This window comes from Propithecus coquereli, unplaced genomic scaffold (genome assembly GCF_000956105.1).
Source record: "Propithecus coquereli isolate 6110/MARCELLA unplaced genomic scaffold, Pcoq_1.0 Scaffold714, whole genome shotgun sequence".
Classification (NCBI taxonomy): domain Eukaryota; kingdom Metazoa; phylum Chordata; class Mammalia; order Primates; family Indriidae; genus Propithecus; species Propithecus coquereli.
Window position 1 is genome coordinate 580,534 of NW_012153219.1, and position 70,906 is coordinate 651,439.

General features: G+C 50.1%; 1 protein-coding gene across 1 annotated transcript; it reads right to left on the bottom strand.

The window, feature by feature from the left end:
- Nucleotides 1-4,807: 4,807 nt before the first annotated feature.
- On the bottom strand, nucleotides 4,808-46,463 carry MAP3K14 (mitogen-activated protein kinase kinase kinase 14). The gene is made up of 16 exons (XM_012661518.1): nucleotides 46,269-46,463; nucleotides 23,481-23,756; nucleotides 22,217-22,286; nucleotides 20,498-20,708; nucleotides 19,735-20,403; nucleotides 18,730-18,867; nucleotides 13,615-13,744; nucleotides 13,263-13,394; nucleotides 12,674-12,778; nucleotides 10,784-10,947; nucleotides 10,168-10,318; nucleotides 8,449-8,802; nucleotides 8,185-8,291; nucleotides 7,651-7,795; nucleotides 6,695-6,795; nucleotides 4,808-6,355 (listed from the first exon to the last, which is right to left on the bottom strand). Exons 2-16 carry the CDS (start codon nucleotides 23,734-23,736, stop codon nucleotides 6,191-6,193), a joined length of 2,898 nt encoding a protein of 965 aa, XP_012516972.1. The 5' UTR covers nucleotides 23,737-23,756; nucleotides 46,269-46,463; the 3' UTR covers nucleotides 4,808-6,190.
- Nucleotides 46,464-70,906: the final 24,443 nt, after the last annotated feature.

Genomic DNA, 70,906 nt, shown 5'->3' on the forward strand with positions numbered 1-70,906 from the left:
GAAAGGGGAGAAGCTGCTCTCTGGTTGTTGATTTCTGACCCATTTTTAATGCTAGTTCCCAAAAAGAAAGCTCCATTTCAGTCAGGGGAAGGGGAGACCCAGAGCACCGAGGGGCAAACATCTTTAGCTCACTGGTACAGAGAAGAGCACATGGACCAAGGAGCGCTCAACATAATTTTTTGCAGACTGCTCCTCCCTGCAAAGCTGCAAGCATCAACCAGGGACAACTGGACGCGATTTTTTGGATCATCTGCAGTTTGAGGTAATTCATGAGTCAAGGAAGAACTCCTAAATGCTTCTAAAGTGGAAAAACCAGTCACCTGCAAGGGGAGGAAAATTATACTGGCAGTAGAGTTAGCAACACTGATTGCCTTTAAAAATTCTGAGGTGAAGGGTGTTTAACCTAGAATTTTCTATCTAGCCAAACTATACTTTCAGACATGGAAACACTCAGAAAATTTACCTTCTCTCTCTCTATTTTTAGAGACAGGGTCTCACTATGTTACTCAGGCTGGAGTGCGGTGGCTATTCACAGGTGCAATCCTAGCCCAATATAGCCTCCAACTTCTGGGCTCAAGCAATTCTCTTGAGTAGCTGGGACTACAGGCACACGTCACTGTGCCTGGCTACCTTCTTTTTTTTAAGGAAGTTATGTGTTATTTGAGGATGTGCTGGAGCTAAATGAAGGCGTAAAACAAGAGAGCCAGGAGGGAAATAGTGTGTACACCCCAAGGAAGCAGCTAAGTCCCAAATGTTAACTGTACAGAGGCCTACAACCAGCTAAGATTGGTACAAGGCTGGTCACCGTAGCTTATGCCTATAATCCCAGCACTTTGGGAGGCTGAGGCAGGAGGATCACTTGAAGCCAGGAGTTCAAGACCAGCCTGGGCATATTAAGACCCTGTCTCCACAAAAAATAAAAAAATTAGCTAGGCACAGTGGCACACGCTGATAGTGCCAGCTACTCCAGAGGTAGAGGCAGGAGGAACCCTTGAGCCCAGGAGTTCGAGGTTACAGTGAACTATGATTGCACCACTGTACTCCAGCCTGGGTCACAGAAAGATCCTGTCTCTCTTAAAAAAAAAAAAAAAAAAAAAAGATAGGGGGAGGAAGACAGAGGGTCCTGTGTAGTAGGTCTGAAAACCTGATAGAATGGTTGACTAGATATAGAAGTTGAAGGAAACTAAGACTATGATAAAACCAAAGAGTACAAGAAAAAGGCAACTAGAAACTCCAGGAAAAACAGAAAGCCATATAGGAAAGAAAAGGTAATTGTGGTACCCTTTCAGCCTCTGCAGTGACTAGTAATTATGTAGTCACAAGAATGTAAATTGTTTATTAATTTCTAATTTTTAGAATCAACATATAGACAAAATTTGAAAAACATGATTGTGGTATGGGACAATATAAATGTTACTGATCTTGTTATTTAAAAAATAAAAATACAGGTAAGCATTTCGGGGAGGTAGAAGGCAGGGAGGAAAGCTGAAGGGAAGGATGGAAGTGGAGGGCACTAAAAATGTTATCTTACTTTGTGAGGTGTCAAAAATATTGTCTAAAGTTCATGAAAAAATAAAAATATATGAAGTTTACAAAGTTATCAGCAGACCTAAAAACAAATGATGTTGAGAGATGGCAGAGGGTGGTACCTTTAGAGCAGAAAGGTGGTAACATCTAGGACTCATAAGCCAAGAGAGCCTGTGAGCTTGCAGAGGTAAGAAGGTAACTGCACAGAAAAACAGTTCAAATGAACTAGCCGAGGTTGCTCTGAGGAGTGAGACTGGGGACGTGGTGGGGAGGACTTTTGCTTTTCACCAGTACTATTTAGCCACCTGCATATAATTTGATAAAGTTAAAAGAAAATGTTGAGGCCCAGCTATAGGCCGGCATTGTGCTGGGGGCTGAGGACACAGTGAGGAACTCACACAACCCTGCGCCATCTTGCTTTCAAGCCTTAGGCTGTGACCACGGGAGACTTTCGAATCTCTATTCTTACTCACATTTCTCCTGAGCTCTAGACCCAAACTTCAGTCGTTGATTGCACATTTTTCCCTAAAGGACATTCAAATTCACCTTGTTCAAAACATCACACATCCCTTGCTGGAGCAGGAGCTCGCGCCTCTCTGTGGACTGGCCTTTGGCCATGGCGCGCAGGGCTCACCAGTCCCTGGACACCTTCCAGACCCCACCCCATTGTTCTGAGTCTGGCACAAGGTGGCTGCTCAGCAGATGTCTTTGCAAAGAAATAAATTCCTTATATCTGTCACCCCTCCCAACCCTGCAGTTTATCCTCCATGTGTTACCTCAAGTTCACACCCTGCTGGTCCAGACTCTAGCATGGCCAACACGGCTCTGCCTGACTCCCCCTCACTTCCACAGCTCCCGACCTCCCCACTTCTGCTGCTGGCCTTGTCCGTGTCCCTCTGCTACCCTCACTGCCTTCCTCCTCATCTCCCGGCACCAGAGCTGACACAGACCTGGAACTTCCTGCCCACTGGCACTTGGTGCCGAGTGCTTTGCACACACTGACTCTTCACAGCTACCCGACGCACAGGCGGCCACCACTCTCCTCTCACAGATGAGGAAACGTGCGTAAGGTCCACAGCTATCGAGAGCAGCACACGCAGGTCTGCCTGCCTCCAGACCCCGTGAAGCTTCTCACTGTGCTGTCTTAAATCTCTTTAGGCCTCCAACTGGGCTTCTCAGTGACCCTTGAGTGAGCCTCCCACATCACACCTGCCTCTGGTCACGCCCAGACTCGAGTACGAGTACGGCCTCGAAGATCCAGCCTGGTCTGATCTCTGCCATTGTTTTTCATTTCTTGGCATCCAACTTTCTATCCCTTGCCCCAAGCTCAGGCCACCCTAGAGCACAACAAATTCTTTTGTGCCTCCGTGCCTTTGCACATGCTATTTCTTATACTGGGAAAGCCCTTTTCTGGCAAAATCCTACTCATGCCTGAAAGCCCAATTCAAATCACCAGTATCATCTTCAATGTGACAAACCTAGCTGTCCAACCTACATTTTTAACTTTAGTTAACCCATCGGACTCAGGCCTAGCACAAGAGTAAGCCCTGAAAAGGGTGCAGTAATTGCAGGAGCGATTTAAGGTGTCTGTGTAAATTTCTTACTCCATGAATTTTGGAAAGGGGAGAAGCTGCTCTCTGGTTGTTGATTTCTGACCCATTTTTAATGCTAGTTCCCAAAAAGAAAGCTTCATTTCAGTCAGGGGAAGGGGAGACCCAGAGCACCGAGGGGCAAACATCTTTAGCTCACTGGTACAGAGAAGAGCACATGGACCAAGGAGCGCTCAACATAATTTTTTGCAGACTGCTCCTCCCTGCAAAGCTGCAAGCATCAACCAGGGACAACTGGACGCGATTTTTTGGATCATCTGCAGTTTGAGGTAATTCATGAGTCGTTTCCTGTGCACAAGGCCACTGCTTCCTCGGGGGGCCCAGAACCCCTCCAAGAACCCGCTGCATCTGCGGCCTTTACCCCAAAGCGTGCATGGTGCCCGTGCGCACGCGCGTGTGCATGGCACAGGCTGAGGCTGCGAGCAACAGTTAGGGGTACCGGGATGGGTTTGGCTGGGGTCGACCTTCCTTTCACGCGGGGATTGGGGGATTGGGGGCTTTGGGAGCAGGGGGAGGGGCCCTAGGCCGATTCCTGGCCGCCCTCCCTCACTTTCACTTTCTCTGCCCGCCTCCGCCCCCAGCCCCGCGCCCCGCTGGGTCTCGCGCCCCGCCCACTCCCACCTGTCGCCCCCATGCTGACCGAGGCTCTGTCGGGGAGGCGGGAGCAGGCTGGTGGCTGCTGCCCCTCCACCTCCAGTGCGCCCTTTGGCTGGGGGGTGGGGGGCGCCGCCTGTGATGTTGCCACTTCTGTGACGTTCCTGCCACGACCTCTGGGTCAGGGAACTGCGCTCAGGATTCCCGGCGCCACGGATTCCTGGCGCCTCGTGGTGGCGGCCGAGGGAGTCGTCCTCCGAGGGCTGTCTGCCCACAGCCAGAACCCCTCCCCGAAGACCTCAGGGCTCTGGGCTCCAGCAGCAGGCGCAGAGCGGCGGGGATCGCAGCCACGGGTAAGCCTGGCGCCTGCGGGACCGGACTGGGTACCTGCTCTGCCCACACCAGACACAAGGCCACTGACCTTTCCGTGGGCCCAGGACCCCTCCAAAGACCTACCTGCTGGATCAACCCAAGGTGCGTGCACACGTACAAGCTCTTGTGCACAGCTTAGGCTGCCTTGTGGAGCTAGATTAGACAAGGCACCCTGTGTGTCACTGCCACGACCAAAGAATTCATTCCCAGAAAGTCATCCCTGACCCCATGCAGGCACTCAGCAGGCAGCTGGGAGGGGCAGGAGTCCAGGCCCACACCCAGCACAGTCCAGGCCTCGGGAACAGGAGCAGGGTGGAGGGCATCTGGTGTGTTCCCCGCATCCATGCCTGGTCAGTGCCCAGCGCCCCATCCCTTACGTCCCTCCTGGTGGTACTGGGCTCCCCAACTTGGACAATGGCACAATGTGTGCAGGCTTTGGCATCCTCTTCTGCCTCCTCTCTGCCTGGCATTGTTTGGCCAGGGACTTCCCTGCTGTCACTGGGTGGGGCGTGCTGGTCTGAGTGGACAGCATCCACTGAGAGGAGAGGTGGGGAGAGCAGCCTCACTCAAGGGTTGAGACAGTCCTTGACCAACACAAGGACACTGAAAAGACCCCACCAGGAAGGACAGGGAAGGCAGCTGTTAGGGTCATTCAGCGAGCAGGCAGGCAAGAGTGGAGACACCCATGGCCTAGAAACTTGTCATCACCTCAAACTTTATTGCTTACAAAGAGCTCTCTACAACCCACACTCTGCAGTACCAAGGCTGCAGTTCTTCGTGTGCTGGGCTGGGGGTCTCTCTCTGGGAGCAGTCTGGCTCCATGTGAACAGCTGGACAGAGGCTACCTTGGCAAGACTGGGGACGAGCTTCTTCCAAGGAGTCTCGGTGTCCCCTGCCCCCAACGATTCACAGTTGATTTAATGCTACATGAGTCCTGAGCAGCTCCCCCCAGAGGAGAGGCTGGGCTGGGGCAATGGGGAAGGGGGTGCTCATCTTAGAGAAATCTGGAAGAGGGTTGAGGGGTCACAAGCATGGGGGCAGGTCAAGACTGAGTGTGTTCACTCCATCTGCTGGCCTACTGGGCTCACGCAGAGCCACTGACCCACCCTCCTGGAGGGCGGCTGCGAAAGTGCTTTGAGGTCATCAGAGTGCAAAGTGTTGCTGGCAGTGCCCTACGGTAGGGGCAGGGCAGAGGGTGCGAGTGTGACGCCCAGCTGCGCTCCTGGGGAGCTGATGGATGGGGTGTTGACAGCGGGGCCTGGGGCACAGGGGCGCTTACATCCGCTGCTTTCTTTGGCAACTGTCATGCCTCATCCACAGACCCTCCCTGTCACGTGGGTCTTGTGTCACCCCTCACTTTACTGATGAGGGAACCGAGTGCCGGTCAGTCAGTGGCAGTGCTGGGCCTGCTGCTCTAGGGCACAGGGGCACGTGCTGGGGACTGAGAACCACTTCACTTAAACATCTCCTGTGGTCCTTGGCTGAAGCAGAGTTCAGCTCAGGACCTGTGTTGCGACAACCTGAGAAGTGTGGTGTCTTCTACCAAGGAGACTTCCCAGGGTCGGGCATTCCTTCCTCCTAGATCCAGAGGAGTTAGGTGGCTAGGAAAGGCCAGGCCACGGGGTCAGAGGCCCTCCCATTAACCCAAGGACAGGCACACCTGCTGCCCTGGTCCTAGACCAGACCTGGGTGCGGGCCCTTCGATACGTGACACCCTCACACCTGCCTGGGGGCCAAGGGGCTCGCCCATCCCTCCTGACCCAGGCCGGAAGCTGCCCTCCCTGACTGCCAGCAAGTGGTCACTGATCCAAACGGGTCAGGCCAACTGCACTGGAGCAGGGCAGAGAAGATCGTCTTCATTCCCGAGGAAGAGTCCTGCCTTCCTCCTTGTCTCCTCTCATGGCGGAGTGTTCCCCTGGCCAGTGGGGCAGGACTCAGGTGGGAAGTCGTGGGGGGCTGTTGCTTGCCTGACTCGGCTGCTTTGGGCCCCTGGTCCCAGGCTGAGCCGTGTCTCAGGGCAGCACGGCACGGCACCGAGAAGGCAGGCTGCTCCCTCCTGGCAGAGCGGAGCCTCGGGGGAGATGGGGCTAGGGCCTGTTCTCCAGCTGGCCGTGCTTCACTCTCCAGCTCCAGGCAAAGCTGCCATCAGGGGCCAGTGTGCACTGCAGGTCGATGCCCGAGTCTGGCACCTCCATGTCATAGCGAACAGGCTGCCCGTCTTTGGTCACCAAGCTGAAGGCTGCGGCTGGGATCTGGGGACGGAGCAAACCAGTGGGCTGAGGGAGGGGCGTGGGGCTCAGAAGCTACCTGGACGTGCAGACATCTCGCCCCAGCCAAACGGGCAGGCCTGAAGGCACTGTCTGCTGTCCTTCTGAGGACCTGGAGAATCCCACCTGGCCCAAGTGTGGGTCTGAGAACCCCTCAGTCACCACTGCCGGTCTTGCCCTGAGACCCTGGGAGGCATCTGAGGCCATGTCTGACTATTCCCTGGAGTGCCATTTCTCCTATTCAAAAGCCATCTTCCTGGAGGGTGGTGCCAGGTGCACTGGCTTCTGGGGACTCTGCCCCTAAGTGTATACCTGCCCCCTTACCTGGCTGCTGATGCCAGTTGCGATGTCTCCCACCTTGACCCGGTGGAACTCTCGGATGTGCAGGTGTTCGCCATTGAGAGACTGTATTTGGACTTTCACACCTAGGAGGCAGGCAAGGTGACGGTCAGGAGAGCAGCTGCTGCTCCCCAAGGAGCGGGGTCCTGGCAGGGGCTGGGGAACCTGTCCTTTAAGTCACTCTGCTCTATTTAGAGGGGAGCAGGTCTGACTGCGACGAAGCAGCAGAGATGAAAGGTAGGCTGGAGTAGCCCTAACATCCTACACCTGGCTAGCTCTTCCTGGCCGTCAACACCTGGACTGTGGCTGCGTTGCCACAAGCTGAGGTCGGCTCCTGGCGGAAGTAGTATTCCAATGTGGATGCAAAGCAGGAAGGAACTGAAAGCAAAGACTCTTAAATGAGATTCTGGGCAACTGTGATTGTTCCCTGAGCTGAAGCAGGCTTTGGCCAGGCCACGGGGGCCCGATGCCGAAAGTCATCCTGGCCCTGGGGAGGGCCAGGAAGCCATGAACTGATGAAGCTCTTGTTCCAGCAAAATCACAACATGACCTACGCAACCAGGCTTGGAAATTAAGAAACCCTATGTTGTCTTTCTCATCTTCTGACCTCAAATAGCAGAGGAGGATTCTGACAAATGTGTTGTCAAGTTCTTGATTAAAATGCTCATGGGTCCCGTTCCTTCTTTTTTCCCTTCAGAAGAGATTAACTGCTCAGTTTCTTACTCCAGGGAGACAGACTGCTCTCCTCCCCGTGCTCGGGGGCCTTCTGGGACTCCCTCAGCAGCCAATGAAGGGACAATGGCTCTTCAGTGCCCCATCGGGAGAGGCTCGTGGGCGAGCCAGGTCCTTTCATCTCCCTTTCCCGCCCTGTGCCCGGGGGAGACATGAACCCCTCAACAACTCCCTAGTTCCAGGCAGATCAGCTGCTGTGGGGACTGTACCATTGAAGTAGCTTGGGGTGTCAGTGGGCCGCCCCCGGGCCAGCACCATGTTCCAGCTGGAGCTTCGAGCCTCTGCCTGGCTGCTCCACGAGTGCACACCAGAACTCAGGGTGTCCCGCGAGCTCTGCGAGGCCTTTGATGGGTTCTGAAGCAACAAGAGGGGCACAGACTCAGGCCCCTGGGCTCAGGGAGCCATCCCTGGCCTTGGTCTCACTGGGGCAAAGGGGACCTGGGCCCTCTCCTGGGGTGACGAGCTCATGGCCCATGCTGGAGCGGGGTAAGGAGTACTTCTGTGGGGGACCAAGGCTTACCCCCTACTTTCCCTAGTACCTAATCCTCAGGACTGTTGAAGATGGGAAACCATGACCCACCCCACACACCCCAGTGGGGACCCGTCCCAGAAGGAAGGGGTGACTCCTGCCAGCCTCCCTTTACCCACCGCTTGCACACAGCCCATTCACCAGCTGGCCACAAAGCCACATGCTCGGTGTCGGGGCCGGAAGAACCACATCCCCGGAGTCATGGCCGACTCACCTTCTCACTGTCATCTGACAGGGACAGGCTGTCGATGCTGAGGCATGAGAGAATCTGCTCCTGCTCCTCCAGAGAGAACGGCTGGGACAGGCTGTTCAGGAATAATTCTGCGGGCAGAGTGGAAGATGGCTGCGAGGAGGCCGGCTGTGTTGTCAGGGGCCGTCCTGCCGGGGAAGGGGCCGAGAAGGCCCGTGTGGAGGGGAAGGAGAAGCACAGCCCCGGTGGGAGGCCCGGGCCTGAGGCCACAGCTGCAGCTGCCCGCACCTATTTCAAGCTGCTGCAGCTCCTGCTCGGGCAACGTGGTTCTCCGCTCTGGTGAGCTGGGGTTGCTGGCAGGGGCCGGGTCCAGGGAGGACAGAGGCAAGGGTTCCCACGTCCCAGACTCCTCCTTGCTCGAGGTCGGGGGTGGAGACTTGCTCGGCTCTGGGGGCTCTGGTGGCACGGGAGGCTGAAGCTGAGGGGCCCGGGCGGTTGTGTCCTCGGCTGGCTGGGGCCCGAGGTCCCCTGGTGAGAGCTCCTTCGGCTGGGCGTGCAGACTCTGGTGGTAACTGGGCTGGGTTGGCGGAGGATGTCTTGGTTCCGTATATTCTCCCCTCCACGGGCTCTTCAGGCCCCCCACTGTGAGAGAGAGCACAGTGGTGAGCTGGAAACGTGTCAGCCTCGGACCCAGCACAGCCAGGAACGGCTCTTCCCAGTGGAGGGCTAAGAGGAGCAGAGAGGGGCACCCTGCTGGGGCCACTATGGGAGACTGATTTAGGAGGGCAGTGTGGTGGCCTCTGGAGGAGGCCTCTTTAGTAAGATGGGCACACATACTAGGGACAAGACTGCATTTCTTTCTTTTATTCCATTTTCCTTCTAGGTATCAGTAGCAGATTCTAAAACTATAGCAACAGCTCCAGAGAAGGACTTTGTTAATAGGAAAGAGAAGACTTAAAATGAGCCTTGAGGCAACATCAACTCAAGAGTTTCCAGGAAAACTGACCACCCTGACCAGCCCCTCTCCTTCCCCATCCCCACAGTCGGTGCTTCCCAAGGGCACCATTTCTCTGGCCTGGGGGCAGCTCAGCCCTGGGGCCATCCTTGTCATTGCATCACTGCCACCAGGCTTTGGTGAGGGGCTGTGCAAGGTCTCTCTTGTTTTATTTATTTCTTTTCATTCCCACCACCATTCCTTCCCTGCTGTCCCCCAGGTGACATTCTATTATGTCTGATGTAGCACTTTTGAATTGATTGCATTCCTGCAAAATGCATGTTGTTTTTAATTTATCATTTTTTAATTTACAAAGAAGACCTTACATTCTAGGTCCTGTTCTGTTGGTTCCTCTGCTCATTCAGCACGGTGGCTTTAAGATCCGTCCATGAACTGCTGCTGGGTGCTCCCCGGGTACCCCCACCCTCTGCCTCTCCACTCTCCCGGTGAGGGACCCCGGATGGCACCCAGCTCCCCTCCCACAAATGAAGCTTCAGGGCACGCCCTCAGGCACACCCCTTCATGGATCTGCAGAATTCCTTTGGCAGCGCACCCGGAAGTGGAGGCGCTCAGTCCTACTCTGCAGACGACAGCCTCAGTGTGGCCAGGTGTCCTCTAGAGTGGCTGTGGCCTTGTCCACGCGCCCTCCAGTGATGCCTCCAGGCTCCGACTGCCCCACATCCCCACCAACTTTGGTGCTACCAGCTTCCTGCTCTGTCCCGGTCAGATGGCTGTCGGGTGATACCTGCCTTTATTCTGTATCTCTGATTCCTAATGCGTTTGAGCCCTTTACACGTTCTAACCGTCTTCCAGGGCCTGGCACTAAGCCTTGCACTCACATCACCACAGTCTCCCCAACAAGCCCAGGCTGCTGGCATCCCCATGCTCTAGATGGGGAAACTGAGGCTCTGAGAGGGAGAATGGCTCGTTCCGGACCTGTGCCCGCCCTGCCGCCCCTCTGGGCCTGTTGATGTCCGCCCACCGGGGGTTGCCCCCCAGCGCAGGGCTCTCACCTTGCTGCAGCGCCTGGTCGACCTTGCCCCCCAGCTCCGACGCAGACGCTCGATGGCTGGGCTCTTTCCGCAGCCCCTCTTCGATGGCCTGGGCCGTGAGGGGGGCGCAGGAGGGTGGGATCTCCCTCACAGGAGGAGGCTCACTGGCAATCTGAGGCGGGTGAAAGGCAATAGGTGAGGCTTGCCTCCCCCCAGTTTCCTGTGCCAGCTTTCTGGTCTTGCTTTCCGCCCCTCGCCCCCACCGCCCGAGGCCATGCTGGGCTCTGTCACAAGGAATGGAGAGTCTGGGCTAGAGCGAGGGCTGGCACTTTTCCTACAAAAGGAAAAAAAGGATCCACATAAGACAGGCCAGAGCCAGGCAGCAGGACGCCATGGCCTCCAGGCCGGCCCATCAGGAGGCAGGTGGAGGTGGCCCAGGCTGTGGCCAGAGGGAGCTCTCCCCTGCCACGAACCCAATGAGTCCTTCAGCTGGGATCTCTCCTTGGGCCCCTAGTTTTGGGTGGCACGTATTTTAATCAGAACCCCATATTTATGACGAGGCCCCCCCGCTCATGTGTGCTCCTGAAGAGCTGCCCAAACGGGCTTCCCCTCCTGGCCGCCCAGGTCTGCCACTGACCTTGAGGCAGAGCGGCCCCCGGAAGTACTGCGTCCAGGGGTGGCAGCCGTTGAGCATGTGCAGCATCATGCAGCAGCTGCTCCAGACGTCCACCTTGGCGTCGCAGGGCTGGCCCAGCACCACCTCTGGAGCCATGTGGGTCTCCGTGCCGGGGATGTAGTCCCCTGAGAAGGCGGGGGAGACAGAAAGTCACCCGTGAACTCCGATGGGCAAGAGCCCAGGCAAGGCCCACCCCAGCTAATTCTTGGTGTACTTCAGATGTGTGTCTGTTAAAGAACTTTAAATGCAGAAACCAAGCCTCCAAGTCAAACTCGCTGGGGAGGAGCTAAGCCAGGGACCCTGCTGGGGACCCGTACAAAGAAGATCATTCATGACATGGGCTCTGCCCTTTGAATTAAATCCTCAAAGTGCTTTTTTTTTTATTTTTGAGATACGGTCTTGCTCTGTCACCCAGGCTAGAGTGCAGTGGCATCATCATAGCTCACTGCAACGTCCAACTCCAGGGTTCAAGCCATCCTCCTGGGGCTAGGATTACAGGCACGAGCCGCCCCACCCAGCCTAAAGTGCTTTTTAAAACTGGGAAAGGGGCTGCACAATGAAAATTAAGTTGTAGAAGACAAATTATTGGTATGATATTCCTGAAATATTAGTAAGTGAAAACAACCCCAATAATAGAAAACTTTTATGCATAGAAGACTGGAAGGCTTGATGGTAGATGTTAACAGTGTTTTCTTTCCTGGTGATTTATACTTAAAATTTTCGCTTAGCTCTACTTCAAACAATGTTAGAAAAGGTATTACTTCTGTAATAAGAAAAAAACCCCATTAAAGTTATTTTAAGGTGGAAGTCGGGTGTCTATGTTCAATTTACGGCTTCAAAATTAGCCAACACAATCCTTTAAACAATACACAATCAGAGACCTCTAAAAGATTGTTTTCCTTTTGGTCAAAATGAAATCATTTTATGCTTAATGCCATAAATGAAAAAAGCAGGGCACAAAATTGTGTTATAATGGCCTTAACTAGGCACAGGAAAAAAAACTTGAAAGGAATTATCTAAAATATTCATGATTATCTCTCCGGGCAACAGGAATGGCGAGAATTCTTTTTTTCCTCCTCTTTTATACGCTTAATTCTGTTGTAGCCAAATATTTCACATTGGGCATGGATTATTTTAATAATCAGAAAAAGTTAAAAATATACGTTTCATTAGCTGTGGAGCCCAGGCTTCTTGGTCAGTCTGCCCACTGTGTTTCTGGCCAGCTATGGTCAGAGCTGGGGTCCCAGACTGGCAACACAGCACCCCCGAAAAGGCCACACAATGTGGGTCATGGGGGGAATAGGGGCTCCAAGGCAGAAGGCCTGGAACCTAGAGAGAGTCACCCAATCTTTCTGTCCTCTTCCTTGTGAGAAGAGCATCAGAAATGAGCACCTGGGCCAGGCGTCATGGCTCAGGCCTGTGATCCTAGCACTCTGGGAGGCTGAGGCAGGAGGATCATTTGAGGCCAGGAGTTCAAGACCAGCCTCAGCAAGAGTGAGACGCCATCACCACAAAAAATAAACAAATTAGCCAGGCATGGTGGCAAGTGCCTGTAGTCACAGCTACTCAGGAGGGCGAGGCAGGAGGATCGCTTGAGCCCCAGAGTTGGAGGTTGCAGTGAGCTACAATTGGGCCACTGCACTCCAGCCTGGGTGACAGAGAGAGACCCTGTCTCAAAAACAAAAAAACAAAGCACATTATCACGTTTATACATAACAACAAAATCCTGATAATCAGCCAGGGCTTAACGGCATCAGCAGACACAAAGTGCTGGCATCTCCTAAGCCCACTGTGGACAGCAGGAAGGCATGTGGCTGGTGCATCCTGAGGGGGGGCAGTGGGGGGCCTTACCTGTGAGCAAGGACTTCCCCAGGCCGTCAGGTTGAAGGCACACAGCATGGCCAAAGTCGCAGAGGGCCGCATGGCTCCCGTCGCTGGACAGGAGCACATTGTCAGCTGTCATGCAGACACCGGGGAGGAAGAGGAACAGGTGAGTCACGTGCGGTCCCAGCCCACCCTGGCTCGGCTTGCCCTGGCCTCCAGTGAGGCAACTTTCTGGCTGTGCCTACACGGCAGCTGCTGCTTCTGATTAGTTTCATTAGTCATGGAAGAAGGCAGGGAAGAAGGGAATGGGCCGAGGCTAGAAGCAGGCAGCAGGCAGGATCTCTGAGGTGAGGGGACAGGAGCAGGGTTTACTCCCTGGGGTGCTGCCCAAGCCCCCTGCCAGGGCTCTCTGTGGGGACCATCTATTGGAAACTACGGTGCCCGGCCGAGGGCTTAGAGAACATTCCCCTTCCTACCGGGCACAGCTCTGTCAGCCTGACTCAGGCCCTGCCACCAGAGATGAGCAGGCAGGGCTCAGAGGAACGGGGGGAAATCAGGCAGGATGGCATGAGGGACAAGCCCACTGGGGACCAGTGCCACGTGGGCCTGAGCTCACCTTTGACATCTCCGTGCAGGATCCTTCGCGTGTGGAGGTACTGCAGCCCCTCCAGGGCCTGGCCCAGGTAGTAGAGCGCCCGGTCCTCCGGCAGGCGGCCCTGCTGCTTTATGAGCTGGCCCAGTGAGCCACCTAGGAGACCACGCGCCAGGTTTTACATGGGGCTTTCCCAGGCCTCTGGGCCAGCCAAGGGCAAGAGCGAAGGGCAGCTGGTGGGAAAGCAGGCCTGTCCCGCAGATGTCGCAGGGTCAGGAGGTTAAAAATGGACTGACTGGCTACCAGTCAGCCTGGGCAAGATCAGGGGGAGCTCTCGGCCCTGAATTCGGAGGGAGAGTGGGGCCTGGCTCCTTACCTTCCAGCAGCTCCATGAAGATGTTGACCCAAGGACCTTCCCTCACAGCGCCATATAAAGGGACAATTCTGGGTGAGGTCAACCCTGCACATGCCATCAACTCCTCTGCCCGAAACACTTCGACCCGCACCTGAAAGTGCCCAGAGGCATCTGTGAGTCGGGGTGAGGGGACCTGCTGGACCCTCAGAGACTAAACGGTGCACCCCACACCCTTGGCGTCAGGGGCAAGTTCTTGTTCTTAATTAAAGTTCTGCAGTGCTGAGCATGTGCAAAAACACAGTCACACAAAAACTACATTCCTTACCTGGGCTCCTGGCATGCTGCCCACCCTCAAATCCGCCAGACATAGAACATTTTTTTCCCCAGCCCAAATGTCTGACACTTTCTAGGATATGGGGCCTTTTGCTTAACACCATCCACATCTACCCTTAGAAGCTGGGTTTCTGACAGGTGTCTCTGAGTCCTCGGCATCTTTCCCAGCACTTAACTCCTGCTCTAACTATCTGTCTCTCTCCCAGAGGACTGAACGTCTAAGCAGGCAGGGCAGTGTTTATGTTTGTTGTGCTTGCAGCTGCTTCCCCAGCCTCTGAGCACGGGAAGAGGCTTCTGGGGAGGGGTTTGGCCCAGGCAGGTCTGGGATCATTCACTCCTTTCTGCAGGGACTGGCAGCTTCGCAGGAAGAAATAGGCCTTAGATACAAACATCTTGGGCTGAGATCCTGGTTCAGCCATTTAAAACGAGGCAGCACACTTCCCACCAACGTGTGCTTCCCAGCGTGAACGGTGGGACAGTGGTGTCTGCTACTGGGTAGGGTGAAGATTTGGAAGGAGCGCCGCTGGGAGCCCAGGAAGAGCTAGCTCCCCACTTCCTCCAGCTCAAATCAGAGCAGAGGATTAAACACTTAGACTTCATGAACGTTTGTCCTTCCTGGCTGCTGCCGGTTCTCATGCAAGCCTTAAGCGGCATCGCCAGGGGGCGCCAGTGGCAGCAGCAGCCTGGAAGAGACCTATCAGGGACACCCCGTTAAGAGTGTTGTTTCAGACTTGCTGACTCGGCAAATGGGAGATCTGACAACGTGGGGGTTTTGGACTTTTGCCTATCAGTGGAAAATGCCTTTCTTCTGTTACTTAGTATCTGCCTTGGTTAATAACCTCCCATGAACTTTGACTCTTTGTCAGCGTTTCCAGCTCTAAAAGGCCTGTGAACCTGAGTGGGAACTAATTCACCAACGGGACTGGTGTTAGCCAATGTCTTTAACAGTGTCGCGCCCAGACCGAGTTAAAGCACCCTAGGGCACCCCAGAGAACGCAGAAGGACACCAAATGGATAGTTCACATTTGAGGGAACGGCCACGCTCACACCACGTCAACTACTGGCTAGACACAGTTCAGCTTCAGCATGAGGTCACGCTAAGTTCCTTCTGATGACAGATCTTTACGAAGCTGGACTCCAGAGCTGCCGGCCGCCCGGCCTCCCACAGGTCTTTCCAGGCGTAGCCCGTACGTGCTGCACGCTGTACCCACACGAGGCGCATCCCCAGGCAGGAGCACGGCCAGCAATCACCACTGCCAAATCCAAGAGCTGCTTCCCTCCTCCGAGCTCCCCGCCTGCTTGACGCCAGCACCACTTTTTCCTCCTTGAACTCCCCCCTCTTGTTTGGTTTAGTGTTATCTGCTTTATTCCACCAGTAAAAAGGGGGCTGATGGCAATCCTCTAAGTTCTTTTGAAGACTGCAGGAATGTAAACTATGAGGAAGGGACCGACACAGTACTGGGCACACAGATGTCCAGGAAATATCAGAGGGTCCCCCTTGTTTTCGCATCACCATCGAGGTATTCGCCCCTTGCTCCTTGCTCCATTTGCAATCTAAAGGTGCGTCCAGAGCCAGAGCCTGCTCACCTTTCCCCCATACAAACATCTATCCCTGTCCCCATTACAACTAGAGTTCCTTCAGGCCACGCCTGTGGATGCCACATCTCTGTCCCCAGGCTCTGCACATTGTCTGGCACAGAGCAGGTACTCGGTGACAGCTGGGTTGACTTGGCCACACTATTCCAGATCAGTGGCAGAGCCAAAGGGAGGCTCCCAGAAATCCACGCTCCAGCCAAATGTTCTAAAATGAACTGTTCTTAACTCTCTGTGGGCCACAGACCCCTTTGACAATCTGGTAAGTGATATGGACCCTTCTCCATCAAAAATGTGGGCGTGCCCATATACACCACACACACACACACACACACACACACACACACACACACACACTTTTGAATAAAGTTCCCGGAATTCACGGAATCCATCCACGGACTAGGATAAGAGCTTCTATATTAGCTGGTAAAAAGCACAAGAGAGTTGTACACATACCAACAAGGAAATCTGTCCAGTATATGCCATTACACGAAAAAAACATGGTACAGGATAATCTCGAATAGGATCTCATCTTTATAAAGAAACAACTACATGTTTATATATGCACAAAATGTCTAAAAAAAGATTTATGTCAAAGGGCGGTTACCTCCGAGAATAGGATTGGGGAACAGGGAAGCTTTAGTTTTTTTGGGTATCATTTGAATGCTTTTGTAATGAATCTGTATTTGTTTGCAATTACAGATTTGTTGTAAGGTTAAACAGAACAAAAACCCTGGACCCATGGCCAATCAGTATCTGGCCAAGGGTGTTCTAGAAGGAGGACCAAGGGGGCGCTGGCATGACCACGTGATACCATACATCCGATTCTCCCCGGGGAGCACTGGAGGGCATGGACTTGTTCTGACCCTATGCAGCCTGGCCTCTGATCCCTGGCCCACCTCCCAGTCCCTACCCCTTAATCAGGAAGCTGTTTCTCATGTTATCCTCCAGCTGAAAACCCTAAAGGCTACCACTGCCTTGAGAGAAAGGAGGGGCCGTCTGCCCAACAATAGCAGCTGTGTGGGCTGCAGAGCGCTGTCTCCACCGAGTGCTCCTAGGTAGCAAAGAGGCGGTTCTGAGTGGCCGGCTTCGGTGGGCTTGAGCAGCAGCCCTGGTGCTAGAAGTCCATGTCTTGTGCTTGAAGCTTTCCCAACTGCCTTGGCAGGGGAGGGTGAGAAATGGAGTATTTGTCTTCTTCCACTATATTAGGGTTGTTTATCTTGTTGCCCGGGGCTCTGAGGACCTCAGCAGGGGAACAGCTGAGAAGCCCAGTGACTAAGCTCCCAGCACTGGGTGCCCGTCTCTAGGACACTTCACACTCTCTCACCCTCCTCCCACCACCTCTCAGGAGGGACAGCTGAGCCTTCTCCGGTAGCCTGGGGAGGGGAACCGCAGCTGAGTGGGGGCAGGCACGTGGCCTTGGCGTGCAAGTGGCAGATGAAGATCCACACTGGCAAGAACTCAGCGAACTCAGCACATGTTTCTGCCAGTGCGGGGTGGTGGGGTGGAGCTTGCTCACTGGATGCAGTGCGTCTGAAGTTTGCGGTAATGCCTACAGGTAGTCCCCTCCCTCATCCCACCACCCTCGCCCAAGTTCAAACCTGGGAAGCCAGGTTTACTCACATCACAGTTTAGCCTCACCCCTTAAGGCCACAGGCACCCAAGACAGCTGTGGCAGTGTCCATTCTGCATGGGGCCCAAGTGTGCTGGGCCTGTCTGGTCTGGCTGTGGGTTCAGTATCCCTTATCCGAAATGCTTGGGACCAGGAGAGTTTTGGATTTCAGATTTTTTCAAAGTTTGGAATGTTTGCATTACACTTACCAGTTGAGCATCCCTAATCTGGGAATCTGAAATGCTCAAGGGGCCAAGACGATGGTCCACAGAGACGTGTCTGAGGTCCCAGTACTAGCTTTGAGGCTAAGACTTTGGGCTGGGGACAAGGTGGCTTCCATTAACCGGGAGGTGAGAGTCAGGGTAGGGAAAAGATGCCAACGGGGGCAGGGCGCTCCCAGTGAGCCTGTGGTCTGCTGCCTTCGCTTCTCACCCTGGCCTGGACAGTGTGATTTCACAGGAGGCGGCCTCGGCTCTAGGCCCAGGGATGTGGCCTTGGGCAAGTCGCAGCCTCCTCTCTGGTCTCCAGTTCTAACCGAGATGAAGGGGCGGGAGAGGTGGGTCATGTCTTCTGACTGTAATCAAAACTCTAGGACCATGAGTCAACCTCTTCTTCTGCCTCTTTCTGAAGAGTGGTTCAAAGCCAAACTCTAGGGTGAGACAAACCTGGGTCTGAATTCTGGTTCTGCCACTAGGCCAGTTACTCAGTCTCTTGCTCAGTTTCATTTCCTCATAAGGCCTGCCTCACAGGACTGTACTATACCTGGCCAACATGAGGGAGAGCTCAAAGCAGATCTGTCTAACTCCCGAAGTGTACAGCCTCCCCAAAGGACCCGATAGGTGGGGGCTACTGCTCTTTTTTTTTTTTTTTTGAGACAGAGTCTCACTCTTTTGCCCAGCTAGAGTGAGTGCCATGGCGTCAGCCTAGCTCACAGCAACCTCAAACTCCTGGGCTCAAGCAATCCTTCTGCCTCAGCCTCCCCAGTAGCTGGGACTATAGGCATGCGCCACCATGCCCGGCTAATTTTTTCTATATATTTTTAGTTGTCCGATTAATTTCTTTCTATTTTTAGTAGAGACGGGGTCTCGCTCTTGCTCAGGCTGGTCTTGAACTCCTGAGCTCAAACAATCCGCCCGCCTCGGTCTCTCAGAGTGCTAGGATTACAGGCGTGAGCCACCGCGCCCGGCCTTGGGGCTACTGCTCTTATTACCTTTTGGTCCAGGGGTGGGTCAGCCCCACTACATGGTTTAGGGGTTTTAGCTCAGCATGAATTTCATTATGGTCCAACCATCTTCCAGGTCTTGACTTGCTCCTAAGGGCTGTGGCTATATCAGGAGTGGCCTAGGCTGTACCCAGACACCATGGCTGTGTGCCCCTCTCACACTCACACACGAGCACACCAAGGGCAGCGACCAGGCCAGGACATGTGACAGGCTGCTCCCTTCCACCTCCAGCCAACCCGGGGCAGCTAGCAACAGCCACACTCTGTTAACAAGTCAGACCCACGGCCACCTTGTGATTGTCCTTTACAGAAAGCAGAGGACATGCACCAGGGACCCTGCCTCGCTTCCCTCTTCAGCCCCTGAGCCCTGGCCTACCTTTTTGACAGCACACTGGAAGCCAGTCTGCTTGTCCTCCATCCTGTGTACCTCTCCGAAGGAGCCTCTGCCCAGGCGGGGCTGGTGCGTGGCCCAGTGGACCTCTTCTCGGTACTCATAATCCACTGGCTTGAGTTTCTGGGGTTGGCAGGCAAGAGAGGCCAGTTTTAGTGGCCAGGGCAGCAGCAGGAGGGACGAAGGCTCTCCAGCTGGCAGTCCTTGCCAGGGCTGCTGAGCTGAGCCCTTGCGACCAGATGCCTCTGGATCTAAGGCAGGGCTCTGAGCGGGGCAGGACCACAGAAGGGCTTTCAAGAATCCAGTGGAGGTAAAGGAGAGGTTCACAGGCTGCCAGAGGCCAGCTCATCCATGCGATGAAAAGCCTTCTCCCACACTTGTGATCATGGGACAGAAATGGAATTGCCAACAAACCTGACAATGGAAAACTATAACCCCAGCTAGAAGGTAGAAGAAAGAGAGGAACAGCAGACAGGAGCTGGGGGCGGGGCGGGTCAAGGGATGACGTTACAAGTAGATGGAGCAACACTCAGAAATTAAACTTTGGTAAAATCATTTAAAGTTGCAAAGTTATCTGGAACCAGAGGGAAAGGGGAGGAAGGGCGAGGTGAAGATGGACACAATCCCCATCTCCTGTGTCCAGCTGCTGTGAGTTCGCTCCTGCTTCCCAGTGGATGTGTTATTCACATGGTACACACGATCGCAATTGTGAGCCAACTGACCGGAGGAACCAAGGATAGAAACAGCTAAAACGGCTGTGAAAGTGAGGCTGGGGGTGGAGCGAGAGACGACTGCTTTTCATCCACGATGAGCACTGTCCTACTATTTCATTTGTCACCACAGGCCTGAGCGACCTGATAAAGACAGAAAAGCATCCCCCCAAGGTCTGGCGGGTTGCCAGGGGCACCGCTCTTCCCCGAGTCCCGGCGGCAGCTCCCGCACTGGAGGTGCTGGGGAGGGATGCGGACGCGTGTTCGGGGGATTAGTTACCTCAGTAAGCAGGACCCCCTCGCTGTCCTCGGTTTCGGGGCCGGGCTCCCGCGGCCTGGAGCCCCCTGCTGACCAGGTCTTGGCCAGGCTGGCCAGGCTGTGGGCGCGGCCGGAGCTCACGCTGCCTTGCAGGGCGTGCACCAGGTACTCCTCCACAGAAAACTTCTCACGGGCACCACGGGATGGGCAGCTGGGCCCCGGGTGTCGGTCAGGCAGGGGTTTCTGACTATCTACACAGGCCAGTTTGCTCAGGTGTGGGCCAGGCAGGGGCTTCTGACTGTCTATGCAGGCCAGTTTGCTCAGGTGTGGGCCAGGCAGGGGCTGCTGGCTGTCTACATAGGCCAGTTTGCCCAGGAGGAAGGACTCTAGGGGGTGAGGTTTCCAGGGCTGGAGAGGGTGGAATGGGAAGGGGTGGGGCAGTCTGCTGTAGGGGAAGGGGTGAGCGGGCTGGGGCAGGGGGCCTCCGTCCTGGGGGTGGTGGAGTTTCCACACATGGTTCAGACATTGCAAGGGGCTGATCAGTTTGTGAAGTTCCGATCGAGGCAGTGCTGGCCGGAGGCCCTCGCCAAACTGCTTAAAACTGAGCTGGCCAAGGCCTGGTTCCTTCAGAGGCTTGGTGAACTGGGGAGTGTTTCTAACATACGGGGCGCCCAGTGGAGACTCATCCTCCTGTGGGGGAAACCGCAGGTGTGAGGACATAGGGCCAGGGCCAAGGGACAGGTCCCATTCCCAAGGCCCCGTGAGCCTGGGGGGCGGGTCTCACCTGCACTGGGACGGTGCAGCTCTCCTGCTCAGGGGTTCTGGGGAGGGGTTTGGCCAAGGCCACTCCCGTGTGAGCCAGGGACTTCGAGCTCTTCTTCTTCCGTTTCTTTCGGGCTTTGCTGTGACGTTTCCCCTTCCAACACACACGGGCCATTTTGCCCTCAGTTGCGTGGGCCACATTGTTGGGGATTTGATCAAGACTCTCAGACTGGCTATAGAAAAAGACAGATGCACATGTTGAGCACGTGGAGGCAGGAAGAGGGAATGGTTCAGGTAACCGTATCTGGAGTCACGCAGCCCTGAGGTCAAATCCCAGCTTTGTCATTACTTGCATGAAGGTAGAAAGTTCCTAAAGCCCAAGGAACCTCAGTTTTATCATTTATGAAATGGGTATGGTATTTTCTGCCATGCAGGGTAGAGATGGAGCTTAAATGAAATAGTTCATTTTAAAAGCCTACCTCAGTGCCCGGCCCTAAGGCACGCGCCCATAAGCCATGCTTACTACTACGGTGACGGGGCACTTGCTTGGCCCTTCTCGGGGAGGATGGTTGTAGCAGCCACACAGCGCTTGCACTGCTCTCCAAGGGGGCGGCACACACTCAGGGCAGGCATGCTCAGCCCTGAATGACCACAGCTTGTTTCTGTTGCTTCTGGAAGGGGGAACAGTTGAGGCTGGTCGCCTCCACCCCTACAGGTTCCCGGGGTCCCTGGCTGCTGTCAGAACGTGAGGAGCCGCATAAGCACGGACGGCCTGCCTGGGCTGGTGCCTGGTACTGTGGAGGCTGCCCCTCTCTGCTGGCCTCGGGGCCCATCCCCATCGTGGCTCTGACCGGCTGGTATCCTTGCCAGGTGTTCAAGGAGCTGGCGGCAGGGGGTTTCTGAAAGGGCTGCTGGACACAGCTGTGAGCAGACCACGGCTTCGGCCCCTCTTCCTGGCCTCCTCCTCTGCCCCACGGAGGCCACCCACCAGTCCTGGGGCCTGCCAGAGGCCCACAGGCTTCTCTCAGGCAGCTGAGAGAAGTGTGTACCAGAAGCCCCCTTCCCTGGGACCAAAGGCATCTGGGGCAGCATGAAGAATTCGAGCACACTGAGCATTTCGAGGTTCCAGGGCAGCAGCCCTTCCCCCAAGCTTTTTATCACTAGCAGGTTCCAAATTCCAATGATACAAAAGTCCGCCTGGTGGTAGAGAAGGGAACTGTTTCCAGGCTGAATTGTCAGTTTCCAAAAATCATCTTTGGGGGAGCAGGGAGCCTGGGAACAGACGGCCTCGCCCTGGCTTCCTGGCTTGGGGCAGGCTCGCATCTGCCTGTTCTCTCCTGTTTCCACAGCCCCCCATCCCTACACAGATGTGTCCACAGGAGGAAGACAGTGGGTCTCCCCAGGAGCACAGTGAAAGGGCCCCTGCGGCCTGCGTTCCCGGCCACGCTCCAGCTCCTGTTCCCAGCACCCTCCCTGTTATGGGAAACCAGGGGCTGCATCAAGGACTCTGAGGAGAATAAAAATAAAACGTCAAGCTGATGTGACCCAGAGGCAGTCATCCACAAGCCGTGAAAAGCTTTTGAAAAGCTTATTTGGCTCAGAGAGCCGCTGGGCCAGGAAAGCCTGGGTTAAGTTCCAGGAGCTGAAACACAGGTGCTGGAGGAGCTGAGGTGAGCAGCGGGGGCGGGGGACAGGGGACGCCACCCTCAGACCTGCCTCCCACCCCAGCCGGCCTTCTTACCTGTACTGCTTCGACCCAGCGATGAAAATGCGTTCTGAAAAGGTAGGGCTGAACTCCTGGCTATTCTCGCCTTTTAAATAAAGGAAGAGGACTTGGATTAGCAGAAAGAAGAGAAGGAACAGGAATTCAAAACTCAGGAGAGACACACTTTCCAGAAATTCCCTCTTAGGCTCTCCCTCCCAGACCAGCCTTGCCTGGCAGCTCACTCCCCAACCAACACCCCTTCCTCGCAGGCCTGTCTCTCCCCTCCTTCCCAGCATGACCGCTAAGAGCAGACCACGGCCAAAGCCACCCTCCCGTGACTACAATATGGGCTCGCAGGGTGCCCACCGCACCTCACTTACTGTGACGCTGAGGCGAGATAATCTACGTAAAACACTCAGCACAGTGCCTGGCACAGACAGAGTAACGCTCAATAAATAGAAGCTGTTATGTACATATAAGTGCATATATTGTGTGTGTATGTGTGTGTGTGTATATAAAACCATTATTGTGTTACTCACTCCATTTTAATTTTTATTCTCTCATCTCTCCTCAAAAACCAACCAGAAGGAAGTAGGAGGAGGGGAAGGAGGTGTATGTGTGGAGAAATGCCATTGCAAGCTGTCAGGCTCTCCAGGTGCCACCTTGAGAAATCTCCAGGGTTGGCACATAGGTGCTGGGGAGAGGACTCCTGGCTCTACCCAGCCCTCCCGGGAGTTTCTGTCTCCGGGGGCGCTGCCATTACTAGTCATCTTGAGGTATTGTGGTCAGAAGCAGAAAGGATTGGACCAGGCCTCACCCTGCTGTCCCTAGACAGGCCCAGCAGGCCTAAGAGCAGGGTGTTCATTCTTTGGGTGGGGCCACTTCTAGGTGGAAGGTGGTGAAGGGCCTGCAGGCCTCGGCGGGGCTTTCCGGGAGACCTGGCCTTCCCTGCCTGGGCCTCTCCAGATGCTGGGCTGCTCAAGGTCACAGCAGAAGGTTGCTGGCCGGCTTGACGGTCCTGCAAAGAGCCCCGAGCATTCTGGCCTCTCACCCCTGTCCCCACACTCTGGTCACGATGGGTACAGCCTCCCCTCGCCAAGTCTCCCATCTGTGTCCCATCCCAGCACTTTACAGCTCCCACTTCATGCTGATTCTTCGCTTACACTCGCAGTTGTGTCTCGTGAATATCTTATCTAGTGGTCACCCTGACCTCTCTCCTCCACAGGGGATCCCTATGCCCAGCCACCCACCTGCAGGCCCACCCATCTGTCCCTGTGCCCGCGGCAACCCTGGCCCTTACACTCGGCCTGGGCGATGATGGAGATGGCGGCTGGTCCTCCCTCGGAGCCTTCCTTGGCTGTGCCCTTGGTGATCACGTCGTTCAGGATTTCCCACTTTCCGCAGAACACGGGGCTCTTCTCCACAGCCTCGCGCTTGTAGACGGAGCTCTGCTTCTTGCCCATCGGCTGTGTCTTCTCCTTGGCTTTGGTGAGCTCCTTCTGCTGCCCGACTGCCGAGCCCGGGGCGCCTGGGCAGGCCATTTCCATCACTGCCATCTCCCAGGCTCACGCTTACCCTAAGAGAGACCAACAGGGAGCAGGTCACTGATGATCCCAGAGCCCAGGGGGCACAAGCCAGGCTGGGGTAGGAGGAGAAAGGCAGGGGCAAAGGGCCTCTGCCTCTTTATGCCACACGTGTTTATCCTCCAAACATCCCCAATGGGAACAGAGTCAAGCTCTCAACATCTGCACATGTTCCAAGTGGCATAGGCCCCCGACCCCACCAGCACCCCAACGTAAAAACTCCTCCACTGTGCCCAACGAGGAGGATACCAGCCCAGTCCCCTAAGACAGCGGTGGCACAAATATTTGGGTTGGTTCTTTCTTGTCTTTATAATGGCTGAATCTTTTTCTGTTGTTTGTTTTATGGCAAACTGCTTCCCTAGGACAGGGGGGTGCATTGCATCCTCCAAAACTACCACCTCACTGGCCCCACATATGCTTTGCCTAATTTTAGAGGACACGTCTACCTAAGCTGTCCACAGTGGCTTGTCTCTAAGTGGAAAGAATTAAGGTTTTGTTCTGTTTCCTAGCAAGATGCAAGTGCGTGTGCGCGCGCGTCTATCTTACAAAGTCTAAAACTCAGCATGCAAATGGTGCTCAGCACTTGGCTCCTCTCCCAAAATGCATCTGTGTGTGGCTCTCCAGAAGGAACTGACATGATTCCTCCTCTAATGTCCAAACTCATTGGCTGGAAACTTCTAGGTGTCATTTTTCTTTCAGGCAACATGAGTAATGGAATTGACATTGAGGGCCCTAACACCAACCTATACCTCTAGAAATACAAGGACAAAGCACAAGACTTCACCTCTCTCTGGGTCCTGTCCTGCCCAGCCCTGCATGTTACCAAGGAAGCTGCAAGGGCGAGCAGCCCAGAGCTGCCGACAATCTGTACAAACAGCCTGCAGATTAGAATTGTTGTAAAAGAGAACAGCTCCAACTTGAGATTGTTACCATTTGGAAACCTTTTTAAAGACAGGGACTTTTTAAAGGGCACAGCCCCTCTAGGGTGTGACTTGCTTTAGATAAAGCCTGAGGAGGTACCAAAGGCACTACAGGTTTTTGAATAATCACTCCCTGGTGGTAGGTTGGTCTTGAAGCTGTTACTAACAGAGGTTGTTTTCCCTGCTGTGACTCCATGAAACCTGGCTCACTCCTCCTTTTGCTCCTGGGGCAGAAGGGCAGATCACATGAAGCCAAACCTCTAATGCCTCTGGCCTTTTGCTCCATCAGGCCTGAAGATTAAATGAGATAGTGGGAAGAGGAGAAATACCAGGTCAAAGCCTTCTTCCTACTGAATGTGCCTCACTCATCTTTTTCCACCAAGATGGCTATGAAGGGCTGAGTCGGCTTGATTGGGGTGGGGGGTTGCTGCTCGCATCTCTGTCTTCAGGGGCTTCCTGGCTTTGAACTCAGAGCAGCTCCAGCTTCCTGCATGGAGGCCTGGATTTGGTTTTGAAGGCCAGATGCTGAGGAGGCTGAACGGGCAATCTCACTGCTACCTGACGGTCTGAAGAAGTCTAAGGGTTTTTCTGATGTCTCCTTAGGCAAACGGCCTCCAAGGCAGGCTATTTTTCTTACAAAAAATTGACTTTGATCCCACCATATACCTCCCCAACCCATGCCATTCCAAATAAAGAACTGATCTAAGGCCTCGAGTCAATCCTACCTTTCTCACCCTCTTTATCAGGGTTAAGGAGATCTTAAGAAACCAAAAAAGCCTCCTAAACTAACAGCAGCAGAGCTGTGTTTGCAGGTGACTTGACCAGGCTTTAACCCCCTCATTTTTATTTAAAGAACCTGAGGCCCAATTAAGTGGCGACTTGCCCCAAATCACCAGGCCCTGTGTGGCACAGCAGACCCAGAGCCCAGACCCCAGGCTCTCTGGGCTGCTCCTGGGGCACGGGCCAACGCAGGAGGCAGCACTCATGGTCCTCCCCAGTCAGAGGCTCCTGAGGGCCCAGGTGGCCTTGCATGTGGTGCCTCCTCCTGCATATAGCATGATGGGGCACAGATGAGACAACTGATGAGGCTGAAATGAGGGACTCGAAGGACAAACAGTGCTTTTCCATGACCTCTACAGACAGGATGATCCTGAGCACCGAGGATGAAGAGAGTTCCACCTGGTGAGTGAGAACAATGAGGCCGAGTAGAGTGGTGGCTGCTTCCAGGGCACCCCGCTGCTCAGAGACCGAGGTGTGCACGAGCCCAGACAGCTTGCGTCTGTCTGGCATAGCCCAACTGAGTGTTCTGGATAGCTCATCCTGAGCTAGAGCTCCTCCAGAGAGGCGTGGGGCACCCCTCAGCCCCGGGAGCCATCCTTTCCTCTTGGTGGTCAGCTGGCCAGGGCCCTGACCCTCCCTCCACGAGTGCGCCAGACTCCCTCTCCCCAGAGGAGAAGTTGGGGCTCAGGCTGAGGCAGCCACGCTCATAGTCTCCTTTGCAGTCCCCTGGTGACTCATTCCACAGCCTGGCAGGCAGACAGTAACAAGGAGGCTGTTGAGAAGCTGACCAAGCAGATGGCAGCTGAACTTGTGAAGGGCAAGGGGAAAACAGGCTGATCCTCACCTCCCAGGGGCACAAATCATGGCCTGGGAGCTGTAAAGCTTCTCCCATGGCTGGCTTCCCTGTGCCACATGACCATGACTCAGACCTTCACGGACAGCCTCCAAGTTTAAGAGGCTATTCTTGGGACACTTTGGCCCAACAGCAGCTCCCTACACATACACGCACGCTCGCCCCTCCCTGCCTCCCTGCTTCCACCTGGCTTCTGTATTTCTGTACAGAAATCAGGGTTCTGTATTCAGCCTGGGACTGCTGGCGGGTGGCCTTCCCAGCCCTGGGCTTTGGCCTCTGGCTTGTCACCCCAGCTCATAGCTCTGCAGCGTCACCCCTTCTCTCTCCTGCAGCAACTGGGGAATGAGGACTAAACGCCTGTCTTTGAAGGCAAGTCAAAATCCTGATCCATTCCTCAGCCTGGACACTCTCCCCAGCTCCATTCGGGCCCCAAAAGCACTCAGTCCTCTGCTCTCTGTAGCAGCTGAGGACGTGAGCAGTGGCAACAGCCAAACCACTCGGCTCGCCCACAAACCCAAGCAAACAAAAGAGGAAAGGAAAGGAGTAGAATTCACTCAGTATTCTTCTAGACCTGATGTATACACACTGCCTGTTCTCCCTTCTGTGATGTGTCCATGGCCCCTGGAAAAGTCTGGGGGTAGGAATGACCTAGATGGTACCAGATCGACCTGTGGGCATATCTGTATGAGGAGTTCCTAATCTGGGGTCAAGGATGGCTTCAGGGAAGTCTGTGAGTCCCAGAAACTATACGCAATTTGCATTTTTCCAGGGAAGACTTGGTCTATAGCTTCCCCCACATGCTCTAGGGGTCTTCCATTTCCTAGAAGGGTGCTCTAGTCTCCTTAGAAGATCAGACTGGGGCTAAAAGTCTGATTCTGGCTCTACTCTTTCACTCCAAGGGGAGCTCTCTAATGTAGTGGTTTCCAAACTGACTGCAAGTTAGAATAACCAGATGAGTTCTTAAAACACACTCCTCCTAGACCCACTGAATCAGAGTCGCTGGGCACGAGGCCCAGAAACTGTTCGTCATACAAGTTCTCTGGATGATTCTGATGCCAAGGGGCCAGGATGTCACTTGACCCCTGCTCTTTACTCTAAGGCTATACTGTTCAAAATGGTAACCACTAGCAACATGTGGCTACTTATATTTAATGAAAATGAAATAAAATTTAAAAATCACTTCCTCTGTTACACTAGCTACCATATTGGACAATACAGATAAAGAACATTTCCATCATTGCAGAAAGTTCTATTGGAAAGTGCTGCTCTGAGGCTATGACAACAATGTTTTCTCTGACAGAAAAACTTCTGTTCCTAGGATTTGGGGACAGGAATGGGGCTTAGGCTAAATGAATTTTTGATTCATTGGAAGGTGCAAAAGTAACGTTTTAAATGTTGATCTTTAAGATGATAACCTTTCTAAAATGTATCATATTTCAGTTCCCTGTTTTGGTAAGCCTAGCACAGTAAAAATGTCAGATTAGGAACCAGAAGTTATGGGTTCTAGCCTTGGCAAGTTTTTTTTTTTTTTTTTTTTAAAGCAGGGGGTGAGACTCTGTCTCAAAAAAAAAAAAAAAAGCAGGGGTACCATTTTTGTCAAATGAAATCATACTTCGATTTCCAACGTCTTAAAGAGCTAGAAGCATGCAACTGGCATGTAAGTCACATCAGAACAGCTGCTCTGGCTAAAGGAGGTGGGCAAGAGCGCCACACGCTCAGCTTCCCTTCATCCACCGAGGACATCTGCGGAATCCTAGGTCTCCACGAAAAGAGTGTGGAAATCAGTGGCCTAGGAAATCTTTTGAGGTTTCTTCTAGTTCTGAGAACTTAGCCCATTTGTCAGGATTATTTGGGGGCTGGATGACTCCAATTCAGAACAGTCATTGTCAATATTTACTGAGCATCTACCATTTTTAATCTCACTTTCAGATGTGAAGAAATGGCTTCAGTGGCATGCCTAAAAAGTTACGTGGTTACAGGTTGCAAAGATGGGGTTGAGGCCGGGCCAGTGGCTCACACCTGTAATCCTAGCACTCTGGGAGGCCGAGGCGGGTGGATCGCTCAAGGTCAGGAGTTTGAGACCAGCCTGAACAAGAGCAAGACCCCGTCTCTACTAAAAAATAGAAAGAAATGATCTGGACAACTAAAAATATATATATATAGAAAAAATTAGCCGGGCATGGTGGCGCATGCCTGTAGTCCCAGCTACTTGGGAGGCTAAGGCAGTAGCTTGAGCCCAGGAGTTTGAGGTTGCTGTGAGCTAGGCTGACGCCACGGCACTCACTCTAGCCCGGGCAACAGAGTGAGACTGTCTCAAAAAAACAAAACAAAAAAAAAGATGGGGTTGAACCCAGGCTTCTGCCTCCTGAGCCTGAGTCTAAACCTTTAGCAGGCCACTTCGCTTCTCTGAGATTCTTCTCTTAGCTTCTTCAGGTTGTTTCAAGACTGAATGAGGAAGAGTACGGGAAATGCCAGTCAGCGTGCCTGGCCAATAGAAAATGCTAACTGAATGTTCACTCCCTTGCCTGTCACCAAGCTACTAAAAGCCATCACGGAGATGATGGGACTTCTCTGTTTCAGCGCCATATAGTCACGGTGTTTGGTGCCTTACGTAAGTCATTCAACACTTGGAGGCTTGGTTCTCTGTGTATGAAAGGGAAATAAAAATCTGTCTTACAGGGCCGTCTTGAAAATGTCCACTGAGCAGCCAGGGCAAATCTCTCTCATGACTATTTCATCTGGAAGTAAAAACTCGTCCTCCTCTGAATGCCCAGAGGGGATAAATAGCAGAAGTAGAATGACTCAACTTCCTTAATAAGATATTGGTTACAAACCAATCTTCTCCTGACTTCCTCTTTTAAGCCTTCAGCTTGCCTGGCCATCAGGCCACAATGGGCAAGCCTCTGCCTATCAAAAATGCGGAGCTGTGCAGAAGGGAACCAACAGCAAGTGCCAGGCAGAGAGAGCTGGCCTGGGAAAACAGCCATCTGGCTAGGCAGCCCCAGAGGTCCCCATACACGCTCAGCCGTGGCTCCCCTTTCTGCCCTGCCTGCCCTCCCCAAGCCCCCGCTCCCAGCCTCTGTGCCAGACTGATCCCTTCACTTGCCTGAGCCGGGCAGCAGTGAGCGACCTCTGATCCTCTTCCTCTGCTCACCCTGTTCCTCCCACAGGGAATGTCTTCTTGCCTTCCTCCTTTATAATGTCTATCCAGATCTCAACTATCCTTTACGACCTATCTCCCCAGGGAAGCCTTTTACAGTAGCCTTCTGCAGGCACTCAACAAGTGTTCAATGAGTGTCTCCTAAGTGCCATGGAATGTGATAACCACTGCCATTCATAAGTTTCTTCTGTGTGCTGGGCACTGTGCTAGGAGCTTTCTCTGCAACCCTGCAAGTTTGGTAATATTATCTCCATTTCACAGATGAAAAAACTAAGGCTCAGAGAGGTACATTACTTGAAGGAACAAATGAGGCTCAATTTATACACTAGAGCATCTAACATGGGGTTAGGACTCAAGCCAGGACACTGATGGCCTACTCCCCTGGGACCCAAGGACCACCAGTTCCTTTCCAGAATAAAAGCTTATTGGCAGAGGTAACTGGAACATCCAGGAACTGAGTAATATTACTACCCACATGGATATTACCACCCCTATTTTACTTTAGGATCTGCCTATCTACTGTTGGTAATAATTTCTTAGCTGTGTAGGCAGGGAAGCACAAGAACTGAAAATGAGGGTTCTCATCATTAAGGGTTGAATCATCAATAAATTTGTCAGACTTCTAGTTGAGTTACACCAGTACATGCTTCTGGGTGTTATGATTTTCAACTTGATTAGTTAACAGGTCATTTCATTTTCTTAAAGCAATCAAACAAATCCACACACAAAACACACAAATACGAACAAGAGTTCTAGGGAGGACGGTGCTACCTTCATTGAAAGAACCACTGAAGGATGTGCTTTGGAAAGAAGAAAAGTAAACCACAGAGAAGAAGTGAGATGCAAGTTGGTAGGCACAGATATGATGCATTAGTCAATTTAATTAACAATTGAACATAAACATTAATTTAAAGTATTTTAAAACATTAAAACCTAGACAACAATAATAAGGATGAAGAATAGAGTGTGTTGTTCAATGGGTAAAGAGTAATAAAATCCTTGCCTTTTGGTGGAATTTACATTTGAAAATGTTTAAATTTTATTAGAAAAAAATTACAGTTAAGAATGTATATTAAAATTTAGGAGTAATTACTGTAAGAATAGAAATACAATTCAGAGCTTTCCAAACCAGAAGGGTAAAGAAGAAAAAACAGAAAACTTTGTCATTGTGACAGAAAGCAAGGAAAGGGGTGGGGGAGGGAAGAAGCAAAAAGGACAATAAATATAAAATGAAAACACAAGTTAAGGTGGCAGCAATAAGTCAAAATATTAATATATCATTAAGCACAATACACACAAATAGGTTAAAAAACAGACAGTCAGATAGGATTTAAAAAGATCCAGCTAGACAGATCTTTTTAAAAGAAACAAGACAAAATTATACAGGGAAGTTGGAAATAAAGGGATAGAAAGATATGCCAGGTTAACACTAAACAAAAACAGGTAATATTCGTATCTGACAAAATACTTAAGACAAAAAGATAAAACCACTTATAGGCACCCAATAAAGAGCCTCAGATCCAATGACTGGAGGCAGCTTGAGGCTTTATGTTGAGTAAGGTCCTGGATTCAGAGTGTCCCATGCAATTGCAGAGCACTGCAGGGGCTTACGTGCAGCAGTCCTTGGGCATGTGCTGGGTGCTGTGCTGCGTGCTCGGAGTACACCGAGGAAGACTCTGCAGTCCCTGAGGAGCTTACAGTCTACTGGGGGAAAGAGATAAGTAGTTAGAAAAGCCCAAGGACAGAGAGATACACAGCAGATGCAATGGGAACACAGAGAGGGACAGAGGGACAGAGAGGGACACATGGCCTGGGAGGTGTCAGGAAACGCTTCCTAAAGGAGGCCGAGTTTCAAGGGGTGAGCAAGAATTGCCCAAGAAAAACGAGAGGGTATTCCAAGCAGAGGGGATGGCACGGGGCAAGGCACAGAGGTGAGTCTATGTAGGAGTCACAAATAGTTCGAAGTTGCTGGGGGGAAAGCTGAAGTCGGGCAGCCGCAGATGAGGCTGGAGATGGAGTTCAGCTCATGGAAACACACTTGGTCCTCACATCCGTCCCAGAATTTAAATTCTCAGAATAGCGACAGGGGTATAATTCTGCATTCTTCCCAGACTCGGGGGCAGAGCTCCAGATGCAGGAACCTGCAGGGTAGGGGTAGAAGGTGGCTGCTGGGCCTTAAATGAAAACCCCGCCATTGGTACAGAACCCCTATACTGGCCTGGGCCACAGACAATATCACAAGTTACAGGCCTCTGGAAGGCTTGCTTAACTCTTTCCTTTGGGCAGAGAGACACAGTGGGCACATGTTCATTGCGACCTAGGAACAGATGTTGAGGAAGGGGCATTACTGGGGCCTGCACGCGGGCGCTGGGAGTGACACTCAGCTGGAGGAATCCCAAAACCTGCCTCACCGGCCAGCATGAAGCCTGCTTCCCAGGAGAGCAATTTCTGCGTAAACATCTCCCATTAAGGAGGATATGAAACGTGAAGGTACATTAATCATTAAAATCTTACAGATCAATTATAAAAAAGAAACCTGACATGCCCACAAAAACTCAGTCTTGCCGCCAATTCCACAGTTCAACTTGCAGGGTAAATAAAATTTATGGGATAAAATTTATGACTGTCCTCCAATTCCCACCACATGCCTGACAATGCTGGCTACCCCAGGCCTGCAGAAACACAAGGCCCCTTCAGGTGTTTAAGGCAATGACCTCACATCTAGTCTATTAGCATAGGTACCCACTTCCGGCTTCTCCCAGTCCTCTGCCCACCCCACACTGGTGCCAAGCTAATTCTGAAACATTATGTCCTTAAGACAACCTCAAGCTCAAAGATATCTGTTGGCTCTGCACTGCTTATGGGCCGAGTCCCAACTCTGTGGTCCATAATCTATCTGACCACTGTTTCCCCGAACACAGGGTTTGGCTCTGGCCAGTCTGATCTCTCCACTACCCCCTCACTACTCTGCTCTACAGGTCTCCACGTGTGCCACGTTGCTGTGTGGGCACCCTGCACATTCCGCTTGTCCTTCAGAGTGAGGCTTAGGCCCCACCTTCAGAAAGCCCCTCCCAGCAGCTCCACTGCACTGACGATGGCCTCCTTTTCTGACAATCACAGCACCTGATCTCTTTCCTCATCCTCACCCTGGCCCTTAATCACACCCTCACTCCCCTTTACTCATCCAGTGAAATAATGTAGGGAACTCTGGAGATGATAAAGCATCAAACTGAGAGAAGATAGGAAGACAGCCCCTTTTTTTTTTTTTTTTTTTTTGAGACAGAGTCTAACTCTTTTGCCCGGGCTAGAGTGAGTGCCGTGGTGTCAGCCTAGCTCACAGCAACCTCACACTCCTGGGCTCAAGCGATCCTTCTGCCTCAGCCTCCTGAGTAGCTGGGACTACAGGCATGCGCCACCATGCCCGGCTAATTTTTCTATATATTTTTAGTTGTCCGGTTAATTTCTTTCTATTTTTAGTAGAGACGGGGTCTCGCTCTTGCTCAGGCTGGTCTCGAACTCCTGAGCTCAAACAATCCGCCCGCCTCGGCCTCCCAGAGTGCTAGGATTACAGGCGTGAGCCACCGCGCCCGGCCAACAGCCACTTTTTGTAAGTACAACTCACACAACTGCAATCTATGTATGGAGCAAATAGATGCATAATCAAAGATGTTCAGAGTATTATTATTATTATTATTATTTTTTCGGGACAGGGTATTGCTCTGTCACTCAGGCTAGAGTGCAGTGGCGTGATCATAACTTGCTGTAACCTTGAACTCCTGAGCTCCAGCGATCCTCCTGCCTCAGCCTCCTGAGTAGCTGGGACTATAGGCGCGTACCACCACACCTGGCTAATTTTTTCTATTTTTAGTAGAAATGGGGTCTTGCTCTTGCTCAGGCTGGTCTTGAAGTCCTGAGCTCAAGCCATCCTCCCTCCTCAGCCTCCCAGAGTGCTAGGATTACAGGCGTGAGCCACCGAGCCTGACCCGGATACAATGTTAATAGAGAAAGGACACGATTATATCTAAAGTATGATCCCATATACATGTATCTGTCAACAATTATAAAAACGCAGACATCAAGCATAGACATGTATCAATGGTTCTTTCTTGGTGGTGGACTTGTGAATGTGGGCTTGTTAATATTTTTATAACTTTCTAATTTTTTCCACATTTTTTCAGTGAGTATGCATTTCCTTAGTTTTCATTGCTTAATGTTTCTAGGTGGTTAAAAAACTACAGAAAGAATATACAATGAAAAGCGTAAATCCCACGCACCCCTCCTCCACTTCTCTGAGGGGATGCCTGCTGGCAGTTTCTTGTATATCCCTCCACAGATGTTCTCTATGGAGTATTACTTTTTTTTTTGAGACAGAGTTTCACTTTGTTGCCCTGGGTAGAGTGCAGTGGCATCACTGCAGCTCACTGCAACCCTCAACTCCTGGGCTCAAGTGATCCTCCTGCCTCAGCCTCCTGAGTAGCTGGGACTACAGGCACATGCCACAATGCCCGGCTAATTTTTCTATTTTTAGTAGAGACGGGGTCTCACTCTTGCTCAGGCTGGTCTCGAACTCCTGAGCTCAAGCGATCCTCCCACCTCGGCCTCACAGAGTGCTAGGATTACAGTGTGAGCCACTGTGCCCGGCCTCTGTGCAGTATTACTTTTATAATAAAAATAGGCTATAACTAAAAAAGGATCTCTTGGTATGGGATGAGAATTTAGGAGGCATTAGGTCCACATTTGAGAATGGGGCTTAATAAATACATGATGAACTGCTTCCCCCACCCTGGAAATCTTGCCAGAACCTCTGCAGCTGAGTTCTGGCAGCTGGGCCACTAAAACATAAGGCTGGAGATGGGCGAGCTCGCCCCTCCTGGTTTTGGTTTCCATTTTACTCCCTTTCTTGTTCTCCCCTGGGGACTGTGACTTTTATCAGTTGTGACTCAAGGGAGAAGGAAGGTGCCCAGAGATGGCTCGATGAGCCGTCCTCAACTCTGATGGCTATGGCTTCCTGCTTTTAGTTATAATCAACCAATGACAAATGCATGCGGTGGTTGTGCTGGAGGTAAGGGACACTTGTGGGCATGAGTGGCCCCATGAAGAGTGAAAAACAGCAGAACTGGCCCAGAGAGAAAGGCACCAGCCCCTTCTCCACTGCTTTCATGAGGGGGTGGCATTGGAGGGCTGGCCCCAGTCTGGGAAACCCAAGGGAGGCAAGTTTTCCTGGTTAACCTTTCCTACCTCCCTTATATATAATCTCTGACCCTGCTTTTAAAATTTTTTTTTGAAGTACAAAAGTAATATCTATTCATTGTTAAAATGTAAACAATTCAAAAGTGTAGAGAGGAAAAAAACCAAAACAAAACCAAAAAAACAAACCCACAACAACAATCTCTGCACCATCCCCTCTTCCCTTGAATGTAAGAAACACTTAAGTTTCATGTAAATTCTTCTAGCTCCATTACTATACACATAGAAATATATAGTTTGGGACTATTTTTAAAATAAACATGGGATTATGCATACACAATATTATACAAGTTGCATCTTTCACTTAACGACATATTATGGATACTGTTCCATTTCAGCGTATGTAGATCTATGTCATTCGTTTTAATGGTTTCGTAAGATCATGGTGCAGATGTACCATCATTGCTCCACCTATTCTTCCATGGATCGACTTTGTTTCTAATTTTCCCCTTCTAAGTAATACTATAAAAAACCTCACCCTTATTCATATCTTTGTACACCTGTACAAGTAATTCCAGGTGGTAAATTCCTGGGATTGGAATTTCTGGGTGACCCTTTTGTTAGTGGGCCATCTTTTTTGTCCTGTTTCTATGTGTCAGGGAAGTAGGCAGCATCAGACAGTGGTTCCCAAACATTATATTAGTTATTTGCTGGATAGATACTATCCTTACCTGCAAGGTGCTTACAATCTAGTTGAGAAGAAAATGGATGGATGGCTAAAATAAATGATAAAGGAATCACAAAATCAGCAGGGCCCTTGAAAGTAATATTTTCCAATGTACCCCTTACTAATCATGAGGGATGGCTATCTAGCTACATAACGGATGGCCATGGAGTCAAAAGATCTGAGTTTGAATGTTAGTCTGTCAACATTCTGGTGTATGACAATGGGCGGGTCACTTAATCTGAGACTTAGAAGTCTCATCTGTAAAATAGGGATCCTCAAACCTATGCAACAGGATTTTACAGGACCGTTAAATGCAAGAAACAATGTTTAAATTATACAATACAGTGCCTGCCATGCCGTGGGCACTCTGTAAACACGAGTGGAACCTCCAGTGAGATGGAAGCTGTTGTGAGTGGTCTTTGCCGTGACTGGAAGTGTGGGTCGTTTGAAAGTCCTTGCCTATGCAGAGCTGAAACCTACTCACCACAGCTACTAGTATCAGACGGAAAGTCTGGAATAGACACTGTCAAAGGCAGAGGAAGAGAATCTTGAGAACCGAGGGGCAGAGTGGTCAGCAAGAAAAGGGCCACCCCGAGGATGATCTTGAAAGAGCATTCTACACATTCCACCAGGCTCTATCTCCACCGGCAGTGCCATAGCTCTGAATGGACTTGAGAAATGACCCACTAGTGCACGATGGACCAGGACCTACAATTCCTTGGCAGCTAGAACCGAAATTAGTCGTCCTGTGGTCATCTTTGGGTGTTTTCAACAATCCACTGCTATTTATACAAGGGCTGTCTGGAAAGTATCCAGCCATGTAACCATTCTTGTTATATTAACAGTGGCTGGATACTTTCTGGACAGAGTTTGTATATACACAATTACATACCAGCTGTCAATAATAATACAAATTAATAATAATGGCTGCTATTATTGCCTGCTACGTATGTATTAGGTAACGCATGCATTAATTTTTGAATCCTTGCAACTCTGTGAGCAAGCCACCAACATCATTCCTTCATAGGGAGCGGGGGAGCGGGAGCGGAGGCTCAGCAGGCCAAGTAATTTGCCCAAGGCCACACTGCAGGGAAGCGGCAGCAGCAGGATTTGCACGTGGGACTTTTATGGCAAAGCCCATAGTCTTAACCATGACACTGTATCCCTTCCAAATGATTTAAGCTTTAAAAATTGGGACCCAAATGTAGAAGCTGTCACAAGCCAAAGGTTTGTTAGTAAGAAGCCCAGGGACTGACCTAGGAGGAAGCGCCTTAATTAGGAAGCACGTACACAGCCAGCCTACGTTCTGGAAAAAGCAACTTCAAAATGACAATGAGGGGCAAAGACTCTAAGCTGGACTGGTGGCAGGCCTGTGTTCCTTAGCCCACCCAGGCCCAGCATAGCTGGGGCCATACCAAGGACCAATTCTATGATAAAGCTCAAATTTGCCATTCATGTTACTAACATAAAGTCTGGCTCCAGGCTTCTTGAGCCTATTCACTGTTCTTTTATAACAGCTTTTTCTTCTTCTTTGTTGCCTGTGGTAGAGTGCAATGATGAGACCATAGCTCGCTACAGCCTCCAACTCCTGGGCTCAAGTGATCCTCCTGCCTCAGCCTCCCAAGTAGCTGGGACCACAGGCACACGGCACCATGCCCGGCTAATTTTTCTATTTTTTGTAGAGACAGGGCCTCGCTATTGCCCAGGCTAAGCATTAACTTCTAGCTTCATAAATTTGATCAGTACTGTGTTGCCAGGTCCCCTGATATTGGGCATTTTATAGGCTTTAAAAGAAAAATGTTACAATGGCATTTTCAAATTAACTTTCAAATCCTTTGCACGAGGAGACCAACAGCAAATAGAAAAGATGCCACAGGAGGCATCCTTGATCCAGAGAGACCAATATGTGATTGGAATGCAAGAGAACATGAGGGGAAAAGTAGTATCAAGAAAAAAACCCAGCCACATGTGCACTTCATTTATACGATAAGCAGTGAGAAATTTTTTTATGTATGTCACACACACAAAATTTCAAATGTTATTGAATCTGTAAGTTAGGGTATTTTGTGTAGGTGGATATTCTGATTAAGTGGGGCTTGCAGTGTGTACCACTCAACAATGACCACTTTCCAAAGACTACAATGCCATAAACTGCCCTCGACACTAAAATCATGCCAAACACAACCAGTTTCTTTGATGAGTCAAAATGTACTTTGTGATTTTGCCAAGCCTTGAGGTCATCTGTACAGGCAACGTGCTGGTTGTGAAAAACAGCTCTCCTTATTTAACCTTTTGGACTGGATTCGGAGCGAGGAGCAGTTCCTTAGGCTACGGTCAATCCTGCTCAAATACCAACTACCTGCCTCGTTCTGGGTTTGGAAATCTGGTTTTCACTGGTGGGAGTGGCTTCAAGCAGGGTACACCTGTACCAAGAGAAGATGAAGAAAAATAGGCTAGGGCTCCCTATATGGGAAGAGGCTTCAAGTTCATTGTAGTCACTAGTGACTGGTTCTAAAATTGAGGAACTAGTTTGAGGAAGTTCAGAATAAACAAGAAACCCAAACAAGTCAGCTTTCCACAGAAGACTTCCAACGCATGAGGGGAATGGAGGGAATCACGGGGTCCAGCTCGGCCCTTTGGTGAAGGAACCGTGACCCTGTCCTAGTTTCAGATGCTGCCCTACGCACTCTTTGACAAGCTGGCCTGAGTAACCAGCTTTAGAACATGAGTGGCAAGGGGTCCCTTTATAAGAAGGGATCATATTCTTGCCCTCCCCTGGGAAGGGAGGGAAGGCTCGGGACATGGGGCATGACAGGGTATATTCTCAGAGATCTCAGCCTGATTCCTTGGTAAAGGAGGGTGAATTGTGAAACAGCCTGTGGCTCTCTCATCCTTTCTCGGGCCAGCAGGACCTAGTAGGTTTGGATTTGAGTCTTGCACTTTCATTCAACAACAATGCTTGTCCAGCGGCTACCATGTTCCAGGCACTGTGCCAGCCAGTGGGGAGATGACGGCGACTAAGGCAGACAAGTGCTTTCCCTCTTAAAACCCTGGAAAGGCCTCCTTGGAACACTGAACTTAGTTACAAAGAAGCACTGTCAAGGGTCAGGCCTTGATCCACCTGTCTGTGAGTCTGTCTCGTTGACACCAAGCCCATGGGATTTGCCAGTGTGGTCACTGTCCTCTCTGCTCCAGCCTGGAAGGGTGGGAGAGTTCAGCCACGTCTTTAATAGCTGGCTAGTCACTGTTTGCTTCTGCTCTGAACTACAAGCACATTTCTACAGACCGTGTCTACATTTCTGAAAATGCATCCCTCTCCCCCAGAGTGCTGAAGTTTCCAGATTGCCATCAAGCTCTTACTCCAAGCTGACAATTGGTACAAGGCCCCAGGACAAGAGAAACGCTGAGGGGTTCCTGCCCAGACACCTGCAGAATAGGCTGCTTTCCTGCGAGGTGCCCTGTGCCCAACAGTGTTAGCTCAGGCTGGGGAAGGAAGGCCACTGGGCCGCGGTGGCCTCCTTGCTCCCCGCCAGCTCCCACGGTTGTGCTCATGGCCCAGCACGGGGGTTGACCTGTAATGTGTCGGCTTCATGCCTGCTTTCCCACCACCCCCCGCCATGGTGAGCACCTGGAGGGAAGCGCCTCAGCTGTGATCGGTTTTCTATGTGACATACTTGGCAAGCATCCCTGAGTGAAGGAATGACTGACACACTCCTGAGGAATAAATGAGTGCCACAGGCTCTGAGAGCCTGGCTGGACTGGGATACGAGTGTCCGCACTGTCCAATCACCTGGTAAGCTGGAGGGGATGGAGCCACTTCCTTGCAAAAGGGGTCACAGCATGGTGGCTGTATTTTAACTGTACCCCAGCAAGAAGGTGTCCTGCAAGCTGGCTGCTGAGCCACTCCTGACATCCCCATTCCCAAATGCTGACATAGAGACCCAATTACTTCTAATTGCTTGAGAAAATGACCCTTCTGGACAATATCCATCTGGGCTCAGATTTGCACATACATGCTAGAGGGAGGTTGGTACAGGAACCTCTTATCTTTTACGTTAATCTTTGTAAAGCTGTCCCTGCCTCTCACAGCACAGCACGGGCCAGCTGGGACTGCTGGACACGGGCTCAAGGAGCTGGTTCATCCAATTAACTCCCTGGGCCAAAGGTCTCCATTTGTAATCTTAACTGGCAACCACATCCTCACTTGAGGCTGGCTGAGTCCCTTTCCTCCCAAGCCTCCCAGCTATCCCTAGTATCGACCAGAAGCATCTGCCTTTCAATTCTGGCCCAGTAAAAGGAACCATCAATGTCAGCAGAATGTGGGTGGTGGATCTTGGCTACAATAGTTCTTTGCACTCATGGGGGGCCACCATCCAGATATGACATCATCCTTTGCCTGGAAGGAAGAACCTCTCGCTGAGAGGAGCCATACCGATCCCGCTGGGATGACCCCCAACTGCTCCGGCTCTTCAGGGCACCTGCGTGCCACGGGCAACATGCCCCACCTTCACAAAAGAAAGATGCAGAAGAGCTTCTCTGTGCCCAGTAGGCTGGATCCCGGCGATCAATCACTAATACTTACTCAATGCCCACTTTGGGTGAGACAGTGCTTGGCAAGGTAGGAAAGTGCCCTAAAGGTGCAGGCAACCTTTGAGACTTCCGGGTAACCCTGCCCAGAATTGTATTTTCTTATCAACCTTGACCTCCTTTTGATTATACGAACCTCTTAGTACACAAGAGCGTCAAATAAATAGCTTTCTGTTTACTTTTTCTCAGACCCAGGGCAGCAGCTGCTCTGGCTCCGCCCTCTCCAGGCCTGGCAGAGCTTGCAAAAGGCTGAGAGTGACCGGGTCAGGGTAGGGGAATGAAGGGAGGAGCTAGTTAAAAAAGTAAAATTCCTGCTCCAGGAGTAGTTCCTTTGTTCACTGGCAGCAGAGCACAGTGAAAAGAGCCTGGGTTTTAGTGCAGGCTCTGCCATTAACTAGCCGCGTGGCCTTGGGCAACCCAGTGGGCTTTCCTGGGCCACCATTTTCTCTTTTGCCCTTTCTCATTGCAAAAAATGCTAATGATTACTTCCAGTTTGTAATTCTAATAGCTCTTTCTTGACAGAGAGGTGAAGTCTGAGGTCATTTAGCCATGCCAGCCCCAAGTGACTGCTGGTTAGTCCAGACTGATGGGGTGTGGGGCCAGGGGCCGGGGGCAACCTGGCGGAGACAGGAAATAAGATCACTTGCAAGGGAGTGACAGTTCCTCTGCTGCAGCTTCTATAAAGTCAAGCCCACCTTGCGGGTGATCCTGGACACTGGTTATAGATGTCTCTGACCATCAGCGGTCAAGCTCAACGCCACTGCACTTGTCCAGGACAGAGTCTGAACAAAATTTCTGACTGATGGACTAAACCGGATCATGGCTTTAGTGGGAAGAGGGTCAGCAGAAGCCATAGTGACAAGCAATTGGGAGGAAGGGACAGCTCAGGAGATCCCCCTGCCGCTTCTTTCTGAGTCCAAACACTGGCCCTAGAAGTGTAGATAACTGAGGTGGCTGCAGGCTCGGAATTCCAAAGCTTCCTGAAATCCAGGGTTTAATCTAGTCTTTCCAATCACTGGAGCTCTTCAGAGCCTCCAACTCAGGTGCCTCAAAGGAAGGCAGGTGGAAAAGTGTTCCCCAAAGGTCTTTCACACCAAAATAGGGTTTGTATCTCTCTGCCAAGGGATTTCCCAGCTCCCTGGGGCCAAAGCTCCCCTCCTGCTTCTTTGCTGACTGTCACTGGAAGTGGGCCATTTTCCACCCTCAAGGTAGCTGGACTCAGAAGTCAGTGACACGGCTGACCTGGGCTCTGGGCCCTACCCATGTTCCCCCAGCCAGGGGGTCCATCTGTGGCAGGAGCCTCCTGTTTGCTTCCTGCTTCCATAGCCCTTGGGCTGGGATAAGGGTGATCTTTGGCAGAGGGCTTCTCAACAAGGTCTGCTCAGGACTTCCTCTGCAACTGTGCAGGGGAATAAATCGCCTGTCACCTACACCCCTACATGGGTGACTCACCTTCCAGAGAAAGTGCTCTGTTCACCTAAGCAAAGCTGCTTAGAAAATGACTAAGGCGCCTATCACATGCAGTCTGTGGGGCCAACCAGTTATGGGGCAGGGTCCAGAAACACTCTGCCTCTCACCTCCAGCCTGAAGTCAAGTGCAGAACTGCCGCTCTAGGCCTGCTGGTTTCATTTTCATCTGAACCGAGCTTCACATGAGGCTTGACATCCGGTGATCTATTTTTTCTAAAAACTAGCTTCACTTTAGAAATGACTCTTTGGCCATCAAGACAGCTTCCCCAAGAGAAAACAAAATGTTATTTAAAGGGAACATCAGCCTGGTGGGAGCCTATATTTTTGTTTTGTATTAAGGGGGAAAAAGAATGTAAAATCTAATATGAAACTGTTTTTTTTTCCTGTGAGATTTTTAATTTAAAAAATTTATTTATGTAAATTTTATTTTTTACAAACAATTCTTGCTCCGGATAAATTTATTTATTTATTTTTTTTAAGACAGGTCTTGCTATGTTGCCCAGGCTGAACTCAAACTCCTGGGCTCAAGCAATCCTCCCGCCTCAGCCTCCCAAGTAGCTCGGACTACAGGCACGTGTCACAGTGCCTGGCTTCCCGTGAGACTGAAAGGGAAATCTGCAAGCCCTAACTGCAGATCCAGAGCCCCAGACCTGGTACTGGAGATAAGCTGACAAAGACATATTTATAAGAGAGAAAGGGTGCTGAGCTGGGGGTGCCATGTGGTGGTGGGAGTCTCACCACACAGAACCAAATGTTCTCCCCTAGGCCCCAAACAAAGAAGAGCAAGTCCTTGTGGACTTACATGCTATCCAGCGTTTTCCTTTTTCTCGCCTCCAGAGTTAATGCAGGAACCTACTCTACCATACTTGGGACACAGGGAGTCCCTTGACAGGCCCCTCTCTGCCTCTGGCTCAGAGTCCTGGGAGGCCCTAAGAGTGGCTTTGGCCCTAAGAGTGGCCTTTGCAGGCTCTTCTGGAGTGCGGTGAGGGCAGTATTTAGTGTAAGACAGGGAGAACTTGATTGACAGCTAAAACCTCTAGACTGAAGAAATGTCCCCCCGAAGGTCCTGCTGAGAAAATGACTCTTTGTCCTATCAGGCAGTCTGACCCTTTTGACATCATCTTACAGAAAACAGGTTTAGTCACAATGTAGTTAGTAGTCAGCAGCTACTACTGCTCTTACTACTTCTACTACTAACAACAGCAGCAACAACAACAACCACAACAACACTTATAGCCACTGTGTTCTGTGGCTTATTATGTGCTGGGCACTGAGTTCACAAAGCCTCTCATTTTCTACTCAAAACAGCCTATGAAGTATTTCTGATCCCACTTACAGATGAGACACCCGATGCTTAGAGAAGTGAAGTGATTTGCCTGAGGGCACCCAGGCAGACAGTGGCAGACCTGGACCTGACCCCCACCTGTCTGATCTGACAGCCTAAACCACCGCATGTGACATAGAGACATGGACTTGCTCTATTGCTCTGGAAAAATCACTTGACCTCTCTGCCTTAGTTTCTGCATCTGGAAAATGGGCATAAGCAGATCTGTCCAGACAACAGGCTATTCACCTTAACAATTGATGCCAATGAATAATTAACTGTTATAATAAATAAATAGGTAAACAAATAAAACTGCTACCTTGGTTTAGTTATGTACAAAATCAACATGTTTTTTGGGGAAAAAAAATCCTCATCCTTTCACGAGCAAGTTAGAAAAAGCAGTGAACTAGATGTCAAGAAAAGTGCGTTTAGATTCTGGACATGACACTGATTTCCTGAATAATCTCATCTACCTTATTTCTCCTTACTGGGCTTCATTTTTCTGATCTTTGTCCCTGCCTTTCTTCATATGAGTATTGTGAGAAAATACAAAGGCTGGCTATTAAATTACTCTTGATGCCACAAAATTTCAAGCGATTTATATCAGGGAGCTAAGGAATTAAGGGATGTAAAATAGCAAGAAGGGAAGAGGATCCTTTAAACTAGAAGAGCACATACGCCACCGAAGAAAAATGACTTTTTCTGCATTGTCACTCAGGCAATAATAGGCCCAGCAGTAAGGACCCTATATACCTCAATGTCCTGCTCAGCTCAACTGAAATGTTCTTCTACTCAATTTGCCCTACATCTGGCCTTCCCTTTCTAAGCTACTGCTTTCAACATTTCAGTCAGCATCGCCAAACACATGCAACGCCTGCGCACGTGCATCACTTTAAACATCCACCCTTGAAAGCACTCGATCCCATTCCATTCCCTTACTAGGGATCTTTGTGTATGGAGCCCATAGGGGCTGACATCCTTGGAGCTCCCTAAATCTACTAACATGGAATTGGCCCCTTCCCCGCCAGTTTCACACTGGTGCCATCAAAAGTGCCCATAATGCTCAGATGTTTCCAGTTTAACTGAAATACTAAAATGGGGCAAACAGGAAGCATCAGACACAACTGTGGTAGTGACTTATTAATCACGAAAGCAGAATTTTAGTTGCATTTTAACCTTTTGCCAGGAAAAAAAAAAAACAGCTCTGAGATGATGGAAGCCATCGGCAGAAATATGCTAGTCTGTATGTGTATCAAGCTGACTTAGACTTTTTATTTAGGACTAAATTTGGTTTTAAGATTTCTGAACTTTCCCTCCAGAAAGAACCTCTGTCAAGGCAACCAATATGAATCTGTCAGTGTTTCATCAAGATGGGCAGGCTGTTAGGAAAGCCCACATGTTGTCCATTGAGACAGGAAAAAAAATAGGAAATTAAAAGTGACTTCACAGGCCAAAGGAATACAACACTCTTAAGAGGGTGCCAACAACGAAGAAAACAACTCTGGAGAACGCTTTTACCTTTTTCACATCTCTGCAGATCTCTTACCAGACCCTAGCCAGGGATGAAATGTTATCACTCGCCAAAAAAAAAAAAAAAAAAATCACAACAGTTGCCTAGGGCTGGACAACCAATCAGGGCAAGCCATCTCTTAGCATTAAATGATATATAAACACTCCAAGCAGATCACAAAGGAGTCAGTGTTCAACAGGAGAACCAAAATGAGGAACCAAACCTCCATCTGTTGAGGCAAAACGGCCCAACCAGACATTTTTGTTTAATAGATGAAGGCTCATTTGGCAGGGTCCCTGTGGTGCCTCTCCCACAAATTCTTAACAGACAATACCAGTGCAAAACTCCCTCTTCAGAACTGCTTCTTATAATCAGAAAACAGAAGATGACCTAAAGTTTGGCAGCTTCTTGCTGTCTGGTTTCATAAAAGTGCTGGTACATATACCTGGGTACTTATTTCTAAAATTAAAAGTCACTTTTATTTTGAGATCTTCTAAGAAGTGCACCACACCCTTCAAAATAAATGAGGATGTCCTAAAGGTGTCTGAAAAACTCAGAGGTCTGGCATTGTTCCAAAGGAACTGACTTTGACATCACTTAAAAATCACCAAGAGTAAATCCAAACACATTCTAAGCAAGATAAGCACCTTTTAAGGGTCCTCTCAAACTAAGAGCATAAATACCATACCAAACACTTCTCTCTCGTTTCTGCATCTGAGTTCTATAGTGTGATCCTAATCTAGAAGCCTGGGGAAGACCCACCCTTAGTTCTATGAGGCACCAGGCAAGATATATAACCCCCCACCCCCAACACACATACACGCCTGCCTCGGGTGCCTCACTTATAAAACAGGACAATACAATCTATCTGACCACATAGACATCTGAAGGAAAAAGGAGGTTATAGGTATGAAGACACTAAGTAAAAACACACCACTAATGTTAAGACATTATCTCCTAATCTTTCGGAAAGACCATGGGGTTTTCAACATTTTTCCTGGAATAAACTTCACACTGCTATTTTGTGTCAGAGCCCCACTCTCACCATTTAATTTCACTTGATTTTAAAGTCCTTCATCAAGTCATTGGTGTTCATTGTCTCCAGTTAAGAAAAGTAATTTTGCCATTTACACTACTGATTTCTGTATCTTTTCTCCACTCATCCTCTCCTCCGTATACCCATCCACACCCTAGTTCACCCTTTAGGGCTGACAGCAACTTTTTAACCTCACTAGGATGGAAATAATTTTTCTGAAGTTACTGAGCACCAAGGAGGCTCCTGGGCAGGTGAGAAACTGCACTGTACAAGTGGCCTCCGTCTGTCTGGTGCTCGGTGGCTGCAAGTTGTCAGGGCCACCACGGGCTTCCAAGATGGGACTATTACATCCAAACTTACAGATAAAGTCCCAAGCGCGCAGAATTACAGAGGAGGGTCGAAGTAAGAGGAAGGAGGAAGATGCTGCGGGCGGCGGCACTGGGTACCGGAGGCAGGCTCAGCTCCTGCTCCCTGCCTTGTGGCATGACCCTGAGAACTTCCCAAGGAAGGCCTGAATGGTTTCATCGCCAGGGCAGGAGGGAGATGCATTTCTGGAGGAGACACCTTCCACCCCGCGCCCAGGCAAGCCTCCATCCAGGTGCCACCCAGGCCGTGGAGCAGGGGGCGGGCCTGGCTGTGGCACCGAGTGTCTGAGAAGGGGAAGCAGAGCGTCCTTGCGCGCGCTTGGGGCGAGCGTGTGGCCTTCGAGGGTGCGCGGCCTGGAGGCCCGGGGCGCGCACGGCGTGCGATCGTGGCGCTAGCAGCGCCTGCGAGGGCGCGCCGGCGAACGGCCGCGAGTGGGTTCGACGGGGGACGGCGGGCCGCGCCGCCGATACCCACCGTCCTGGGTCGGCGGGCCAGGCCGCTGCCCAGCCCCGGGTGAGGGGCGACCCACCCCCGCCGTTCCCTCGGCGCCCCGATCCGGACCCCTGGGTCTCGCCCAGTCACCTACCGGCCGAACGCCGATCTCCCCAACCCGACGAGTGTCGCGCTCCGCTGGCCTGCTATCTCCCGCCGCCTGCCACCGACCGCTGCGCTCGCTGCCCACGGTCGACCCGCCCCAACCCAGGCCACGCCCCCTCAAGCCTTCCCGGCCGCCCCCGGGGCCACGCCCCCACCCCCCGCCCGGCGGCAGCAACTTTGCCTCGCTTTGCGCTTCCTCTCTTTGGCCGCACCGCGACCCTTGGCCCCGCCCACCCCTCCAAGCTAGCCAATGAGACTGCCCGTCCTGGCTGGCCGGTCGTTCCGCTCCCTAGCAACGATTGGTTAACGAGGCCTGGTTTCCAGAAATGGGCACGGTTTCCGGACGATGTTTGTAGAGGAGATTGCTGGGCGGCCGGGGTGTTGGTGTAACCACACATGCGCGCTTGGTTTCTGGCAGTCTTTACCGGTTGCGTGCTCCTCGAGGTTACGGGAAGGAAGGGCGAGTGTGCGCATGCGTGGGCATTCCCAGCCTCTGACTTCGGTTACCTTGGAGACGGCGAGGCGCTCGCACTCGTGGGTTGTGTTCCGCTTCCTCTCTGCTGCCTCTCGTGGCGCCTGAGGTGGTGGGGTTAGGAGCGCTTTTGTTGAGCACTTACTGTGTGCCTGGCGCTGTAGAGTCCCTGAGGATGAGTAAAAAGGTTACAGTGCCTGTCCTCGAGAAGCATGGGGCGCGAGGGCCTACGCAGGGCAGACAGACCTGTGTGTTGAAACCCCGGTCGGAAGAAAGCGTGGGGGCGCGTGGTGCGACCCCTCCCACGGCTGAAGGGACGTCGTGGTGTGAGCAGTGCGTGAAGTGGCTCCTGGTTGGGTTTACAGGCTACCGAGCCAGAAAGAAGATGAGAACTTCCAAAAGCAAAAAAAGGATCTGGAGTTTGGAATGTGCACCAAAGGGTCAACATTGCTTCTTTCTGAATGGGGGCGGGAGGTGAGGGAGGGAGTAGGGAAGGTATGGATAATTTTTCTTTTCTGAGTTTTGCTTATCTGTATTTTCTAGTGTTTCCACAGTGAGCTTGTAGTTTATTTGTAATAAGAAAATTCCAAAGTTTAATTTTTTTTAAGTTTGCACAATAAATGAGGTGCTCCTACTCTGGGCACCCCATCTCCATCAGAGGTCCACGGTGGGTGTGGCAAGTGGTTCCAGTGGTGGGGATGGGCAAGCCCCATCCAAGGCTGTCTTGAAAAGTAAGGAGCACCTGATGTCTGGAAATGTTTGAGCCAAGCCCACTGTCTGCTCGGGACTGCTTTGCAGACAGTCTCTGGTAGTTCAAAGCCTCTTTCTGGAGATCTGCACCCAACAGACATCTCTGTTGGGGGATAGGGAAGACCATTCATTTAGGTAGTGGTAGAAAACTCACAACCTGAGGGCCTCACCCACTCACTCAAGCCAGAAATATGCTTGCTTTTCCTGGTGCAGTGTTTTTTAAATTCAAATTTGAATGCCTTAGAGCAGAACCTGCTGTTCCTTACAGCCTCCCCCCCCCTTTGTTTTATATCCAACCATTTAACCTTATGTCATCTGTCAGGCCCCTGAAGCATTTGAGGTTGTGGCTCCCTTAGAGCCTGTGCTTTAGAGCCAAACAGTCTCTGGTGCATACCCTGGCTCTGCCACTGACCTGCTGGGAGATGGTGGGCAAGAAAGAAGCTGGACTGGTGGCCCCAAAAGCTCCTTCCACTGCAAGGGTTTTGCATTTAGTGACTCAAGGATAGGTGGAGCTTGGCCTGAAGTACAGGTGGGTATCAGCAATCTTGGATGCCCTTATTGTCTCTCCCACCACCTGTTTGCCTCTGGGCATGCCACTTCTCAGGAAAGATGTGGGCACAGTTCCGGAGTCAGCACACACTACCTGGCTCGCCTTTGCCTTCTCCCTCTTTCATCATTTCTTCGTCTTCTTCCTCTTTTTTTTAACTATTTTATTTTATTTTTAGAAACATGCTCTTGCTCTCTTGCCTAGGCTGGAGAGCAGTGGCGTGATCATAGCTCACTGCAGCCTCGAACTCCTGGACTCAAGCGATCATCCTGCCTCAGCTTCCCGAGTAGCTGGGACTATAGGCACATGCGACACCCAGCTGATTTTTAAATCTGTTGTAGAGATGGGGTCTTGCTGTGTTGCCTAGGCTAGTCTCAAACTCCTGGCCTCAAGCTGTCCTCCCACCTTAGCCTCCCAAAGTGCTGGGATTACAGGCATGAGCCACCGTACCCGGCCTCACCATTCCTTCTTTAGTACACCCAGTGCCCCTGTACTTTACCCAGGTTCCGTGGACATTTCTCTGGTCCTGGGTCCCCTGCATGCCCCCACATACTCCATCAAGATTATCTGTCTTTAAATCTACCCACTAACACTAATAGGTATTAATGGGAGAGAGTGAACTGTGTTGGTCCAAAGCTGAAACTCTAGAGATGGAATGTAATGTCAGATTGCAGGGGAGGAACAAACCACTATACACTAATAAGGAAGGTATTCAGGACAGCAGGGCCTGTCGGCTTTAGCTACTTTTCTCAGGTCTTTCCAAGCCCCACTGTGTGTGGGGTGAGGTGAGAGACAATACAACATCTACCCGGAGTGAGCACATGGTGTCTGCGCATCTTGAAATGCTTGTATCCTCTGGAAGGAGAGCTTCAGGGCAAAATTTCTTCCATCCAGCCTAAGTCACAACAACCTGGGAAGGCTTCTAGCCCTGAGTCACTTGTGCAACCTCAGCTCTGCTTTAAATAAAATAAATTGACATTTACAGGGTGACTCACACCTGGAGCAGTGAGCTAGGCTCTCAGAACTCAAAGATTTTCACATCCCGTCTATTTTAGGTCTGGAAATAGAAGAGTAAGACTGTGCTATTCCAAAAGAATAGCAGCTTGTGTTTTGCGAGAGTTTACGAAAAGTAAGCCAGACACTTACCAAGTGCTTCGTGTGCATAACCTCCCTGAAAATTCCTTCTGGTCCAAGGGTTCTCAACCTGGCACTACAGACATTTTGGATTGGACAATTCATTGTTGGAAGGGGCTGTCCTGTGGATTGTAGGATGTTTAAGAGCTTTCCTGGTCCCTGTCCACTACATACCAGTAGCACTCCCCAACTCCCACAGTGCGACAACAAAAAATGTCTCTGGACATTACCTCAAGGGAACAAAATTGCTCCCAGTTGAGGACCCCTGCAATCTAACCTCATAGAGTAGGTAGTATTATCCCCATTTTATTGATCAGCAAACTGAGGCTCAGAGAGAAGTAACTTGCCCACTTTTCTATAACAGAAAACCGAGGATTCAGACTAGGTGTGACTCCAGAACCCCTGCCCTCCTGCATGTAGGACTCTGCAAAAGAAACTTTAGACTTCAAGGAGCCAAGTGCCCCCTAGTTCTGCAGAAGAGTGATGAAGAGTGAGTAAATGTTATGTATCAGGGAGACAGTGCCATCCTTGGATCATTTTTCCTTTCCTGTTTGCCTTGGAAGAGAGGAAATTATATTCTGGTTTCTATTGCCTTAGTCAGCTCAGTTTATGGTGTTCAGCCCTGTCCAGTGAGAAAGTGGCTGGTGAATCATCTGAGTGTCTGTGGATCTCAGGCTCCAAACTCCTGTGAGATCCTGAAGTTACACTTGAGAACTCAGATGTGAGGCTGAGATAAGAGATGATGGGGGGCTGGGGTGGACGTTCCTGGAGGAGGAGCCGTTTTCCTTTCTCCATCAGGGGTCTGCCCGAGGTTGCAGCCACAGGGCTGCTGCTGCCTTCCCTAGCTTGGACCTGCCCTGTTGCTGCTGTCAGTCCAGAGGTCTATGGAGGGGTCAGGGAGGTAGGAGAGGGAAAGGGTGGATGGATGGAGGCAGTGGTGTGGTGGAGCTCTCTTCCTATTCTGCTAGCAGTGACCTCATGTTGGTGGCCTGAAATTGGACAGGTTGGGAGTATTTACACCACGGAAATTGGCAAACAGTATAAACCAGGGTTATTTGGCCCCTAAGCTGGTGGTTCAACGTTTGCAGCACACCACTGCATGCTGTTTCTGGCCTCTGCCTGCCCCCCACAATTCTGCCCCACATGGGGAGATGGAAGGGGACAACACGAACCAAGGGGCCCCTGGAGAAGAGGAGGAGCCCTGGCGATGTGGGTAAGGGGGAAGAAAGTGCTGACCTCAGCAAAGGATGGAGCCTCCTTGAGTGGGGGTCTCTGTGGGGTATTGGGCAAAGTTGACCTTACAAGAGCAGGTCCTGGACATACCTTCCTGGGACACCCTCCCAACTTTGGAGCCTTCTTAGGGAGCCCTGGCTTGACTCAAATTCTCACTTCTTGATTGGTTTTCCCCTCTGATCTTACCTCCCTGCTTCCAGTCCCCTCAGCACACCAACCTCAACATTTCTGGTGGATTTAATCCTCCTAAGGGACCATGTAGGTTGTTTTGTTCCAGCCCCAATGTCCCAGCATCTCCTGCCCTTCAACATCTCCCTATTTTAGCTGCTTCTTCTCAACCTACAAATGTGATCAAGCTGGGGACAGCCTAAACACAACAAGCAAACAAACAAACAAACAAACAAACAAAACCATCCACACCCTGGCTTTCTCCTACACATTAGCTCGACCTTTTTCCCCCACTTCACTCCCGAACTTCTTGGTACTCTGGGTGTCTGCTTTGTCCCTCACTTGAGTGGACCCCTTTCTGTCTGGTTTCTGCACAACACCCTTCTCTCTGTGCCCACCCACTAGGTGCCTCCCAGTAGATGACCTTGTCTCTGTTCTTACCTGCAGCTAACCACAAATGTGATGTGCAGAGCACCTGCGTGTCAGGCTCTGGGGAGAAAGCCCAGAGCCTCCAGACCAGTCCCTTCCCTTGTGGAGCTTCTGGTCTAGTGAGTGGGCAGACCTTGAACAAGTAACTACAGATGAGGACTTAAGTCATTGCAAGGGTGGCGAGGATGATGGGAGGATGGACAGAGTGTATCGTATTGGGCAGGATCTGGGGAAGCAGAACCTGCTCTGAGATTTTGAACATAGAATCGAATGCAGGGAATTGGTTACATGGGGGATGGAAGAGTGGAGGAGCCCAGCAGAAAGTGGCGGAGTAACCAGGAGTCCACTGCTACCCCGGGGCTGAGGGTACTGGGCGGGGGCAGCATAATCAGAGGCTGGGAACAGAGTCTCTTGAAAGAAATTGAAACAAAAGGCATAACCACTTCCTCAGATACCACTTAAGTCCAACAGGGATGCGGAGAAATCCCTAGTTCTCCTTTCCTTATACCCTGTAGTTTCCTGTGAGAGCCTCTCACTGGGCTGGGAGCTTAGAGGGGTCGGTCACCAGTGGTGCAGAGCAGAGCAGGGAGGGTGAATGCTGGTGGCAGGGCACAGAGCCCAGGACCAGCACAAGTGTGGGCTGGGAGAGGACATGGGGGAATAAGTTGGTGGAGGCAGCTCAGAGAAGGCTTTCTGCAGGAACTAAGCTGTGACCTGAAAGACAAAGGGCGTTAAGGAGAAGAAAGTATTCCCAGAAATCGCTGGCATTTTTGGGCAATCCTCTTCCTGTGGTTTCTGAGATACTGTGCTTTCTGTTTCCTTCCCCCGTTCTTAAAAATTGAGGCACTCCTCCAGTTTCAGGCCTAAGCCCCTCATTTCTCTATACTCTCTCCCTTGGAGTTCTCATCCACTCCTGGCTTATTTAGTCATTCAACAAACATTCATTGAGCACCTATTATGTGCCAGGCACTTGACCAGGCCCTGGTGACAGGGAGAGATGAATGAGTCATGAGGCCTGCCTTCAACAGGGGAGATGGGCATGGCTGCAATAGAATGCAGAGGGTAGACAGAATCCCTGGACCAGGTAAGGAATAGATCAAAGGTTTCCTGCAGGAGGTGATGCTTGAACTGATTGCTGCCAAGTACACTAGCAGTAAGCCAGGTCAGTGAGGTGGGAAAGGCATTCTGGCAGAAGGAATAACATATGCAAAGGCATGGAGACAAGGGACAATCAAGACATGTTTGGGGAACTAGGCGTGGGATGCCAGGGACTCAGAGAGATGCGCTGGCCCTGCAGCCTGTGACCTGGATTGTGGAGGGCCTTGCAGGCCATGCTCAGGAGGCTGGGCTGGGGAAAAGACCAAGAACATTGCTAGAATGAAATTTTAGAAAGAGTTCTCTGTTGCAGTGTGAGAGGGTGGGGGTGCAGGCTACCCCCCTAGGCCAGTTGGGGGGCTTTGGCATAAACCAGGTGAGAGATGATGGGAGCTGGACCAAGGCAGTGGCCGGGAGGATGGGGAGCAGGACAGATTCGCGAAATATGGAGAGACTCAGATTGAGAAAATAAGTATATGGTAAGGCGTGGGGGTGGGGGCGGGGTGAGCCTGGGGTGCTGCTGTGGAGGTTGGGTGCCATAGGAGGAGGGAGGATTCTGGGAGAAGAGGACGAGTGACGGCTTTGGGCACTGTGTGTCTGAGCTGCCTCTGGCTTCCTAATTGTCCTCTTTTAGCTGTCGACTTCTGAATCAACACCTTCAGTTCTGACCTTGATCCTGACCTCCAAACCAGAGTTTCCAGGGGCTCACAGGGCATTTCCATCTTCTAGCCACCTGACATCTCCAGCTCTGCATTCTCCCCCGACCTGTTCCTTGCCGACCACTCTGTGTTAATGGCATCAGCACCAACCCCAGGCATCTCCACTGCTGGTCTCTTGCCGTCTCATCCCAAGCCATGTGGGTTCTATCTCCGTAATACCTTTGTGTCTGTGGCTTCCCTTTCTCTCCCCTTTCTGCTCATGCCCTCGTGATCTCTCAGCCTTTCCTCTTGCTTCCTGTTGTTTACATTCCAATCGTCCACTGTCTGTCACTCCCTTGCTCAAAAATTTCAGTGGCTCCCCATTGCTTGTACTGATGAAGGACAAACTTGTTATCTGGCTCTCGGGGTCCTCACAGTCCCGCCCCCATCTCATGTTTATTGGTCTTATTTTTCACAACTTCCTTGTGGGCACCCTTTGTACTACTTCCATCGCCCAACCACCTGTTTGTGTGTCCAGACCGAGGGCTGCCCTGCAGACTGAGATGCACCCCTCTGCCTCTGCCTGTCAAATCACACCCACCCATCAAGTTCCTGATAAAATGCCTCCTCTCCAAGCACCACAAGTCCAGCTCTTATCTGCTGCCTACCTTCTCTCTCGTACCTTGATGGCAGCTTATCATCACCATGTGGTGAATTGGTATTCAGGAAATGTGTGTTGAACTGAGTTGGCTAGGAAACAATGCCTCAGATCAAGAACCTGCTGTGTCTCCTTACTGGCAACTACTTTAGAAGCCTGTTCCCAGTAGCTGCTCAGCTTCCATCTAAGGTATCTAACTTTATTCCCCCACCGCTGCCCCCAAATATGTCCCATGTTCAATTTCAACCCTATGCTAGAAGTGTGAAAGATACAAAAATGAATAAAAGACATCTTCCCTGCCCTCCGGAAGTATGCAGTCTCCCAGGATGGATAAGCTATTTCATACTAATAGCTAATATAATTAGTTTAAAATAATGTCTTTTGTTCATGGGGGCATCTAGTCTCTCCTTCGTGATCAGAGCTCTGGGTTTTATTTGTAGGTGGTGACTTGCTCAGTTTGAAATGCTTCCCTTGCAGCTAGGGTGCTCTGTGACACAGTTGTGGTCAGGGAGATGTACATGGAAGTCTTTGGATGGGGCGCCTGGGACAGCTTGCTAAAGGGGGCTGACCCAGCCGGCACATGCCCTTTTGTGTTTTGCCCCTTGCCTTATCCCCTTTCTTTGGTGTGGAGTGCGGAGCCAGTGCCTGGAAATGTAGCAAGCCAGTGTTTGAGCATAAGAATGCAGACCTCATTTTCTGATAGCAGAGTAGAAGGCTAGACTCTGAGTCCCCTATAGCCTCATGGAGCCATCAGGCAACCAGGGACTGTCCACCTTCCAGGGACTGCTGACCTTCAGCTTCTGACACAGGATTAAGCCACTACAGCTGGGTTTTTGTGACTGGCTGCTACAGTGAGATTTATAAAATTGAGCCAACTGAAGAATTCCCAACAGTGAAAAGGAGCCCCAGGATGAAATCACACTACAGCAAAAGCCTTAGATGTAATAGGCTTATGCCTACTAGGGATTGTGTAACACATGAAAACAGTGAGGAAAGACAGGTCTGCAGCTCAGGTGAATTTAGAGCGCCACTCCTGTTTTCTGAGAAAGGGAACCTCGCCTGGGAAAAGCTGTGGAAGAAAATGAATGACTTCATGGACTGGAGAGGATGCCGGAAACATCAGTCAAGGAGTACGTGACTCCTCGTGCTAAAGGGCCGATCAGGACCAAGATATGTTCTGCCCGATTAAGATAAAGGATGCCCAAATTAGGCAGGTGTTAAGATTAAGAGATTAGAGCAGATGTCTATCTGTGGAGACACGAATAATTTCATATACCCTGTGCCATCCACACAGAGCTTTACTACAAAGCACAGTTCCCCAAAGTGGGGTGTATGGTTTCCCAGGGGAGCACTAGATGATGTGTTGTGGTCCACAGCTCTACGAAACATCGGATCTCATGCTGAGCTAGTTATTCTCTTTCCAATTCTTTCTTAGATTTGTCTATTTCTTGAATAATTGATGTGAGTGCTTTGTACAAATTCCAAAAGAGTATGCTTCTCAGCCAGGCGGGAGGCCGAAGTGTGAGGATTGCTTGAGGCCAAGAGTTCACAACCAGCCTGAGCAAGAGCCAGACCCTGTCTCTACAAAGAAAAAAAAAAAAAAAAAAGAAAAGAAAGAAAGAGGAAAAAAGAAAAACTAGCTGGGTATGGTGGCATGCACCTGTAATCCCAGCTACTAGGGAGGCTGAGACAGGAGGATCGCTTGAGCCCAGGAGTTTGAGGTTGCTGTGAGCTATGATGATGCCACTGCACTCTACCTGGGGTGACAGAGCGAGACTCTGTCTGAAAAAAAAAAAAAGGAAAAAAAAAAGAAAAAGAGTATGCTTCTTCCACTTCTGGCCCTAGGGTCTTTTGAAACAACCATTCCCATCAGTTCCTTGTATATTTTTCCAGACATATTTCAGCATCTATAAACACATACATTCATATAGCTTCTTTTAAAAAAATAATGAAAGCATACTATGCACAACTGCTCTATACCTGGCTATGTCACGTAACATATCAATGAGTTCCATATAGTACATACAGAGCTGCCTTATTCTTTATAAAGACTGCATACTACTCTACTGTATGACTGGTATGGAATTTACCTGGCCCGCTACTGATAGACTTACCTATTTCCAACCATTTTCTATTATAAAAATTATTGTAGTAAGTATCCTTACACCTATTTCATTTTGCATATTAATTAATCCATACATTCAGCAAATATTTATTGAGCACCTACTATACACACAGGTCAGCTCTAGGCACCAGGGACAGAGCAGTGAACACATCAGACAAAGTCCTTGCTTCATGGAGCTGCCATTCTATGGTGGAGAGTAGTCATGGGATAAATGCCCAGAAGTGGGTCACACTTTCTTTTAATCCTTCTAAATAAATCAAGAAAAAGGTCTCACTTTGGTGCTAATATGTCTTTACTACCTCTCTTTGACACTTGCTAATTTCTTTCAGACAGAGTATTGGCTTCATGTTTAAAGTGTTTGCCAGGCCACAGAGGCTACAGTTAATAACAATGTTTGGCTGTTATTAGATTTATTTTATTTTTACATAGCAAATGATACTGATTTTCCACCTATACTCAACATGTGAAGGTTCCTTTCAAAATAATTTTTTAAAAAGGGTGAGTCAACCTAGAGAAGAATGTTAAGTAAATAACTACATAGGTGGAATTCAAGTGTGGAAAAAACCCACAAAGGTGATATTCAAATGACTGAGGTTAGGAAATCACTGAATTAAACAAAGCGAGGAGGATAGGTTAGGCTCTTTACACTGCATTGGATGTTTATTTTTGTATCCTCGCTCATCTCTGTTGATGAAATGTTCTCGCCTCCATATTTCTTCCTCGGCAGCTCATTTGCTTATCGTTATTATTATTTGTTCAGTAATTCCTGAGCTCAGATTTCATTGAGCTTCTGGTCATGAAAATTTTGCTTCTTTTTTTTTTCAAATAAGCTGTCATCGATTTGCATTTTCTCTCAGAAAATCTCTTCCCCTTAAATTCCCCAGAGGCCCCAGCCTCTTTGTCGTTGCTGGCCCTGGGGACATTTGGAGATGCTCCTGCCAGGGGCTTTGATGCAGCACCCTTAGTCAGATTTTCATAATCTAGCTGAGGCTTGCCCAGTAATTCTCTAAAAATATAATGTGATGAAACAACCAAGCCCAAGTAGGCCTTTGAGGAGATCTCAAAGCCAGAACCTTCTGAACAATGCCCACAACCACCAGTGGGCCTGTAATCGCCCACAGCTTGTTAGCTGAAGACACAAACAATTAGCTTGGTGGTTAGAAATATAAACAAGGACATTCCATAAACGTGCTCTTTGTGCCAAGAGAGGGTAGCAAGTCTCTAGCAGTGGTCATTAGTGCTCTCTGGGGCACAGGGCAGAGGGTGGGTGGTGACCCTGGGTCTAGGGGCAGAGTACCTTTGAGGTGAGCGATAGGAGAAGCCAGGGGTGAATGCAATGGTGAAGTGGGGGTGGGGAATAACTGGGGCCAAAGGCAACTGAGGAACATCTGGGAGCTTGGAAAATAAGTGACAAAAAATCCATTAGAGCTTAAATCCTTGACCTCCAGGATCTGGTGAAGATTAACAGCTCTCAATTAATTACTGAGGACCTACCATATACCAGGCACTGATGTAAGCATTTTATAAGTACAAACTCAGTGCTTCTCAAACTTTTTGGCTGGTTCATAAAATTTTTTGAGGACTCCAAAGAGCTTTGGTTTATATAGATTATATCTTATTGCTTCTCGGCCTTTTGGCTGAAATCAAATGTAGTATATAGATTATATCTTACATCACCACTGACTAAAAGGAAAAACAAAAAAAAAAACAAAACAAAAAGATTATATCTCGTGGTGTGACCTAGTATAGCAACTGGGTCTCTGGAAAAGTCCTGATTTGTAACATTTGCCAATTGCCATGGTGTAAATACTTCCGCCATGGCCAATTTCAAGATACCAACCTGACATCACTGAATGTGAAATGGGAAGAGATGTGTGCATCAATTTTCCAAAGCCAATGCAAGCTGACTTCAGCACACTACTGGAATTTTATTGATATTTAAGGTATTAGAAATTAAAACTGAGAAATTTAAAAAATAGCATTCATTTAAAATGCTAATAACAGACCCATTATATATTGATATAAATAAAATTCTTTATGAAAATAACTATTTTGCAAGAAAAAATGTTTAGTGAAAAGAGTGACTGTTAATATTTTTGCAAATCCCTTTACTGTCTAGCTAAATCTAAGACAGTTGGATTCATACATCTACATTCAATCTGTTGTGATGTCATGTATCATATAGTTTCTGGAAAGCTCCACTGAAGAGAAATAAAGGTAAATATTGTCTTAGTATTGCTATGGAAATAGTTTTGACCTCATGGCCCACCCCCCACCCGCTGAAAGAGTCCTTGGGACTTCCAGGGGGTGCCAGGACGATGCTTTGAGAAAACTGCTATACGAATACATTTAATTTTTCCAAACAGCCCAGTGAGGCAGGTTTTTATATCCCCATTTTATAAATGAGAAAACTGAGGCAAAGAGAAGTTAAGTGATTTATCCAAGGGCACTAAGCTAGAAAGTGGTAAAGTCAAAATTCAAACCCAGTCAGTCTGTGCAGATGGGGGATCGAGCTAGTGATTATCACTTACTAGATGAATGATCTCGGGGAAAATGAACCTCTCTGAGCCTAAGGTATCGTCATTTGCTTGACCCATTCTCATGCCCTAGGTTAGATTGGACTTAACTTCCTTCCTCATGCTCGGGTCTTACGGATGGACCCTCAGCTGTGCTCTCCCAGCATCTTCCCTTTTTTCTGCTTACATAGCACTTTCTCCCAACTATTGGGGCATTCTTTAGTTGTCTCCATTGGACTGTGTACCCCATGAGGACAGACACCACATCTATCATGATGACAGTTGTACCATCGGGGTCTGGAACAGGTGTTCACAAATCTTTGAACAATAAATAAGTGCACGGACATTTTAGAAGAAGGCAGGACACAGACCATCCTACCTAGGGTTCTTCTTTGTGGCTCCAGGGAGGGAGAGAAGATGAGGGAGGGGAAGGGGCTAAAGTGATCCTGCCCCTGAAACTGCACTTACATACGCTTGCTAAAGCCTGTCACATCGTCATAATTACAGGACAAATCATAGGCTAAGAAAAGCCTCCTTCTAAATTTTCCAAAGAGGTCACCTCCTTTTTGCCTGGAGTCTCCTCTACTCGATCTTCCCATTACTTGGCACTCAGACATGCAGGTAAGTAGCCCCTCCAGATATTCCTTCATCCTTCTTGAAAATTCTGCATTTCCTGTGCTGCTGGAGGTAGGATAGGAGAGCTCTGCTTTTCCTCTTCATATCCCTGGCAGTGTGACTTACCAGCAACCCCCTACCCTTTCCTAGAACAGTTAAACCCTTTTATTTCATCACCTTTAGAAAGGGGCTGGGGACGAGTGCCCCACACCACTTGGTGCCTAATTAGTGGCTGCACTTCTGGAGGCTGGGGACTCTAGCAAGTGAGAGCAGTCAGATGGGGGCCCTGGCCGTGAGCTGGGGCCTCGCAGCTTCCTCTTTTGCTCTCTACACGGTCCTTTCCAGCGGTGACCTTCTAGGAGTCTCAGAATCCCCGAGAAGGAGAAGTGTAATCGTGGGGGAGGGAGGGCACCGTGCAGAGACAACAGCCGGGATTCTGCCTGGAAGGCCACGGGGCAGAGCTCCAGCACTAGAGCCCTTTAAGAAGCAAAAAGGAACTGAGAAAGCAGCCAGAGTCTGCTCAGTCCAGAGTTCCTTGAATTCTGCTTTGTGGGTGGCAGCCAAGGCCCTTTTGACTAACAGGAGATGAGAATGGGAAGTGAGGAGGGTGGGTGGAGAGGCAGCTTGGCCTGCCAGCTTTCCCAGGCACTGCCAGCTCCCCAAACTGGCTCCAGGTTTCCTCCAGGAGCTGAGCTGGGTCTCCTGGGAACCTCACCTGCTTGGGTGGGTGGCTGCCTGCCTGCTGTGCAGAGGCTGGGCAAGTCTGCAAGTCAGGTTATCTCCCCACCCAGCTCCCTGGATCTGGAGTAGGCCACCTGGTCTGGAGTAGGCCGCCAAACCAAGGCCATTCTCTCCAGAAGGCTACCTTTAAAACATGATCTCTACCTAGGAAGGAACGCTTGGCCCCACAGCCATTTTTATGATTAGGTAGTTGCCACCTTGGGAGTCACTGTGCCTCACTGAGCCCCAGGACTGAAGGATTTCAGTGGAGGGGGGACAGGAAGGGATCGGGAGCAGCAGGCGGTCAGGGAACCCTGGCAGAGTTGGGGTTCTCAGGGCATAGGAGCAATTGGATCGGAGCCATTCCTAAGGTTGCAGACAAATCCAGGGATCCCTTTCCCCCCTCCTTGCGGCACTAGTGCGGGTGAAATCTTGCTGAAATAAAAATCACAGTAGCCTTGGTGTATAGCCACCTCTCACACTATGTCACAATAGTGATTCACACATCTGTCTCCCCTTCTAACCTGCGAAGACAGAGGCCTGGCTCGGACTCACCTCTGGATACCAGTGTCCTGCACTGGGCCTGGCACGCGGGGAGGGCCCCATAGGCATTACATGAATGAGTGAAGGAGCAAATGAGTGAATGAAGCCATAGACAGGAGGTACTGCAGTCAGGGGTGGGATGTCATTGGGAGGAGACAGGACACCCAAGGAGAGTGACAAGCCAAGGCAGCTGATGGTGGGGTGGTGTGTGTGGATGCACTTGTCCTGCTGCTACTTTCTGTACTTTAGCTGCTCAGAGGAGCCGCCTCCTCTCCCTGTAGCTGCCCTGGTCTCTAAATGCTCAGATAAGGTGGTTTATTCACCCATTCAGCAAATATTTTTTGAGCACCTGTTGTGACTGGTCCTGGGTTCTGCATGGTTGGGAATGAGACCTATATGTTTCCTGCCTCCCGGAGCTCCCAGTCCAGTGTCATTAAATAAATAATTACGATGAGTAGCGACGAGTGCTGTGACCTGGTAGGCCTGACAGAGCTAGGGTGACTGTACAATGTATTATCCTAAGTCAGATGCTTTTGAGAATAAAAGTGATTGTTGCAGGTTGAGTTCCCCAGGAAGTAGATTCTCAAGTGGAGATTAGTGTGTGAAAATTTGATTAGGAGGCTTTGGGGATCAACACCTGTGAAAAGGAAGAGACCAAAGCAAGATTGGGCAGAGGGAGAAGTTGAGATGCAATGTAGACTCAACGAAGGCCTCAGCCAACCCCACAGGGTGCTCAGGGCTGAGATGGCCCTTTGCCTTTATCTCCGGTTGGGGTGATGAGGTCTGGCCTTTATGCCTTTGTGCCGATAGTCATTGGTTACTGGCTACCCTTGGATGGTGGTATGACCTTGGGCGAGGCTGTTTTCTTCAGCAGAGGCAATCTCCTGAGAAACCTGACAGCTGAAGGCGTCAGGGATTTGGGTGGCACCTCCCAGCATCCACCGCAAGGGCACTGTTGTTAATCATGTCCAGACAATAGGCATTAGCCAGGGCTGGCCCAGGTACCCACAGCAAGAGCACCTGGCTGGGAGCTTCAGCTGGAATCCTGCACAAATGCGGGGTGGCAGAAAACCCCTGGCAACAGGAACAAGCCCAGGGCTTGCTCAACCTGCAACCTCTTTGTGGCTATCTCTTCTCCTTTCCCTCACCCGTTTCTTTTGCTTTTTAGGACCAGCGATGGCTTTCACACACATTGTGTCATCATCCGCTTCACATGCATGGTATCATTTAGCTTGTGGGTGTGATTCTTCTTCTCACCCCCCAACATCCAAACTAGCAGGAAGTCCTTTCCCTGTTACTTTCAAAACAGAGCCCCAGCCGTTCAGTTTCTCCATCCTCACCACCTCCCTCTTGGTGCAAAGCACCACCACTTCTCTCCTAACTGCTGACACTATTTTGATTTTGAACCCAGGTGGCCAACAGCTTGGAGCTGCTGAGAAGACAGATGACAATGACAACAACGACAAAAAAACAAGACCAATGAAGGAGACTTGAGTAGAACACACGCACTGAGAAAACTTCAGGGAAGCCCAAAACATGGTATTTGAACTGAGAAATCAACACGTGAGCTGAAAGTTGAGGATATTCTCTCTCCAGAATAAAATTGAGAGACAAGAGAGCACAGTGGTTAATGGCACAGCCTCTCAGGCCAGGGTGCCTGGCTCAGCTTCTTGGTGTCTCTATGCCTCAGTTTCCTTGTCTGTAAAACAGGGGTGATGGCAGAGATATTATGCAGGGTTGTTAGGAGAAGTAATGAGTCACCATGGGTAAGACACTTAGAACAGTGCTTGGGGCACGCGGAAGTGCTCTGCCAGTGTTGGCTACGGTGTTACCCTGTGCGGCCGCCATCTTGGTCCTCACTGGGCATGGCAGACATGGCTGTTGGCACTCCTTGTCTGCTCCTACCTCCAACACCCTCTACTCTGCCCCCACGTGGAGTCTTTTATTCATTCAACAAATATTTCTTGAATGCCTGCTCATGGACCAGGCTCCAAACTCTTGTTTTATTTTCCCAGCAAAAGTCCCGGAGCTTATGCGCAGGCTGCCCTGGGCTTGCTGTCACTGGAGATAGGAGGCTCCCTCCCCTGCCATCTCTTGTTCATGCTCAAGGTCGTCTGGATGAAAAGCTGCTTCTGTGTGGCCCAGTTACTTTGTGTCCTCCCTTTGGACCTTTGGCTGCTGGTTCTGAGTTGCTGGGCTGAGAGTGAGTCATGAATGACCCATGGACCCTTCCTCTCAGACCCGGGAGGGCGCAGTGGAAAGGAAGGCTGAGAGTTTTCCTTGGGCCCTTGGCAGCATGGAAACCGGCTCTCTCGCTCGGGTGCACGCTCCATGTGGACCCTGCCTTGGCTGTGGCCTTGCGTACCCTTGGCTTGAGCTTCCTTTTCCTGGATGGCAGCTCTCAACCACAGAAAAGGGCATGAACAGGAGGAGGGAGAGGTGAACAGGAGGAGGCAGAGTGAGTAGAAGAAAGGAGTGAGGCCAAGTCAGGCAAGAGGGGCTGAGCGGGGAGAGGGGAGAGGATGCTGATGACGACATTGACATGAATTGACTGGTTAAGGCCCTAATCCCTGTGACACCAGTGCTGTTACCATCCCAACTCTGCAGAGGGGACCCAGGCAAAATGGGTTATGTAAATTGCCCAAAGCCTTATCTCTGTAACCTGCAGAGCTGGAGTTTGAACTTGAATGGTCTAGCCCCACCCCCTGGAAGGGGAAGGATGCAGAAGTTCCACAGGGGCACTCCGGGGAGAGCAGGCAGCTGGCATACAGCAGACACTCAGTCAATAGTGCTGAGTGGATGGTGGTGTGGGGGGTTGGGCTGACTCTTTACATAAATCCCCGATGTCTGTGCCACCAACTAGTGAAGCGTCTTATCTTCCAGCGTTGTTGTCATCTCGGCTCTTTGTCACAAGCATCACTGCATGGATGGCTGACAAAACCCTTCCCGCTCCCACCTCTGTCTGACTGGGGTCACCTCAGCAGGTGGAAGGCACCGCAGAACCCCCCTCTCTGTTTCCAGAGGAGGCTTGCAGGGGTCTGCATGGGTGCCAGGGAGAGAGGGCCCCCTGGGTTGGGGAGGAGGGGACCCCGGAGCCCAGGGCAGCCTGCCCTCCCCTCCCCACTCAGCTGCTGAGTCTGTTCCCCGGCTGGGCTCTATTGGCCCATAAATGGTCCCCACGTCCCTTTCCAGCGGCAGCCTGACCTCGTCCACGTGGAGAAAAACAGGAAGCTGGGCACTGCCAGGAACTGGAACACGTCCTTCCTCAGCCCTGGGCTGTGAGGAGCTGGGGTAGCGGGGCGCCCTGGGAGAAGGACATGGGACAGCGTGTGGGGTGGGGGCTCCACAGGCTAAGCCAGGTGGCTTGGGCCAGGCTGAGGGGTTTGGCTCGGGCAGCTGGACTTGCCGAGACACTCCAGGGCTGAGAGGAGGCAGGAGGTGTGGAGGTGGAGAAGGAGCTCCTGACCTCTCTCTCCCAGGTGAGACAGGGCCACGGGGCACCAGGGCCGCGTCTGACTTTTGCCTTCGTGGGTCCCTTCCTCCATAAAAAAATAGTAAAAAGTATATCATACAACTGCGTTGGTATAAATATAATCCAAGCAGGATTTGTGATTATATTCATTATTATTTCCTTCAGTTTTTCTTCTGATTTTAAAATAAATTAAAATCAAAACATTTTCATGGGACAGCATGTGGTGGCTCACGCCTGTAATCCCAGCACTCTGGGAGGCTGAGGCGGGAGGATTGCTTGAGCTCCAGAGTTCGAGACCAGCCTGAGTAAGAGCGAGACCCCATCGCTACTAAAATAAAAAAATTAGCTGGACTTGGTGGTGCACACCTGTAGTGCCAGCTACTCAGGAGGTGGGAGGATCGCTTGAGCCCAGGTGTTGGAGTTTGCAGTGAGCTATGATGATGCCACTGCACTCTACCCAGGGTGACAGAGCAAGACTTTGTCTCAAAAAACAAAACAAAACAAAACATTTTTATGGCCCCCTAAATGTATTGTAGGCCCAAGGCACTGTGCCTCCTGTGTCTAAGGGAGAAGTTGTCTCTGTGGGAAGGAAGCTTCTAGCGCTTTCCTGTCCCCCTCATGGCCATGCAGCACAGAGATTAGAGACCAGCCATTACAGGGGAACGCTGGCTCAGCTGAAACAAAACCTCGCGGAGCCTTGGTTTCCTCTTCTGTAGAATGGGGGAATGAGAACACCTGCTTCCCGATGCTCTTATGAGGGGACCCCGTGACAAGTGTTTGGCCCAGTGCCTGACCCAAGTGAGCCCTGCAGTTCTCCCAGTGTATGTGAGCCTCAGAGCCTGGGAGGGACTCCAGCTGCTGCACCGGGTCCAGCCTTGGGATTTGGGACATTCCCAGGGTTCCCATGTCTTTTACTTCTCCCTCCTCTCCTGGCTGTCTCTCTTGGACCCCTGCTTCAGTCAGACCCAAGGCAACCATGTGTCAGACCAGTTCACGAAGGTCTTCGGCTCCAAAATGCTATCCGTCCTCACAGCAGCCCCGTGAGGAATGTCTTGTGTGATTATTCAGCCCATTGTCCCGGAGAGGATACTAACCATCAGAGGGGTGAGGGACCTTGTCCAAGATCACACAGCTGGAAAAGACAGAGCTGGGACAAGCTTTAAGATGTGTCAATTTTGCCCTCAGTTGGCTCTGTTACATTTGACACCCTAAGATGTGTGTGCCGGCCTGTGTGTGTTACTGCCAGAAGGTAGGTGACAAGGATTGCAGTGGGTCTGGAAGGCTTCAGGACCTTGCTGGGATGTGCTGACGGGTGGGTCACAGCATCTGGACTTTTGTCTTTGCCCTGTTTGAGGCTGGGGTGGGATCTGGTCACTGCCACCTTGGCTGTGCTGCCCCGAAGCCCCTCCATGCCCATGGCCCCCTCTTTCCTAGCCGTGTCCCTACTGGCAACATAGGCAAGGCAGCTACTGGGTGCAGAACTCAGGAGGGAAGGCGGCCGAAGAGAACCTGCTACTTTATATCAGGGCTACAGGGTCATCTTTAATTTTTAAGTTGTTACTGGAAAATAATTGATTATCTTCAAACATACTTAATTTCACAAATAGAAATACAGTGAAAAACTGGTATTCATGATAGATTTCAGTAAAGAAGATTCAGGCTTTGGATGAAGAAGGATTCACATGAATCTTATTTAATATTATTTAAGCACAGAAACTCACAACTGTGTACAGTGTAGTGCACGGAGAACCCTTTTTAAAAAACTCGCAGGAGAGACTGAATTTCCATCTGGCAGGGATGGTTTGGGTGAAGGTTTTAATTTCTGTGATGTTTCTGATTGAAACCTTCCAGTTCTTCTGGCTGAGTTAGGCCACTTTGGTCTCTCGTTATTTCGTTATTTCCTAAGAATCTGAGCTGGGGTTGGATGACAAATATGGTCCTCTGCCGGGCCTCCTGGATCAACCCCTCCTTTGCAGAGGAGGATGGGGTGGGGGTGGGCAGGACAGGCCTCCCAGCCGGTAGGTGCTGACACTGAGGATGGATCTCCTGCTGCGGGGAGGATCTCCCAATGACTCAATTCTGATCCTGTCACTTCTCTGCCCGAAACCCTCCGGGGGCATCCTATGGCTCTCCCAGTGGAGTCAGGGTGGGCAGCCTGCTTGCAGCCGTCCCCAGCCCAGCACGGCCCTGCCCCTCCCCCCACCGCTGCACCAGGCTGGCTCCTCCTCTCTCCCATCCTCACTTCCTGCCACTCTGGCCGAAGCAGGCTCCGCAGCTCCTCCCGGCTCCAGCCTCCTGTTGGCCTCCTTCCCAGCCTCAGCACCTGCAGATGACCCACTTACGGTATGGGTGCGAGTCTTTGGACAGAGTCTGTGAGTCCACTGGGTTCCAAGTTCCTACCCTCACCTTGTCCTGCTCACCACACTGTGCCCAGCACCCGGCTCAGCCAGCCCGCACGGGAACCCAGGAAATACTTGTTGAATCCATGATTTTATTGAACCATACGTTATTAACCCGCACAATAATGGGTTCAACAAATATCTCGTGGAAGATGGGCTTAGAAGTCACACAGACCGGGGTTCACATTGCAGCTTAGCAAGCCACTCGAGCTGAGTCCTCAGGTTTGCTGCCTTCACGGGGGACATAATCATTCCACCTGGCTCACTGCGCTCCTGTGGGGAAAATGGGGCCACACGCATAGAGCACTTTTAAAGTGAGCCCAGGTGATTCTGACTTGCAGCCGAGGGTGAGAGCTGCTGCCTCACTCCAGGTGTGACTTCGGGGGCTTCCGGCTTCTCACCAGTTTCTTCCTACACGTGCTTGAAACCCATTTGACACAGCACAAAGATGAATGCAGAGGCCGACTGCGGAGAGAAAATGGCTGAGTCTCATTCCTACACGTGCTCGTCAGGCAGTGGTCAGATTCTTTCCTGCCTCCCTAGCAGGGTGGGGATTAGGGCACAGGGGCCGGGCCCTGGGAGTGGGGAGAGAAAGAGAAAGAGGATCTAGTGTCTAGAGACCCACGTCCTACCGTCAGCTTTGCCACTGTGGAAATATGAACAAATCACCCCTCTCAGCTCCCCCTCCATGAAATGACATTCCTTTGAGAGCCAGCATCCTGCAGCTAGGGACACAATCCCTAAGAAGCGGCTCGCAGCAATCCCAAAGCCTGCGCCATTGTGTAGCTCCCCCCACCCCCGCCCCCCGGGGTCTCACTTGCCCTGCTTTCTGAAATTTATTTGCCTTAACACAATCGAGTTATTATAAAGTTTAATTCCCAGAAGACATCAGTGTATTTTTGAGGTTATGATGCAACTCAAAGTAAATTTATAAGGTGTTGACAAACAGAGATCCCAGGGGCCCGCTTTTTATTGCACAGAAAAAAACCTTCTATAGTCAGCTGGGGGCTTATCTGCCGTGAGATGTCGTCTAAGAGAGTGAAAACATTTCCTCACTTGAGCAGGTCACCGTGGAGCCACTGTAATAACTTTTTTGCACAAGTTATTTAAAGCGAACCCTGTTCTGATTCCCGTGGTTACCACTTGATGAGGTTTTTATAGTTCTTGGAATAAAGAAGAAATGGAAATTCCAAGGAAAGAGACAGGAGACCTACAAAGCACTTTTAATTAGATGCAGGAGTGAGGAGTGTTGTGGTAGGAAATGTCCTGGAACCAGCCTGAAGGGTGGGCCCGGGAAGCTGTCCCTGGGTGACTACTCCTGGCTTTCAGACTTTTCCCAGAGTCGTGGCCTAGGGCCTCCCAGCTGTGGAGCCTAATCAGGCCACAGTGATTGCACAAATCACAAACATCTAGCACTAGACCAACCAGGCCCAAATCCAACTTTTTTCAATGTTAGAACTTGCACATTTGAGGTCAAGCTCTGTTGGACACAGAGAGGAAGGGTATTTGGGAAAGGACACAGTTTTTCTGGAAACTCTTTGGCACCCAGCCTCCCTCCCCCGGTTTGGATTTGGGAGCACATCCAAAGCAAGGCACCGGCACAAAGACTGGGGAAGCTTTCTAGATAAAATCCAACCAATCACCTGAAAATATGCATTGACTGAGTTTCCTTGTGCCTGGCACTGGGTTAGGTCTTTGAGTAGGAGTTGGAAGGTAGGTAAGCTTGGTATTATCTCTGTTCTCTAAGGGGGATTGAATAGTCCTATGTTCTATGCATTGTGCCAGGGACTGGGAGTTCAGAGGTGAGAAAGACCTGCCCTTCCTCAGGAGGGATTTACAGTCCATAGGAGAGACAGACACTCAGCCTGGCCTGACTACCCTGTGCCCCACCCAGACAGACCCTGGCTCTTGCTTCCACTCATGGTGATCTTTAAGCACCCCCTGCATCATTGTACCCCTCCTTTATCCCACTGGCTGCCTCATGAACTGTCTGGTCGACTCAGCCTCCAAATAATAATTTATCTTGATTTGTGAGTTTTTGATACCTCCTAAAAGTTTGCTCTTGAGGCAAATACCTAACTCATGTAACTGTAACAAACCTATAACTGATGGCAACACATCTAACAGCAGCTGCAAGCCAGAGGGATGAGTGCTTAGAAAAAAGCCCCATGAGATTCTTTCTGGAGGGACATTTGAGTAATTCTGGGGCAGTGTTTCCCAAAGTCAACACCGTGGAACATCAATCCTGTGCAGTGCTTTTCCAAAAAATAAAAGATTTTGTGAGCAAATAAATTTGGGAAACAGTGCATACTCTAGCTTCCCCTTTAGATATACGTAATGGACATGAACATACCAAAGACTCTAGAAGAAACATTACTTTTCTAGAGCATCCTCTTTGGCTACTCAGCTGGGTCAGCTTGGGCAAGTCTATCAGTGTTTCTTAAAGGACACTCATCTGAGAATCTCTTAGGAGTGCTTGTTAGAAATAGAGAGTACTTAGCCCTGTTGCAGACTTTTGAAGTTAGAGTCTCTGTAGCCCAGGAACCAGGGATCTGCTTTGAACAGCACAGTTGATTGTGATGCATATTAAAGTTGAAAACCCCAGATAAATCTGCCTAGGTTTTGGCTTTTTCTCAGAGTGTTGTAAAGATCAAGAGATAAGTTTGACCAAAATTTAGTCAAAAAGAAACTTAGACATTTCCCAACTCATTCTATGGGGCTAGTGTTACCCTGATACTAAAACTAGGCAAAGACGTCACAAAAAGAGAAAACTAAAGATCAATATGTATCACAAACATAGATGCAAAATTCTAAACAAAATACCAGCAACCAAATCCAACAATATATCAAAAGCATTATACACCATGACCAAGTGGGATTTACCTAGGAATGCAAGGTTGGTTTGACATCCAAAATTTAATATAATATACCATTTCATTAGAATGAAAGACAAGTACCATATGATCATCTCAATCCGTACAGAGAAAGCATTTGACAAAGTCCAACACCCCTTCATGACAAAAACACTCAACAAAAGAATAGTAAAGAACTCAGTTTGAGAAAGGGCATTTGCAAAAAACCCACAGCTATCATCATATTTAATGGCGAAAGACCGAACGCCTTCCCCCTAAAATCAGGAATAAGACAAGGATGCACACTCTTCCCGCTTCTATTCAATATTGTGCTGGAGGTTCTAGCCAGGGCAGTTAGGGAAGAAAATGAAAGAAAATACATCCAAATTGGACAGGAAGAAGTAAAACTGTCTATATTCTCAGGTGACATCTTTTATATAGAAAATCCTAAGGAATCCATTAAAAAATTTTAGAACTAATAAGTAAGTTCAGCAAGATTGCAAGATAAAAAAATCAGTTGTATTTCTATATGCTTATAATGAACAATATGAAAATAAAATTAAGAAAATTATTCCATTCACAATAACATCAAAAATAATAAAATACTTAGGAATAAACTTAACAGAAAACTGCAAATTTCATACTTTTGAAAACTATGAAACATTTTAGAAATAAATTAAAATCTAAATAAATGGAAAGACATATTTGTGGATTGGAAGACTTAATATCATTGAGATGACAATATTCTCCAAATTTATCCATAAAATCAATACAGTCCCTATCAAAATTCGACTGGTCTATTTCCAGAAATCAACAAGCTGATTATAAAATTTATATAAAAATTCAAAGGATCCAGAATAGCCAAAACAACCTTGAAAAAGAACGAAGTTGGAGGACTCACACTTTCCAATTTGAAAACTTACTGCAAAGCTACAGTAATCTAGACAGTATGGTACTGGCATAAGGATAGACATATCGATCAATGGAATAAAACTGAGAGTCCAGAAATATGCTCACATTTATGATCAGTTGATTTTTGGCATGAATGCCAAAACAATTTGATGGGAAAAGAATTTCAACAAATAGTGTTGGCAAAACTGAATATCTACAAACAAAAAAATAAAGTTGGATCCCTACCTCATACTGTATACAAAAATTAATTTAAAATGGATCAAAGACCTAAATGTTAGTGCTAAAACTGTAAAAGTCTCAAAAGAAAACATACAGGCAAATCTTCATGATCTTGGATTAGGCAATGGTTTCTTAGATATGACACCAAAAGCACAAGTCACAACAACAGAATAGATAAATTGGACTTCATCAGAATTAAAAACCTTTTGTGCTTCCAAGGACACCATCTAGAAAGTGAAAGACTACCCACAGAATGGGAGAAAATATTTGCAAATCATGTATCTGATAAGGGCCTAGTATCTGGAATATATAAAGAACTCTTACAACTCAATAAAAAAAAATCTTGATTTAAAAATGAGTGAAGGGCCGGGCGCGGTGGCTCACGCCTGTAATCCTAGCTCTCTGGGAGGCCAAGGCGGGCTGATTGTTTGAGCTCAGGAGTTCGAAACCAGCCTGAGCAAGAGCGAGACCCCGTCTTTACTAAAAATAGAAAGAAATTAATTGGACAACTGAAAATACATAGAAAAAAATTAGCTGGGCATGGTGGCGCATGCCTGTAGTCCCAGCTACTCGGGAGGCTGAGGCAGGAGGATCGCTTGAACCCAGGAGTTTGAGGTTGCTGTGAGCTAGGATGACGCCACGGCACTCTAGCCTGGGCAACATAGTGAGACTCTGTCTCAAAAAAAAAAAAAAAAAGAGTGAAGGATCTGAACAGACATTTCCCCAAAGAACATATATAAATGGTCAATAAGCACATGAAAAGATGCTCAACATTGTTAGTTATCAGGGAAATGCAAATCAAAACCATAATGAGGTACCACTTCACACCCACTAGAGTGGCTGTAATAAAACAAACAAACAAACAATAACAACTGTTGACAAAGATACAGAGAAATAAACTGATGATGGGAATATAAAATAGGCAGCTGCTTTGGGAAACAGCCTGGCAGTTCCTTAAAAGGTTAAACGTAGAGTTACCATATGATCTAGCAATTCTACTCCTAGGTGTGTACCCAAGAGAATTAAAAACATACATATGCACAAGCTCTTGTGCATGAATATTCATAACAGTATTATTAAGAATAGCTAAAAAAACCAGAAACAACTCAAATGCCCATCAACTGAAGAAT

Coding starts and splice junctions, on each gene's coding strand:
- MAP3K14 (XM_012661518.1), bottom strand. CDS start 23,736: ATGGCAGTGATGGAAATGGCCTGCCCAGGCGCCCCGGGCTCGGCAGTC. Junction 20,709..22,216: donor GCTGGGTCGAAGCAGTACAG/GTAAGAAGGCCG, acceptor CTTTTTCTATAG/CCAGTCTGAGAGTCTTGATC. Junction 13,745..18,729: donor TCCAGTGTGCTGTCAAAAAG/GTAGGCCAGGGC, acceptor GGGCACTTTCAG/GTGCGGGTCGAAGTGTTTCG.